We start from the raw sequence: 69769 nt of genomic DNA on the forward strand, positions 1-69769 counted from the left end.
GCACCCACTGTACTGTATATTTTATGGATTTTAATTGTTTTTTTTACGGTTTATAACTGTCTAATTAACATATTTATGTTGCTATAAAAACAGTTTATACCTGTCAAATTCCAGGGTTTACATTGTAATATTCTGCCTTTTATGTCTCCCTCAACTTGCTCTTTGTAAGTAAGTTGTCCATGAAGGGCAGCCACTCATGGCTGTGCCCAGGAAGCTGGGGGTTAAGGGCCTTGCTCAAGGACCCACAGACATGCTGAAACTGGAGTTGAACCAGTGACCTTGTGATTATTGGCACACAGGCTTAACCCACTGAGCCACACAGAACACATGGGCCCTGTTGCTTGAGTACAAGAACTTTTATAAATAAATTACAAATATCAACTCTAAACACAGAAAGCATACAATAGGTATTTTAGACATCCAGAAATTGTGCAAATGTTGCAAAAGTAGTCAAGTAGAAAACAATTTGAATAGTGGAATATAATCGTGTGCATTATATGTGTGTATGATCAGCAGGGTTTAAATATGAGTACAGTCAATCAATTTCAATACATCTATATTGTACAGCACAATACTATATACAGTACTATATGCTATATACAATATCTATACAGTATCTAAGTAGTATTGCATTTGTAAAATGCAACTAGAAAACCCCTTGTCTCATGCTGTCTTGCCATGCTTCCCCAAAGATAATACTTGTTACAGTTCGCATCAGTTAGCATAGCACTGCGCTAGCAGACCATAGCTGCTCTGGGTAAAATTGTTCTAAAATACTTTACACAGCAAATGTGCCAGTGTTAAATTAACACTGCATACTGTTTATATTGGCCCACAGCATTCAGTGTTACCTATAATACTTTACAGTGTGCAGTGAGTGTTGTTTTTACAGTGTTAATATTTCTTAAAACTCTTATAGTGTTCAGTTGACAACATAGACTGTTAAGTCAGTAAGTCGCCACCTCTTCCTGGATTGCAAGCCAATATGGGTGGCACACAAGTACAAAATGGGTGGCCCATGTCTGCCCCATTTTAATATGCACTCATTTGAACTCATTTGGGCATTCAGCTGCTGTGTTTTACTAACCCACCATAATAAGAAAGACTTAGACCAACATTGCCTTTTCTCATTTAAGCATGACTAATAGGTTTTTTGTATTTGTATAAGAAAGAACCAGTTAAGTTCGTCTATGAACTGCTTGTGGTATTAATGTGTGTGAAATGTATAACACCAGCCACCAAACACAGATTACGGAACTTGCCTGTGTTCAACAGCATAACAATTATTTAACAGGGCTGCGAAAAGGTGAGAGCTCTGGTAATGGTTGGAGTGTGTTTCAGCTAAAGCAGCCAGAATGGGTGGTGGCCTTATTGCTTTTAGACCACAACTTGTGATGGAAGAACAAATAAAATCATTTTGCTCATTTAATATTCAGATTTTAATTAAGCTTAATTTTTGAAACCCACCACGACTGAGGATGGTATGGTACTGATATTAGTCTTCACCACATTTTGCTACTTGTGTATGCTAGTTGGTCTGAGTGGTGTATTTGTGCTGCAGTCTTAAGTGTAGTGGTGCTTGTGATCTGGATACTTTACCTAGAGAGCCCAGGCTTAGAAAAGGAGAAAAAAAATATATATTGATTTTCCATAGCCTTTTCTTTCCCACCTAGTGCTGCCTTAAGTCAAACCATATAGGCTAATTAATCTCATTTAGTCATTGGCAAGCACACAAGTGGCATTTCTGTGGTTTTTATTCTCTTGCCCTATTCATCACAATCGCGGTGGATTGAAAAAAAAAATCTATTAAGTCAAAAGTCATGCTATGCAAATATACATCCAGTACCATTGGTCTACAGTGGAGTGGGCGTTACCAGGAGCTGCAAAGAAAAGGGTATCACAACTGTCCTAACGCCTTTCCGCATATATTAAGCATCCAAGGGCCAGACTAGCAATCAAATGCACCCCCACCCCATTAAAATACATATCACTCTAGAGACATGTCCTGTACGTCTCCACAAAACTTTCTTTGACCAGACACCAACATATATAAAACCACAAATCAGTGGAAAACCACCAGAACCACAGCTCTTTAATCTTCAAGATCAATCAGAACTGAGCCAACAACACTTTAACATAAGACAAGAAAAAGCTGGTCTTTTTTGGTCAGAGTCTTTCTCATTATGGTGGGTGAATCTGGGGTGGCTCTTCTGATCCTTATGACTTCTTGTGTGCATATTGAAATGGGGCTAATATGTGGAGCTGATGACTTAACAGTCTAGGTTGTCAATTGAACACTATATGAATTAATAAATATTAACACTGTAAAAACAAAACTTACTGCACACTGTAAAGTATTATAGGTAACACTGAATGCTGTGGGCCAATATAAACAGTATGCAGTGTTAATTTAACACTTGCACATTTGCTGTGTAACGTATTTTAGAACAATTTTACCCAGAGCAGCTATGGTCTGCTAGCGCAGTGCTATGCTAACTGATGCGAACTGTAACAAGTATTATCTTCGGGGAAGCATGGCAAGACAGCATGAGACAAGCGGTTTTCTAGTTGCATTTTACAAATGCAATACTACTTAGATACTGTATAGATATTGTATATAGCGTATAGTACTGTATATAGTATTGTGCTGTACAATATAGATGTATTGAAATTGATTGACTGTACTCATATTTAAACCCTGCTGATCATACACACATATAATGCACACGATTATATTCCACTATTCAAATTGTTTTCTACTTGACTACTTTTGCAACATTTGCATAATTTCTGGATGTCTAAAATACCTATTGTATGCTTTCTGTGTTTAGAGTTGATATTTGTAATTTATTTATAAAAGTTCTTGTATTCAAGCAACAGGGTCCATGTGTTCTGTATGGCTCAGTGGGCTAAGCCTGTGTGCCAATAATCACAAGGTCACCGGTTCAAATCCAATTTCAGCATGTCTGTGGGTCTTTGAGCAAGGCCCTTAACCCCCAGCTTCCTGGGCACAGCCATGAGTGGCTGCCCTTCATGGACAACTTACTTACAAAGAGCAAGTTGAGGGAGACATAAAAGGCAATTTCCCCATGGGGACTTGCAGTCAAATATAAGAACATTGTTAAACAGCTTTAAGTTACATTTTCATGTTGAGTTAACTTAAATATATAAGTACACTTAAAAAAAGTGAACAAGTGAATGTTGGGAGATATTAAAAAAAATGTTAATTGATCTCAAAATGTATAAACAGGGTAACTTGGGTATTTTAAGTAAGAACAAATTATTTTGCATGAGTACAACAAACTCAAAACTAGATTTTTCTGTTTACTTAAAACTGGAAATTTCATAACTTAAAAAATTTGATGTAACTGATTACCTCAAATTTTTTGAGTTTTGCCAACTTATTCGGGATTACAGTGCAGTATATTGTTAATTTTACTGCAATAAACCATATTTTCATATGTTTTTAACTGTGAAATGTAAGGTCTTACTCTGTAAAACTAATTACGGTTTTTCACTGTAAATTCTAAGGCTATCGCATGTTTTGTGGAATATGGTTTTATCCGGTAGCATTTATACGGTATTTTACTGTTAAATCTACGGACATTTTTTACAGTGTACAGGGACGAGGTGGAAACACTGTCAGAATGGTGTAGTAATAACAACTAGCTCCTCAACACAGCAAAGACGAAGGAACTCATCGTGGACTTCAGGAAAAAGGCAGACAACATCCAGCCACTCATCATAAATGGGGACTGTGTGGAGAGGGTCTCAAACTTCCGCTTCCTGGGAGTCACCATCAGTGAGGACCTGACCTGGGGGACACATACTGCAGAGGTAGTGAAGAAGGCCCAAAAAAGACTCTACTTCCTGAGGGTTCTTTGGAAGAACAACATCCCAGAGAAACTGATAGTGTCCTTCTACCGCTGCACAGTAGAGAGCATCATGGTCTACTGTCTCTGTGCATGGTTCACCAGCTGCACAGCGGGACACAGAAAAGAGCTTCACAGGGTTATTAAGGTTGCTCAGAGGATAGTTGACTGTCCTCTCTCCTCACTTGAAGAACTTCACAGCTCCTGTTGTCTCAGGAACGCAAAGAAAATTCTTCAGGACCCATCACACCCAGGACATGTACTGTTTGAACGCCTACCCTCAGGCAGACGTTTCAGATCCATAAAAACCAAAACAAACAGACTGAGAAACAGTTTTTACCCCTCAGTCATCACCATGCTGAACACTGCTAAGTGGTCAATTTGAGCCAGGGCACCGTTCATGTTTACATTACTACAGTGTTATTTTGTTTACATTACAGCCTTATGTTTCATGCCAAAACTGGCTAAGGAAACAAGTGCAATATGTAGTTTGTTTGTTACTGTTTGTTTGTAGGTACGAAAGAAAGTAGCGTTCAGGCTCTTTCAGAGTGACTGTGTTTTTATTTTGCACTGGAGAATTGCACTTTAATTTCGTTGTACAATGTCTCATTGCTACAATGACAATAAAGATTCTATTCTATTCTTCTCAGCCCCCGGCTCCAGATGGCGAGCAGAGAACGGGGGTGTGAAAAGACCCCATGCTTCCCTCCGCCCACTCAGATGTGGTGTTGGTGTGTGTTGTTCTAAAGTGCTTTAAAACAGGGGAAGGGCATGGTGCTTGTGATGTGTGACTGAGACACAGGTGGTCACGGGAGGACAGAGGAGGAATACCTCCCCTGCCCCGCAGCGATGCACATGCACCTCAAAGCCCTACATGTGTGTTGGGGTGACGGAGTAGATTTAGTAATTTATAAACACATTCATAACTAATAATAATGAATCCATAAAGTATTAGAAACATGGCTATAATTATTTATCAAAAGGCATAACACATTATACCCATGTGTATTATGCATTATGAATGATTTATGAAGCTCTCATCTGGAATGCACTATAGATGCCCTCATAATGCATTATGATGGTCGGAATAATACAGCTTTCTACTGCATTACAAAGGTATCTATAGTGCATTATAGACGAGAGCTTCATAAAGCAGTCATGGTGCATAATAAACATGGCAATGTGTTATGCCCTTTTAGAAATATAGCCATGTTTATAATGCTTTATGAATGCATTATAATGCATTGTCAATGTGTTTAAAAATGACTAAAACAAAAAAAAATGTTACCAAAAATCATTTATGGTTCTGCCTGTGATGCTATCAACACTCAAGCTTTTCTGGTCAGTGCAATTTATAATTGTTCAGACAGATAATAGTCTACCATGTGAGCGATGCTCAGGTCACTGATCAACACAAGTTTGTCAGAAACGGACTGACAAGATTTTTTAACGTTATGACAAAAAAACTATACCTATAACTATTGACCTTGTTTTCTCTAATAACCAGGACAGGATTGGTAAATTAGACATTTTAGAACCACTTGACAGTAGCGATCATAACATGGTTAAATTTGAGGTTAAGTTTAGTACCCGAAGAGCAAAGTCCAAATCAAAAATATATAATGTTAGGAAGGCTAACTTCAATTGTATGAGATTAAAACTAGAAACTGTGAACTGCATGGAGTTAAATAACAAAACTGTTGAAGAGGCATGGGAATTTTTTAAAAGCACATTATTGCAAGTGCAAGAGGACTTCATACCTGTTTCCAGCAAGAATAAATCTAGGAAATTGCAACCTAGGTGGTTTACTAGGGAAATAAAGTATAAAGTAAAGAGGAAAAGGGCTTTGTTCCAGAAATGTAAAATAACTGATGATGACAGAATAAAGCAAGAGTATCTAAATCTACAGGCTGAATTAAAAAATGCCATTAGTCGAGCTAAAAGGAATGTCGAAAGGAAGATCGCATTAGAGGCTAAGGATAACGTTAAAAGTTTCTTCCAGTATTTTAACTCTAAAAGAGCTCTAAAAGCTGAAATTACTAATCTGCAGGATAGTAAGGGTCTTATAATTGAAAACGACATTGATATAGTAATGAGTTCAATGATAGTTTTGCACGGGTATTCACTGTTGAGGACACTAGTAACTTACCAGTTCTTATTACTAATCCAACATCGTCTATAACTAATATATATATAACTGAAGCTGATGTTTTGCAAAGCCTAGCTAAGCTCAAAATAAATAAATCACAGGGCCCTGATGGCATCTTACCTATAGTGTTAAAAGAGATGAGGGATATTATTTGCCGACCCTTAACTTTACTGTTTCAAAAATCCTTATCTGAAGGTGTGGTACCTTCTGATTGGAAGCATGCCAACATAACGCCCATTTACAAAAAAGGGGATAGAAGTAATTTGTCAAACTATAGGCCAATCAGTCTAACTTGTATAACTGGTAAAGTTATGGAGGCTATAATCAAAGAGAAAATGGTAGAATACCTGGAATCAAATAACATTTTGAGGGATAGCCAGCATGGATTTAGGAGAGGTAGATCCTGTTTAACAAATCTGTTGGAGTTTTTTGAGGAAGCTACTCAGGAAGTTGATGATAAGAAGGCCTATGATGTCATCTACTTAGAGTTCCAAAAGGCTTTTGATGTTGTCCCCCACAAGAGGCTCTCACTTAAACTCAAAGCGACAGGTATTTTAGGAAATGTAGCGACCTGGATTGATAACTGGTTAACGGATAGGAAGCAGAGAGTAGTTATAAGAGGCTCAATGTCACAGTGGGCCTGCGTTCATAGTGGGGTACCGCAGGGTTCAATTTTAGGACCACTATTGTTCCTAATTTACATAAATGATATAGACACCAATATATACAGTAAACTGGTGAAATTTGCAGATGACACCAAGGTGGGTGGTGTAGCAGATACTGAACTAGCGGCTCAGCAGCTACAGCGGGATCTTGATTTAATTAGTGACTGGGCCGATACCTGGCAGATGAAATTTAACATAGACAAATGTAAGGTACTCCATGTAGGGAGCAGAAATATAAAGTACAGGTATTTTATGGGACCTACTGAAATAAAGGTAGCTGAATATGAGAAAGACCTTGGTGTGTATGTTGATGCTTCCATGTCTCATTCTCGCCAGTGCGGGGAAGCAATATAAAAGGCCAATAGGATGTTGGGGTATATCTCCAGGTGTGTGGAGTTTAAGTCAAGGGAGGTAATGCTAAGATTATACAATTCCTTGGTGAGACCTCACCTAGAATATTGTGTGCAGGTTTGGTCACCATATCTTAAAAAGGACATTGCGGCCTTAGAAAAGGTGCAGCGTATGGCCACAAGAATGATTCCTGGTCTTTGAGGAATGTCATACGAGGAAAGGTTATTTGAGCTAAATCTGTTCATCCTCAAGCAAAGGAGACTGAGGGGGGACATGATCCTGGTCTATAAGATTCTAGCAGGTTTGGATGCTGTTCAACCAAATAGTTACTTCAGCATTAGTTCAAATACAAGAACTCGTGGCCATAGGTGGAAATTAGCGGGAGAACATTTCAAACTGGATTTAAGGAAGCACTTCTTTACACAGCGTGTAGTCAGAGTATGGAATAGTCTTCCTGATAACGTACTGCAAGCTGAATCCTTGGGTTCCTTTAAATCAGAGCTAGAGAAGATTTTAACAACTCTGAGCTATTAGTTAAGTTCTCCCCAAGCGAGCTCGATGGGCCGAATGGCCTCCTCTCGTTTGTATAGCTCTTATGTTCTTATGTTCTTATACACAAAAATATGAAAAAACGATCATGTCCATTCATTATCCCGTGTGCCATTTTACTACAAGCCATGGACCCATAGGCTATGCGGCAAACCTAGCTTCAGCCTCTTACCAAGTGAGCGATGCTAGCTAATTGGTGACACAAAATTACTGTCAGAACCGTGCCGACAAGATTTTATCATACAACAACATAAAAACCACACACATTATCAAATAACGGTTATGACAATTCATTATTTAGCACAGAATTACAGGGAACGTACGAGAGACAAAAGTCTGTCAGTTCTCTCTCGTCAAACAAGTGAAATGGTTGCTAGTGATAATGTTACTATAAGCGAGCTGTTATGAAAACACCTGGCGGTATAACTGTAAATTTATCCTGTAGTTCTACATTTATCTCAAACATGTCATTCTGACACTGATATGTCTTCAAGCCATCATTAGTGGCTCCCTCATCTGGCCTCAGTAGTGGTTGCATCCCAGAGCCACCAGCAGCCTGCTGGTCTTGGTGGCACCCCAGTGTTTGCTTGTAGAGGAGATGCTCAGTGGCAGTGATGGTGGGAGTCCCACATGAGACAAGATGAGCACAGAGCTGTCCAGCCCATTGTTGCCAATGGTCACATTCTACTAGAATGCCCTGACACTAACATCCAAACATCCCACGGACCCCAGCTATCCACTGTAGGGAAACTGAATAAGAAGCCTTTACCTTGGGCAGAAAATGCTTTGTTTGTGTAGTACGTCTTAGTGACAGAGTACCAATTTCAGAGGCCATTAAGTTGAAAAGTATTTATTTATTTATTTTATTTTATTTTATTTTTTATTGCCCACCACCACCCCCCCCCTCTTCGGAGGACAACTTTATTTTACATTACATTCAAGAGCAAAGAGTGTGGCCACTCCGAACTCACCCGTCCCGTGGAAAAAGGAAGAGAAAAAAGAAAAAAAGAAAAACAGGGGGGGATACAGAAACAACAAGCGTAACAATAACAACAGACATCAATCACTATGGGGAGAGGGGGAGAAAAAAAAAAAAAGGTATACAGAAATAATAACACTAATAATGTAGGTGGGATGGAAAAAAATGAAGTGTAGGGGAATACAGAATACAAACAAGCATAAGAAACATAACACTCATCAAACAACAAAAATTATAACAACATCAGTGGTAATAATAATAATTAATAATGTGACAAATCGGCATTATATACAGTATATGTAGCATACACACACGTGATCGTACCCTTATATATGTATATTTCAATTCCTAAATCTATAACATACCCTAAAAAGTCATAATAATAATGATATTGATCGCTCAACCATTCTTGTATGTATGTGCAAGTGCAGGTGTGACCTGATTTGTCATTGGATGCATTAATGCCGTCAGGGGAGGCGGCAGCACCCCCCCCCCCCCCCCCAGGCCCAAGGCGAAGGCAGGAGAACCAGGCAACCGAGGCCACCCTACGGCCCCCCCGACACAAGGGCCCACAGCCACGCATCCCAGAGACAACCACCCGCCCAACCCGAGAGGGAGCCCGCGAGGGACTAAGGGGGCGCCAAGCACCGTACAGGGAGGCCCGCAGAGGGAGGACGGGCGGCGAGCCCCCCAGCCCCACCCGCAACCCCCCCACCGAGGCAGGCGGGTCCAGGGCCGAAGGGCCCCACCAACCAGGACCACCCAACCCCCCCCCCCCCGGCAGACGGCCCCCCACACACCAGAGGGGCCCCAGCCCCCCCAGCCCGTCCCCCGGCAGGACGGGCCGCCGCCCACCCAACACTGCAGGACGATCCAAGGGGGGCCCATACAAAGAGTACCCCCCCCCCCACCCGGGAGCGGACCCGCGGCGACCGGGGTGCGGCAGACCCCCCACCCAGCCCAAACCGAACCCCCCAATCCGCCTAGCAGGGCCCAGAGCGTCCCAAGATTCCCCGGACCACCCGCCAGGGCCCCACCACGGCGCAGCAGAGCCAAGCACCACCCGGCCCGCAGCCCAAGAGAGGAGGCCGCCCACACCCGCCAGGGCCGCCCGAACCCCCCCATGATGGGTCTTCCACCTGGCGGGCCACCCCCCCCGCACAGGGCCAGAGACAGAGAGTTAGGGGGGGCTCCTCAGCCCCCATCCCCTCCCCGACCCATGTTGGTGTGAAGTGTGCATGTACATGTGTGAGAGAGTTGTGTGTTTATGTCTACAATGCATTAAAATTAGTGGGTGCAGTTCGGGTATGAGGGCCCCACCGCTGGCAGACGGCAGAGCCCCACCTGCCTCAACCCACCTCCTCAGCCCTAGTGTCATGTGGTGTCTAACAAGTAAAAAGTAAAAATTGAGGGGCAGTGTCTCGGCGCACCTCCCCACCGCCCCTCAAGGCCCTAGTGTTGTGTGAAATGTGATGTTGGGCCCAGGGGAGCAATAAGGGTGTGCCAGGAGTGGGCCCCCCCCGGCACCGGGGCCAGATCCCCGACTGGCCCCAATTAGTCCCCGGCCAACCGAGGTGTTCAGGGGCGCCACAAGCAGCCCGGCAGCAGGGAACCGCCCCCCCCCCAGGCGCAGACCGGGAGAGACCCACCCCACCACGCCCGATGAGACCCCAGCTAGCAGCCAAGGACGGGACAACCCCAGACCCCCCGGCAAACGGGGAGCCGGTCCAGCCAGGCGGGGTGACCCCCGCCCCCCGGCCACCCCAGGCGAGGCAGAGGCTCCCCCCACCGCCCCCCCCAAACCACCCCACAGTGTCCGAGGGCCCCGCACCGGAATCGCCAACGGCAGACAACGACCCACCCCCACCAGGCAACGGGCCCGGGCAGACCAGGCCCCCCAGCATGCGGGCGACCACCCACCAGGGAGCCGGAGCAGCGGCCCCAGCAGATAGAGCCCATGCCCCCAAACCCACGCACCCCAGTGCAACGGCCCAGGCGGAACCCAGAGGCCCCACCCCCCGATCCCCCCCCAGCGCGCCACCCACCCCGGGGGGGCAGAACCTCCCATCCCCCGCTCCGCCCCCAACAGGCCAGGCCAGCGGCCACCCAGAGACACTGACCACGCGCCCTCAGCCAAGAGAAACACCAGAGGACCCCAACAACCCAGCCCCCAACCCGGGACGGTGACGGCAAGGCCCCACCACCCGTGACGACATTACATTAAAAAATTAATTATTGGAGTCCAACTGTCTTCAACTGTCTTCATCGATCAAATGATTTTTCTTACAGGCAGACATCCTCTCCATGGAAACATAATCCAAGAGTAGATTTTTGAACAGATTTATGTTTAAATTCTCTTTTGACTTCCAGTTCAGAAGGATTGTTTTCTTAGCAACGGTTAGTACTGTGAGAAGCATGCAAGATTTATTCGTGTCCATATTAGTGTTAGTGAGGTCCCCAAGCAGGCAGAGTGAGGGGGAGGGTGGGATGGGATGCCCTAGGTGTGTAGATGAGTCTTCACAAATCCTTTGCCAGAATTCGTTGACCGGTGTGCAATACCAGAAAGCATGCAGGTAATTATCTGGTGCATCCTTCTTACAAGTTAGGCATATGTCAGTATCTCTGATACCCATCTGGAACATCCTCTGCCCTGTGTAGTGTGTTCTGTGTAAAATTTTGTACTGTAATAGCTGCAGGTTGGAGTTCTGATTCATTCGAAAGGTATTCAAGCAAATTTGCCTACAGAAGTTAGTGTCTTGATTGATGAGTAAATCCCTTTCCCATTTGTGGGTAGGGAGTGAGAGCATTGTATCAGATTCTGCTAGATGCACGTAAATCCTAGACAGTAGTTTTTTAGTTGGAGTTATTAAAAAGTTTGCTATTTTTGGTGAAAGCTCCAGATCTAATTGCTTACGGCACCATCTATTATGTATTATTGATTTAAGTTGAAGATATTCAAAGTATTTGTTTTTCTCAATGTTATAAGTTTCTGTAATTTTGTCAAATGATATCATGCAATTGTCTTGGATTATATGTTCGAGGCGCTTGATTCCTTTATTATGCCAAGCCAGGAAGTTTATCACTTTTTTTATTTAACAGGATGTCAGGGTTGTTCCAGATGGGTGTCAGTTTGCATGGGACCAGTGAAATTTGGTTCATTCTATTTGGTTCACTGAGAACTATTTATAAGCTATCATCAGTTCAAGGAGTGACGCCGATGTTTCCGTTCTGCCTTATTTGCTGTAACTGTAGTTCCGCTTTTTGCCAGCAGGCTGCGCACAGACAGCGTTTCTGTGGGCAGCACATTGTATGTTGTTAGATTAGTATTTCATAACTGGACTGCAGGACATTGCGTAAAATCATTTTCTGCAGTAAGTATTGGAGTGTTTATAAAGGATCTTTTTTAAAAAAAAATAAATAAGTTTCTCACAAACACCTCCATTCATGACTGACTGAAATATCAAGGATGAAAGTGATTAGGATCAGCTCAGAGAGCGCATGCCGAGCTGTTGCTAAAGTAGCAGCAGTCAACTTTAAACCAATGTTAAACAAATACTAGTTAATACTGAAAACAATCAGTCATTAAAATTAAACAGCTTGCTAAGCTGTGTTTCCTTTAACAATATAAATGTTATAGAAAAATGGAAACCCCACGCTCTCCGCGAATATTAATCACCAAGATTTATAAAAACCGCAACTGTACTGAAAAATAACGTTGCTTATGAATGTTGGCAAGTAAAAAAGTATTTGTACTTTGTGATCAAGTGCCATTCTTGGCACATCACACAACGACGAAATGTGTCCTCTGCATTTTAACCCATATATGACATATTAGTGGGCGGCTATATTATTTAGCTTCATTCTTAAAATAATAATACAAATACCAAAAATAATAATAACAAAACCATATGAAGCCAGGTCTATAAAGCTAAAGTGCCATAATGATTTGAAGCGATTATAGAGCGTAATTTGTAAAGAGGGAGACATGAACCTTACAATAAGTGTGTGTATACCAAAGTGGGCAGCTGTCTCTTTAAGACGTTCCTGAGTGCCGAAAGGTAGGGTGGGAGTTTTTTTTCCGGCGGGCTTTTCTAGACGGAGGAAGGCGGGTAAAGAGAGCGGAAAGAAGAGTGAACGGCAACTTAGAGAAATAAACGTATATATCTACATATATATATATTTGTGTAGATATCAACGTTTAGAGCACTGTTTATTTTTCTTGGCCGAAGCATACAATTGCAGCAATTAGTGGATAGAAAGATTTTGGTGCAATTGCTCTCTTTTGGATATCCTGGTAGGTCAATTTACCTGTTTGGTTAAATGTTAAGGAAAATATAGATATAGGGATCATTAGTGTGAAGGAAAAACAGTCAGGATATGAATGTGAACCTTTGTTGATTGTGTGGTTGATTATTTTCTTTGCTAATGTATCATTTTTTGTAGTTGTATGTAAAATGCTAAAGCTACCTATAAGGCTACTTGCTAATTGATCGGAAGGGTGAGGGTAAAATGCGGACTGTTTACAAACAGCGGATTCCGTGTTTATAAACAGACGTGTCGCAAAAGACGCACGCCGCGTAGACAGATCACGTGGCATAGAAAGAAACCCATAGGACGTTACCTAATCACGGGGTGCGTTCGAGGTGTGTCTGCAGCTGACGTTACGTGGAGCGTGATCTGCCGTCGGCGGCAGGGGTGGAGTATACGCTGGATGTAAACACTGGGGTATTCGAGGAGCTCAGGAAGGCGCAGCAGCTGCGCGTTCAGCCAGTGCAATTTTGTCATCCATATTACAGAGTACAATACGATTGTCCGAAATCCTTATTGTTGTTAATGTTTAACAACTATTTCATTGTTGGTTTTTTTGAAAAAAAAAAATTGAAAATATATAATTTGTTGAGCGTTCTCTAGTCGTGTATAATTTGCATTTGGACGTCCAGCTAGCATGAACGTCACAGTTTGTGGGTGCCTGTTCTGGATGAGTAAAATAAATCGTAATAAATCAATAAATAAAAATGTTTCTTTCACCAATAAAGTGTATTCTGAAGTATTTTTGTAGATCTCATATCGAAACACTATCGAACTATATCTTCGTGTTGTCTGGTTTCATTTTCTCATATAAGTAAGGCTACTGTACACCTTGCAAACACTCATGTGAAATATCTACACAATTATAGAAACGTCACATTGGTTGGCACTGTACAAGTCATTGTATCAGAATTAATGCAAGAAAGAAAAAGAAAATTGCAAAGCAGATCTGTTACATTTAAACATGGAAGTAGCATGTAGAAATCAGTCCCCCAGGCTTGGCATATAGTAGTGGAAAAGGCTAAATTTGTATTTTACGAAAACATTTAAAAGAGTTTAGGGCAGCATTTGTAATTATCCATTTTGTCCTATACACTGTAACAATAGGGAAGCTGCCCTGCATAATCTATAAGTCCACAGAAGTGGCATGTAGAAATGAGGCCCCAGAACATGTGATATATTGCCAGGAAGGTCAGAATTTGTACTTTACAAAAATTTAAGATTGAAGATTCAAAAGGTTTATTCGTCATGTACACAGTTGTACACACACAACATGTAGTGGAATGTAACCCTGGTCACTCTGAGCAGCTGTGCATGATAAGAGAGTAACAAAATATAGAAAAAAATAAGAAAAATAATATGATAAAAAATATATGAAATGTTCAGCTGTACATAATCTATACATAAGTTATAGGTAAGAGGTATTTTGCTGTGCAATGTGCAAGAGGCCTGAGGTATGTGCCAATGATTTGGACAGTGTGAAGCAGCACCTAGTGGCATTGAGTATTGTCCTGATTTAGGAGCATTATGACCTGGAGGAAAAAGCTCCTCTTTAACCTTTCCGTTCTGGGATGCATTTCCCAAGACCATAGTGGAGCAACACTGTTGTAAAGTTGCGTAGTTCGAACTACAGTTCTTGAGCTGTAGTTAGAAGCTTAGTCCCGGGTAAATACATCAGCGATGGTGGAAAATGCAGTCTAATAAGGGTATAGTCACCGTGTAAGTAAGAAATTTAATAATCTTTCATAACTAATAAGGAATAATTTAGCTCTACGATCATATATAATGTGAAGTTGTCTGAAAATTTAGTTTGAAACGTAATTGTTGTGTGGGTCTCTGGTCATAAGTACGGTAACTGTCGGTAGTGAGCAATAGGGACACCTTGCTGGGTGATGCAGGAAGAGTCCTCTGTGTGACCCATCTGTACGTTGACGTCAAACTTCAACTCACCAGTGGCACTTGCACTCTCATCTAGCACATATTGTATGTTCTAGTCACTCTTTGACTTCTTCTCATGTTTAGAAACATGTCTGAACAGTTTTGAGTCATTGTGTTTAAATGATGACTACTGTATGGTGGCTGTGCTGAACTTCTGCAGCCTGTGTTTTCAATTTTGCATCAAAGTTCACCACAGTGCAAAATGTGTTTTGATTAATGGGAATGTGTTTAGAGTTTTGCTCAAATCTGCAAATTGTGTTTAAAGTTTCACCAAAAGAGTGATTGATTCAATAAATGAGTTTTGGCAATTGGAAATTTTGTTCCAAGAATCAGGTTTAGTCTTTTAGCAATTCAGAAAAACTGTAACAGAAACATAAGGCAAGGTAAACTTTAACTTACAAAAGCTCTTTGGGGCGGTCAAACCAGATGTGTCCAGTTTGTACAGATACTGCACAGTTAGGGGTAAAATGCTGTTATGGGCAGGGTTAATCAATTGTACAGTTGTGCTTAAAATGGGAGTATAAAATCCTTCAAATACTACAAAAGTTATGTAAGAGAACTTTTGTTTTTTGTTTTGTAAACAAGTACACCTACTCTTACAGTTTTAGACTTAACAGGTTTTAAAGAATTTTGTATTATATTATATTATATTATATTACATTAACATGACTATAGCGAATGTCTGTCAGCCCCTTTTGACAGAATGGCCTTATAGCTATGTTTTCATAGAATCTGAGCCGGAAAAGTCAGATTGCTATGCCAAGAGTACAACTAATTTCAGATAATGCAAAAAACAGTGTTTGTGAAGTCATTTGAAGACTGAATTGTGTTACAGTGGAAAAAAAACACAACAGCACAATAAAGGGCAAGTGACTCAGGCAAAGTCAGTCAGAAGGGTGTGTGAACATGATTGGCAAACTGGGTGATAAGTATAATGATGAATGCCTGCTCACCAGTAAGTTTATGCTTATTTCCTTACAGTATCTCTTGAGGAGGCCTGCCAATGGTGTGGACAGTTTCAAAATAAAGATGGTGACTGGGTGAGGAAAATTACTGTAGTCATTTGATAGATGTGAAAATATGGCTACTTGTCCTATACTGTATGTTTTTAATCCCACTGTAGATACTCTGTGATGGATGCCAGAGGTGGCAACACCGTGTCTGTACTGGCATGACCAAGAGCCAATTCAAACACATAACAAATGTTAAATGGTATTGCACAGTTTGTGAAGAGGAGTCTTCTTTATAAAAATGCAGCCACACTACAGTAGTACGCAAAAGTCTGCAACCGCTTGTTAATTTAGAATTTTTTCCAACTTTTGACCTTTTACTTTTGACTCCTTCGTTGAGCCAATATATTTATTTGAAAACAGTGTTACAGGGGACACAGTAATGAAAATCAAGTTTTTATTCTAGCTTGGATTTACTTTTCTGAGTTTGTTTGTTAAAGCTCCCATGTCAACTGTCTTATTGAGTAATATGCGTAATGTACTTCTCTGGCCAAAGGTGCAAAATAAATGAGTATACTTCATATATAGTAGAACAGACATGTGTCAAGCTTTCTTCATGTTCGTGTAGGTGGCCTTGAAAAAGGACTTTTTGCGTCTCAGTGATGGCTCAGTATCTGGTGGGCCACACTTTGTTCTTCATCACCTGCCTGCACCGTGTTGGCATTGAGTGAACCAGTTTGATGAGGTGATCATGGCTGATAACATGATTCCAGGCTGCAATGAGTGACTCAATCAACTCATGTTTTGATTTTGGATGTCTCTTGGATATCTCCAAAGCCACCTTGTGCCACAAGTTCTCAATCGGATTCAGATCGGGAGATTGGGCAAGCCACTCAATTGATCGATGTTGTTCTGACGCTTCCAGTTGATTACCTGTTTGGAGCAATGGCACGGTGCATTGTCATCTTGGAACAGGAACCGGCCTTTAAACAGTTTCTGCACTGACGGCACCATACACTTTTGCAGTACTGTGATGTACTTGGTCCCACTTACCATTCCATCAAAGATGTGCAGATGTCCGACACCACTGGCAGCTATGCAGCCCCAGACCATGACCTTCAAAGGATGCTTCACAGTGAGGTTGAGGCACTCAGGCTTGAACTCCTCTCCAGGAAACCTCCTCACATAGGTGTCGGCCTGGCTACCAAACAGGCAGAAAGTGCTTTCATTGCCGGAAAGCACCTTTTCACATGGACCTTTCACATGTCCAGCGTGAGTTCTTCCGTGTCCAGTCAACCCGGTTGCACCTTTGGACATCAGTCATCAGTGGCTTGTTGCGTGCCTTGCAACCCTGCAGACCAAACTGCGGGAACCGGCAACAAACTGTTGATGAGGTGACACTGACATAACACGGTGAGGTTAACTTGTGACTTCTCAATGGAATGCGTCAAAGTGCATGATCCTAGCATGATTTTGATGCATGTGGATGACCAGACTGAGGTGTCTCTGCCAACAAACTCGCTTTCTTCTCATGTACAATCTTTACAAGTGCTCTGTGACTGCAGCCGACTTTGTTAGTAATCTGACAGCATGAAAATCCATGAAAATTTGTTGTTCCAAGGAATATTTCTTAAATAATAGTTTATTTTCATTTTTAATTCTTCATTCTGCAAATGCGGATTTGTTTGTTTAATAAATGGTGTTGTTCAGAAATCTACAAAAAGTAATTTGAGAACATGGCAATTCACTACTTTTCATGGTTCAAGGGCCCATAAACATGCACTTATCTAGTTGAAGCTGGATTTGAACCAGCAACCTCTGGATTACAAGCCCACATACTTAGACTACTGAGCTATACACTTACACTGAACTAGCTTAAGTTGTAACTTTTCAAGTGGAATGAATTGCAATGTACCTGACTATAATCAGGGTTCGTACGGGTGCTGGAAATCCTGGAAAATGCTTGATTTTTAATATAGTGTTTTCAAGGTTAGAAAAGTGCTTGGATTTTGGACAATGTGCTTGAACCTGCTTGAATTTGAAATTGCATTGCTTTCATAATAATTCGTTATCTTACGGAGTAGTTTTCCTTTTAGCTAAAAATGCATTTTGCACGTAACGAAAATAACTCCGCTCGAGTCCGCGCTTGTGGCTGTAGTGGTGTAATCGTGCATTCCATTTGCCTCGGGATCCGATTTTCGGATTCCGATATTACGTCACATCCGCTAAAAACTCGGGAAAACCGAGTCGGATATAGTAGCAATACCATGGATCCATATGGAAAAAGCAAGATTTTTTGCTTAGCCGGACAACTTGTCGGATTTAAGGTACCTCAGTTTAAATGGCCTTTATCTTCGTTCACTTACAATTAGCCCGAACTACCTTAAATCCGACAAATAATCCGACTAATCATGAAATCCAATTCTAGAACGGTTAATTGGTAGCCATTGTTACCAATATCACTTGATAACACATTACGCGCGGTGCTTCACGTATAAAACTCCGTAGCAACACGTCCACACATAAATTGGACGATATAGTGTGTGCGACCGATTTAATGAGCCACAAATGAGAAGTAGTGCTTAAACAGGATAAAGCTACAACTTTCCCTTCTGCTGATAAAGGGCGCAGCCATCTTCGATTCTGAACTCGGGATCCTCTGCGTTATCCGAGATATTTCTCGGATCTCCGAGAAATGGGAGCGCGCATGTCATCACTTCCGGCTTCGAAACTCGGAATCCGAGTTCCTAGGGCAAATGGAATGCACTATAACAGTCTAAAGGGCACTTCCTTGCCAATTTGTTATTGATCGTGTAATTCACGCGAAAGTATTCAACAATTTAAGTTGAAATGTCATATTGTGTTTTTTTTTTAATAGCACAATGGATTTAAATGTGAAAAAGTACATACAGCATATATAAACGTAATTTACCGCGGTTGTTAGGTGCTGGAAAAGCATAAAAATGCACCTTGAAAGTGCTTGAAAAGTGCTGGAATTTGAAGTTGGAAAAGGTGTAAGAACCCTGTATAATACTCATTAAGGTCAGTTTATTTACAGTTCCTACTTTCAAGAGCCAGCCAGCCAATCTAATTAATTTTTAAGTATTTCTCCTATAATATGTAATACACATTTAAGTTAATTTCCAGGTAAGCATTTCAGGCAAGGCAGTGCTCATTGACACAGATTATAAAGTTTGTTTCACTCTGCAGCTCCTGGACCTGCCCACTCTCCTGAAGACCAATAGCTCTGATGTATATTTGCATAGAATGACAGGGTACTGCCTTTGTTTTAACCTTTCACCATGATGGTGTTGAATAGGGCAACAGTATAAATACCCCAGAGACTTTAAGTAGTGACTGCATTTCAAACAATGGATCCTAGTAGGATCTATTAGTTTATGTTCCAATGGGGGTACTTGGGTGGTATCTTGAAAGATATATGTCCATGAAATAATGAAAAAAAAAAAGTGTTTTCTCAATGCTTGTTTTCCTACTGCAGTCTCATAACAAGCCATCTCAGGCACAATAACTATGCACAGTTTATTTCTAGCAGCTGGAGTGATAATTTAGCCACTAACCACCCAATTTCCCTGTACATTAAACCTCCTTACCAGGCTAGATGAAAATTAACATCACACCCAAAATAGAGCATCTGCTTAAGTACCTAATAGAGTAGGACTTGTCATGGCATTCACATAATTTAAACCAGCAATAACTCCAATTGCTGACACAGATCCCTGACCAAAAAGCTATCACTCTGGGCCAACAAATAGGTACTACTACATGGAAGAGACTTACTGTATATCTGTGGCATTCCATTTTCAGTTGCGGTGGGTTTCTAAATTTGGGCTTCCAAAAATCAAGCCTAATAAAAAAATTTAAATATTAAATGAGCAAATTGATTTGATTTGTCCTTCTATCCCACCTTGTGATCTAAAAAGCAATGAGGTTGCCACACATAATATCAGCTCTATGGACAAGAAAGCAATAAAGACCTATGGACTTTTTCAGAAATTCACAATTTTTTGATTAAGAAGAAATTATTTTTCTGGCATATGTTATGTAATTGGTTGTATAATGTTGTTTATAATGGTTTGTACAAATAAAAAAAAAAAAAAAAAAAAAAATATCAGCTCTATGGAAATACACTCCCATAGCCACTAGGGGAGCTCTCACCTTCTTTCACAATTGTGTTGTGCAGTCTAACAAATGGCCCTTAAGCCATGAACAGTAGTGAATGTAGTGAATTACTATGTTCTCACATTACTTTTTGTAGTTTTGTGAACAACACCATTTATTAAACAAATAAATATGCATTGGTAGAATGAAGAATTACAAATGAAAATAAACTATTATTTAAGAAATATTCCTTGGAACAACAAATTTTCATGGATTTTCATGCTGCCAGATTACTAACAAAGTCGGCTGCAGTCACAGAGCAGTTGTAAAGATTCTACAAAAGAAGAAAGTGAGTTTGGTGGCAGACACGCCTCGGTCTGGTCATCCACATGCATCAAAATCATGCTAGGATCATGCACTTTGACGCATTCCATTGAGCAATCGCAAGTTGACCTCACCTCAGCTACTGCGTGAGTGGTCAGACAGCTGCCATGTCAGTGTCACCTCATCAACAGTTTTGTCTGCGGGGTTGCAAGGCACGCAACAAGCCACTGATGACTGATGTCCAAAGGTGCAACCGGATTGACTGGACACGGAAGAAGTCACGCTGGACATGTGAAACGTGGGAAAAGGTGCTTTTCGGCAATGAAAGCACTTTCTGCCTGTTTGGTAGCCAGGCAGACACCTATGTGAGGAGGGTTCCTGGAGAGGAGTTCAAGCCTGAGTGCCTCAACCTCACTGTGAAGCATCCTTTGAAGGTCATGGTCTGGGGCTGCATGGCTGCCAGTGGCGTCGGACGTCTGCACATCGTTGACGGCATGGTCAGTGGGACCAAGTACATCACAGTACTGCAAAAGTGTATGGTGCCGTCAGTGCAGAAGCTGTTTACAAGCTGGTTCCTGTTCCAAGATGACAATGCACCGTGCCATTGCTCCAAACAGGTGATCAACTGGAAGCGTCAGAACAACATCGATCAATTGAGTGGCTTGCCAAATCCCCCGATCTGAATCTCATTGAAAACTTGTGGCACAAGGTGGCTTTGGAGATATCCAAGAGACATCCAAAATCAAAACATGAGTTGATTGAGTCACTCATTGCAGCCTGGAACCATGTTATCAGCCATGATCACCTCATCAAACTGGTTCACTCAAAGCCAACATGGTGCAGGCAGGTGATGGAGAACAAAGTGTGACCCACCAGATACTAAGCCATCACTGAGACACAAAATGTCCTTTTTCAAGGCCACCTACAGGAACATGAAGAAAACTTGACGCATGTCTGTTCTACTATATAGTATTACTCATTTATTTTGCACCTTTGGCGAGAGAAGTACATTACGCAAATTACTCAAAAAGGCGATTGACATGGGAACTTTAACAAACTCAGAAAAGTAAAGCCAAGCTAGAATAAAAACTTGATTTTAATAGCCAACTGTGTCCCCTGTAACACTGTTTTCAAATAAATGCATTGGCTCAACGAAGGGGTTAAAAATAAAAGGTCAAAAAAAAAATGCTAAATTAACAAGCGGTTGCAGACTTTTGCATACCACTGTAGTGTGGCTGCGTTATATAGCGAACACTTCTCTTCACAAGCTGTGCAATACCATTTAACATTTGTTATGTGTTTGAATTGGCTCTTGGTCATGCCAGTACAGACATGGTGTTGCCACCTCTGGCATCCATCACAGAGTATCTACAGTGGGATTAACAACATACAGTATAGGACAAGTAGCCATATTTTCCCATCTATCAAATGACTACATTAATTTCCTCACCCAGTCACCATCTTTATTTTGAAACTGTCCACACCATTGGCAGGCCTCCTCAAGAGATACTGTAAGGAAATAAGCATGAACTTACTGGTGAGCAGGCATTCATCATTATACTTATCATCCAGGTTGCCAAGCATGTTCACACACCCTTCTGACTGACTTTGCCTGAGTCACTTGCCCTTTATTGTGCTGTTGTGGGTTTTTTTCACTGTAACACAATTCAGTCTTCAAATGACTTTTACACATACCGTGTGATGTTATCTGTCATTGCAACCACACATCCATTCCTCTCACATTGTTTTTTGCATTATCTCAAATTAGTTCTACCCCTGATTTTTCAGGCTCAGAGTCTGTGAAAACATAGCTAAAAGGCCCTTCTGTCAAAAGGGGCTGACAGACATTCGCTATAGTCATGTTAATGTAATATAATATAATATAATATAATATAATATAATATAATATAATATAATACAAAATTCTTTAAAACCTGTTAAGTCTAAAACTGTAAGAGTAGGTGTACTTGTTTACAAGACAAAAACAAAAGTTGTCTTACATAACTTTTGTAGTATTTGAAGGATTTTATACCCCATTTTAAGCACAACTGTACAATTGATTAACCCTGCCCATAACAGCCTTTTTTCCCCTAACTGTGCAGTATCTGTATAAACTGGACACATCTGGTTTGACTGCCCCAAAGAGCTTTGGTAAGTTAAAGTTTACCTTGCCTTATGTTTCTGTTACAGTTTTTCTGAATTGCTAAAAGACTAAACCTGATTCTTGGAACAAAACTTCCAATTGCCAAAACTCATTTATTGAATCAATCACTCTTTTGGTGAAACTTTAAACACAATTTGCAGATTTGAGCAAAACTCTAAACACATTCCCATTCATCAAAACAGATTTTGCACTGTGGTGAACTTTGATGCAAAATAGAAAACACAGGCTGCAGAAGTTCAGCACAGCCACCATACAGTAGTCATCATTTAAACACAATGACTCAAAACTGTTCACACATGTTTCTAAACATGAGAAGAAGCCAAAGAGTGACTAGAACATACAATATGTGCTAGATGAGAGTGCAAGTGCCACTGGTGAGTTGAAGTTTGACGTCAACGTACAGATGGGTCACACAGAGGATTCTTCCCGCATCACCCAGCAAGGTGTCCCTATTGCTCACTATCGACAGTTACCGTACTTATGACCAGAGACCCACACAACAATTACGTTTCAAACATTTTCAGACAACTTCACATTATATGTGATCGTAGAGCTAAATTATTCCCTATTAGTTATGAAAGATTATACAATTTTTTACTTACACGGTGACTGTATACCCTTCTTAGAATGCATTTTCCACTATCGCTGACGTATTTACCCGGGACTAAGCTTCTAACTACAGCTCGTGAGTTGTTTGAAATACGCAACTTAAGGACAGTGTTTGCGAACGTTCCTTCGAACTATGGTTTTGGGAAACGCACCACAGAACGGAAAGGTTAAGGAAGAGCTTTTTCCCCCAGGTCATAATGCTCCTAAATCAGGACAATACTCAATTCCTCTAGGTAGGCTACTGCTTCACCCTGTCCAAATCATTGGCACATACCTCAGGCCTCTTCCATATTGCACTTATATACCTCTTACCTATCACTTATAGATTATGTACAGCTGAACATTTCATATATTTTTTATTTTATTATTTTTCTTATTTTTTCTATATTTTGTTACTCTCTTATCATGCACAGCTGCTCAGAGTGACCAGGGTTACATTCCACTACATGTTGTATGTGTACAACTGTGTACGTGACGAATAAACCTTTTGAATCTTGAATCTTCAATCTTGAATTTTCGTAAAGTACAAATTCCGACCTTCCTGGCAGTATATCACATGTCCCAGGGCAGGATTTCTACGTGCCACTTCCGTGGACTTTTAGTTTAAGATTATAGATAGCAGCTTCCACATGGTTACAGTGTACAGGGCGAAATGCACATTTAGAAATCCTGCGCTGGGAACTTCCATGCACTTTCGTATAGTACAAATTGCGAGCTTTCCCGCAATATATCACATGTCCCAGCGCAGGATTTCTACGTGCCACTTCCGTGGACTTTTAGTTTAAGATTATGGATAGCAGCTTCCACATGGTTACAGTGTACAGGGCGAAATGCACATTTAGAAATCCTGCGCTGGGAACTTCCATGCACTTTCGTATAGTACAAATTGCGAGCTTTCCCGCAATATATCACATGTCCCAGCGCAGGATTTCTATGTGCCACTTCCGTGGACTTTTAGTTTAAGATTATAGATAGCAGCTTCCACATGGTTACAGTGTACAGGGCGAAATGCACATTTAGAAATCCTGCGCTGGGAACTTCCATGCACTTTCGTATATTACAAATTGCGAGCTTTCCGGCAATATATCACATGTCCCAGCGCAGGATTTCTATGTGCCACTTCCGTGGACTTTTAGTTTAAGATTATAGATAGCAGCTTCCACATGGTTACAGTGTACAGGGCGAAATGCACATTTAGAAATCCTGCGCTGGGACATGTGATATGTTGCCGGAAAGCTCGCAATTTCTACTATACGGAAATGCATGAAAGTTCCCAGCGCAGGATTTCTATGTGCCACTTCCGTGGACTTTTAGTTTAAGATTATAGATGGCGGTGTCCACATGGTTACAGTGTACAGGGCGAAGCGCACATTTAGAAATCCTGTCCGGGAAGTTCCATGCATTTTCGTATAGTACAAATTGCGAGCTTTCCGGCAATATATCACATGTCCCATCGCAGGATTTCTATGTGCCACTTCCGTGGACTTTTAGTTTAAGATTATGGATGGTGGTGTCTACATGGTTACAGTGTACAGGGCGAAATGCACATTTAGAAATCCTGCGCTGGGAACTTTCATGCATTTCCGTATAGTACACATTGCGAGCTTTCCGGCAATATATCACATGTCCCAGCGCAGGATTTCTATGTGCCACTTCCATGTTTCAATATAAGAGATGATTTGCAATATCCCTTTTCTTTTATTTATTTCGTGTATTAATTCTCATAAAATGGCTTGTAGAGTGGCAACCACGTTTCTAGGTAGATATTTCACAGGAGTGCTTTCAAGCTGTACAGTATAGCTGTACTTATATGAGAAAATTTAATCAGATAACACCAAAACAGTTCAATAGTGCTTGGATGTGAGATCTACAGAAATACAGAATTACAATAAAATACTGACATGTTTGGTGAAAGACATATTTATTTAACGATTTATTATGATTTATTTTATTCGTCAGGAACAGGCATCCATGAACAGTGACGTTGGTAGCCATGGACATCCACATATCTGTCTGACGGGAAAAGAGAGGGAAAAAATGCAGATTATCCTCGACCAGAGAACGCTCAACAGATAACATATAGAACATTTTCACATGTTTAACAAATTAACAATGAAATTAATGTTAACATTAAGAACAATACGATTTTGGACATCCGTATTGTACTGACTGCGCAGTTGCACCGCAATGCTGAGCTCCTCCTTTTGTTTACGTTCGGCGGAATCCGGCGGAATCCGCATTTTACCCTCACCCTGATCGGAATACGTTGACTGTGATATGGTGTTATTCAGTTTAGCCACCCTGTTAGTACCATTGCAGGTTTAAATGTTTATAATGTGCATATATAAATATATACATGTATGTGTATATTAATGTTATTAAGGAAATCTGTATAGTATGGCCTAATGTGGATCTGAGATTGCGCTGTATGTTAATGGATGATGGAAAAAAATAGAATTTTGTGTGATGTTTAAGTAAGACATCTAACTCTCTGTACTTTGTGTGCAGGCTGTTTTTTTTGGATTTGATTCCGTTCCGAATTCAGTATTTTCTCGACCAAGGAAGATCGCTTGTTTCACAGAGTCGCCCCCTCTGCGTTGAACTGCGCAATGTAACAAGTTTTTTGCAACTGGAGATTATTTTCTTTCCCAGGGCTTTGTGAAGACATCCTCAAGTGTTGCAACGGGGGTTGCTATAAATGGCAACGCCCCTGCAAAGGTCGGGAGTGGCATCCACCTCCCCAGTGGACACGGGGATCAGTGGGCGGCAGTTTGGGAGAAGATTGCAGCCCTCGAAGACGAGGTGGACCGTTTACGGTCCGAGATCTCCCAGCTTGCTGGTGCCCTGACTGACCCAAATATGCCCCGGAGCAGTTCGGAGACCACTGGGACTCCTCTTATAGTCCCCACTTCAGCTCCAAGCTGTTTCCCGCCCCCTCCTCCTCCTCCTCCTCCTCCTCCACCGCCTCCGCCTGCTAATATCCAGGGCCCGAAGCAGAAGACGAGTCATCGTCAGGGAAGTGGCGCAGGACCCACCAATGGCCCCAACATGGTGGATGTTCTGGCGGAGCTGCCGCACATTAAACTGCGCCCAGTGCTGAGGTCGCCAGGTGGGACGCCAGTGACGAGGAGGGGACTGACGCAGGGGACGCCCATGCCCTCAGAGGACATTGCTGCCATCTTAGCAGAGGCTCTGAAGAAGAAGTTCAAGTATCAGATCCACTCTGATGAGTAGGAGCAGCAGGCCTCTGAGCCCTTAAACTTTTTTTACTTAAATTTTTTATACTTATAACATTTTTATTCTTATATACTTTATATACTTAAACTTTATATACTTATACTTTGTGTACTGATTCTATATACTTATTAATAAATAATATATTTACTGTATATCACTATTTTTAAAAGAGTTGCTGATTTTGTAATACTGCTGCAGCATTCTCCACATGCTAATCACTGCCCCACATCGAATTGGCACTTTGATCTGCCACATATCACTTCACTACCCCCTGTTGAATGTTGCATCGTATGTTGTTAGATATCTCGTAGTAAGTACTTCATTATTAGGCTGCACAATATTGGAAAAGATGTATTTCTGCAATGAGTATTACAGTATTTATTTACATTTAAAATGCTTAAAACAAACCAATTTCTCACAAAGACATCTATTCATGAGTGATTTAAACGGCAAAGATGAAAATGATTAGGATTAGCTCTTATGATTAGCTCTTGCCAAAATAGGGCTTGTAAACTTTTGTGGTAGTCAGAATTAACCCAAACAACTATGACTCTATAATCCTCTATAATCACTCTCACTCTGTCACACTTGAATCAAACTCCAGACCTCGCATGTAATGTGTGGGGGAGGATTAGGTGGACTAATGAAATCGTGGTTCCGGATGAGGTAGTGTTCTCAGAAGAGTGCCGGTCAGAGCACTGGGATCACAGCCAAGGTGGGTTTAAGGTTTTTACTCGCAATTCTGTGGTTACAGCCCAGCAACTAACAATAGGCACCATCTAATCCAATATGTGGGCGTGGTTCTGAAATAAACCAATAAAGGGAATAACGACTGAACATTCTGGAAAAGGTAAGCGAATTATGGTAGTTTCAAGTATGTCCACAAGATGGCACTGAAGGAATACCAGTAAAATAAGTTGGAGGTGCTCCTTTAACTTGATTAATAGCAATAACAAATTATAATTACCACATACAAATGCTGACCCACGACAAATTGCTACATCAACGATAACAGGGCATGTAAATCCAACAAGCTGCCATATACGCAATCTAGTAACACTACACCGATACTGCGCATACAGAAAGAAATCAACTACATTAAAAGTATAGAAAACATTACTTACTGAACATCATACACGCACACCCGTAATCACGGACAGAAAATGAACTACCAAACGAGAGGGGCACATAAGATAATAACTATGAAATGTCTCTGGAGCGCAGGTGAACTTCTGGAACTCTTGCTCTTTGGAGGCTGCGACCAGGCAAGCAGTGTGCCGTAAAACGATCCAGCGCTGCTGCAGACTGACGTAACTCCCAATTCTGCTTCCATCTTAACATAATGAGCAAAGTTTTCTTCTTTATTCAGCAATCCAGCATAGTGTTCCAGCCACACTCGGGTACAATGCGCAATGCACCCCGCACCCAGAAATCAGCAGGTTAATATACTATAAGACGAATTCCCCTATATGGACTTCTAAGTCCTGATTGGTTACCAAACATCTGCAAACCAGGTTTCGACCATACAACAAACATAATACGCCACTATTGGTCTACTTCAAGGATGTTGAGCTTCCAATCCTCGTTAGGCCTAGGCCTCCTATGAGTCCCACACATAAGCCTGTCTATCCAGCCTAGGAAGGAGGGCAAAAACCCTAAACATTAGGGAAATTCCACTCCCAACCCAGCAAAAAGGTGCAACCCCCCCTTCGGTGTCCATGGCTGGCATGGCTCACAACGCTATCAGTAAGGGAAACCCCAACCCTATATTACCTAAATAAAGACTTCAGCGTAAACATATACAACCCTTATGGATACATAACTTGCTTGTGTGTTCAAATGCTACCATACAACAAACTGCGTCTAGCATAGTATAGCAGCTACATTTCAAGGCTTCCTGCAGGTCCCCTTTCTCCCCCCGGCGATGTTCCCTTCAGCCCAGTTCTCCAAGGTCTGTGGCCTGCAAAGCTGGTTCCGTGCAGGTGGCTGCGAGGCAAGGACACACGGCACCATCCCCAAAACAACAAAACCTGAGACACAAGAACAATCCCACAATGCCTCCTAACCCTGGCCTACCATCACTTTAAATTTCCCTTCCACACTTTGAACTAATGTTAAACATATACTACATAATCCTGAAAATGAGCGGTCACTAAAATTAAACAGCTCGCAGATCTTCACACTGCAAGAAATGCAAAGATGGAGAAAGCGAAGAACGGTGAGAGTACGCCACTGTCTATGGTGTCCTCGTCGACCCTTATGAAATGCCAGCAAACACATGGACAAGGGATCCCGATGCGCTACCTTGGCTTTCTTATGGGGACACTGTCAACCACCTAGTGTCTGTCATTAGTGCGTACACTTTTAAAGAGTTTAAAAACTACAAATCTCTTGAAGCGCACGAACAGTTCACAGCCGGCTGGGCACATTGTCATCATCAATGATTTTAGGCATGTTTATTTATATAGCACATTTCAGGCACAAGGCAATTCAAAGTGCTTTACAAAGACAAGGATACAATCACATTAAAACTTCAAAATCACATTTCAAAGATAAGTGAAAAAGAAATAATAATGAAAATAAATAATTTTATTAATCAATTACAATGAACGCATAGATAATAATAAGAAAAAGCCAAAACAAATAAATAGGTGACTGAAAAGACGTCACATTTTAATGACAGAAAATGACTGGTGCTGCACTAGCAAACTCTGACCATGCAACAATTTATCTAATTCCAGCATACAGACAAAATCTGAAAACTGCTAAACCTGTCGTTACTAGAGTGAAACACTGGACATGTGGAGCTGTAGAGCAATTAAAATCATGCTTTGACTCGACAGACTGGAATGTTTTCAAAACTGCTACTAACAGCGTGGATGAATACACGGACACCGTAACATGGCACATAAGCTTCTGCGAGGACTCTCGCATTCCCAAAAAGTCTGTTGTCAGCTATAATAATGACGAACCATGGTTTACAACTGAACTCAGGCAGCTTCATAAAACAAAAGATGAAGCCTACAGGAGTGGTGACAAAAACCTGTTCAAATTCTACTGCGGGTTTGAAAAGCCACATTCGCGCATCATACAGCCCTCACCTTTTCAATGGCCTTCTTCACACCTGGGTACCTTCACACCTGATTTACCTGAACGGAGATGTACGGAGCAGACTCTCATATGCGCGGGGATGCTCTGGAATGCAAGGTCTTTACGCCCCACCGCTAGAAGCTACGCCATCCGACGCCATTTCGTCAACTATTCCACTTTTGCCTTTTGTTTTTTCCAATCCGGAAAGGAGAAGAAACGTATACCGGTCCTGAAGACCGAAGAGAGACCCGAGTCGATATGGGGCCGCCGCTTAGCGGGTCGCCGTTAGCCGGGCCTCCGTGACGCCCCCGCGCAGAGTAGAATGCCCAGGGGCGTCGCAGCCACCGGCATCCTCCCTGTCCTCCTGTCCTCTCAAGAAACAGCAATCATTTAAACAAACATGAGGGAAAATTCAAAAGGCAAAGATGAAGTCATGCCTTACCTCAGCACAGCTGCCCACCGCACAAACGACAGCGTGTCACCTTACTTTAAAAAAAAAGAAAAAAGGCGGGAAATGGGGGCCGCGCACGGACAGGGCCCCTCCCTCACACCACATGCGGTTAATTAGTTGGCCATCCAGAGGCACTCAGTCTATTAGTCACCCATTCAGTCAGTCAGTTCTGCCTTTCAACAACAGGGGGCAGTAGAGGTGCACCGTTCCCGGAAGCACTGCAATACCGGGTCGATGCCTGGAGCGGACGGGGCAAGCCCCACTTCCGGCTCCCTGTTCCAAAAATCTGTTTAATATGTGGTCCCCTCCATGGGGGACGTATCAAAATGACCTTTTCATACCAAAACAAAATGTAAATCAGCTCAAATACATGAATAATAAATATTATGCTTGTACTACTTACATTAACACATAATCACAATCTATAAAGCTGAAACATTCCCACACTATGCAAATCATGCCAACACAGTACAATAAGACTTTCAAAGATAATATTAAACAAATAGAACTACCTGCAGAACTATTACCCATAAAACAGGAAAAGGGCAATAAGACCAGCAAATACAATTATACACCATTTAAACCTAATTAAAACTATATGGTCAATAAAACAATTAAAATGTCACCTTCTATGCATGCTATTAAAAAGTTAAGACCTTTAACCCTCTGGAGTCGACGGCATCGTCGGCAATGCCGCGATCTTTCTTGTGTATTTCAGTTCATAACTCGCTGAAATCTTATTATAGAAACATGAAAAAAACGCTGACTAAATTCGTAATCTGCCTTCTTTTCAAAACGTCCATTGTCGGAAGTATTAAACTTTTAAAAATTAGGTTAAATCGGCAAAAGAGTAAACCATGTCACCTTACTTTGTTTTACCTGCATCGGGGGTGTGTAGTACCACTGTCACCCGAAGATCGCTATTCACATTCTAAATAGCCGCATTAGCGCGTATTCAGATCGCATTCGCATGGTAATTTGATGAACAACGCAACGGTGGAACGCGATCCAGATACATCCCCTTCAGCGCCATAAAAGGGGGGTAGGGACGTGGCCAAGTGACAATGGCTCATTCATACACATGAAAGTTGCTACATATTCAATGAAAGGAGCCAGAAATAGTTACATGAGTTAGATTTTTCTTATTCATTTATCCAAATGAATATTGCAACTACACCATTTAGTCATCTTCATGTAGCCAAGACTTTGGTGATCAGATATCTGGGATCAAGACAAACTGCCAGCATTGCTTCCCAGATAGCAAAATCTTTCTGGCCCGGATGTGGCCCACATCACGCATAATCATCTGGCCCACATACCGCATGGAATGACGGCGATTGAGCGGACCGCTCTCGGTTGCCGCATCAGGTTAACATCTGGGCCAGAGCAGGGCCTTATGTTAGCCACGAGTGGCCAGGCTCTGTCTGAGATCTGGCCATATTATGGCCCATTACCAGTTTCTGAACCTCACAGATGTTAACCTCGTAAGAGCTACTTTTCAACAGGAACTGTATACAGTCCCTGATCAGGCTTCAAATGTGTTTAGAAACAACAAAAGTCCAATGTCTTAAAGGATTTTGAATTTGAGGAAAAAAACAAAAAACAAAAAAAAAAACAAAACAACACCCGTGGATGTCTGGTGCTGGGTGGGTAGTGGGTACTGTCGTTTTGAGGTGGACACACCCTTTACATTTACAGCATTTAGCAGACACTTGTATCCAGAATAACTTCCATTTTCAATTTGGGGTTAAGGGTCTTGCAAATGAATCCAGCTTCAGTTGTATAAATGCATGTTTATGGGCCCTTGAGTCATGAAAAATAATGAATGTAGTGAATTACTATATTCTCAAATTACTTTTTGTAGTTTTGCGAACAACATCATTTATTAAACAAACAAATCTGAATTGGCAGAATGAAAAATTAAAAATGAAAATAAACTATTATTTAATTCCTTGGAACAACAACCTGTGGAAAACTGTGAATTTTCAATATTTTCCTTGAGACTTGAAGGAAGAGTCCGTAAACGGAAAATGTGCCAGTAATTTTCTGCCAGTACATTTTCCGTTTTTTGACTGATTTTTTTTTTTTTTACAGTGTATACCTTTTACCAGTGAGCCGCAAGCCATATAACAATTTTTTAATAAAGTATTTAACATGTGGTCCATCTCTGTTTTGTGACATTTGGGCCACATTTGTCTAATCACAAGTGGGCCACTTTTACGATACATCCGTTTGCCGGTGCCGGAACCGGGCCAGCAGTGCCACACATTTGCCCGAAGTGGCCCACATCCGCATGCTATCTGGGATACTATGTACTTTTATAATGTTTCTGCAAGTGTTCCAAACTGCATTTTGCAATGTCTATACTTTGAATGTCAAATTACAAACTTCACATAAATCTGACATATTTACAAAGTACACTAAGATTAAGATGAGTTTGTTGCCAAACCAAATAGGCTACAGTATATAAGAAATAATTTATTTGCCAGGAATTAAGTTTATGATATTGAATGTGAGCATGGCCCAGTTAGTGAAAGTGTGTCCCCTACCCCTAGACTCCAGAGGGTTAAAAAGGAACACATCCGCAGACTTCCAAGCTCTGCACAAGGGTCGGGCTAAAACGGCATCATACACCTTCCCAAAACACATACAATCAGTAAGCTTGGGAATGAAATAGGTTAATCGCACAATAAACAGCACAACAGATCAAATAAAATGCTAATAAATGTTAATAATGTTAATATTGATGAATAAGTGCTACAGTGATCAACCAAAACAGTGCTCAGTAAAATCTTTACGTGCCATTAAATAAAATCCATACCAAATAAAACACACACACAGAAAATCAAAGCACACTTACCTAAAACCCGAAGTGTCCTCTGTGTGCTTCAGGAAAGTGCATCACGTCAACCCTGTAGGATGGAGTGTCACCACCTAGACGTACCGGGGCAGCTTTCGCCTAGGATCAAGGCAGTTGGATGGATGTCAACTTACCTCTGGGGGTAGGTCGTTTAGGTAGATGGCTGCTTCCTTCAGGGGGCTGGGGGTTTGGGTGAATGTCAGCTTACTTCTGTGATCAGGGTGTTTGGGTGGGAGCGAGCTTACCTCTGGGGTCAGGGGATTGAGTTGAAAGCAGCTTGCCTCTGGGGTTGGAACATTTGGTTGGATGTGAGCTTACATGAGGGGCCTGCTTTTTTGGGTGGACAGCAGCTTGCCTCTGAGATCGTCTGCCGCCGCCCCCCAACTTTCACAGCCAGGACCTCCTCCCTTCCTTAAGGTACAGTAGAATATTTCAGACATCCCAACCTGCAAAAACTCAATTCAGGGAGGTGCCCCCAACCGCCCGACAAGGAGTGAGATGTAACTTCAACAAACTTGATTTCAGTTTAATTTCTTCATTAATTTCCTCTAGTCAGCGCACTAAATTACAAAGGTCAATATTATGTATTATTTTGACAATAATATAAGTAGATTATTTTACCATTTATGCAAATTCCTTAATTATATTCCATTGCTATTTTACAAAAGTCTTCAAGGAGTCTGACAGCATTGGCAACTAACCAAGTGTCTAACTAGTGTAGACCTGAATAATACAGCACATGAAATGACACTTGTTAAACTCACCTCAACATGCATTTTACAGTCGTTTAAACCGTCATGAGCAATGCTGAAATCACTGTTGCTAACAGTACAGCACGCAACACTGTCATTATTTTCATCCTTATTAAACAAGGATACACTTTTGTGTAGTCTGAAGTGAAATACGTTTTATATTTCCGTTTTTTGGGGCACTCTCGCTCTGTCATGATGCTCCACTTAACCGATAACTTCGGTCCTCGAGAGGTTAAATAAAAGCCCGCCCGCATTGAAATCTGATTGGCTTATTTTGCTAAGTAAACCAATCAGGATGCTGTCTATCTAGCACGGGCTACAGGCACAAACGCAGGGACCCACACATATGCACGTTCTCTCTCTTTCTCTCTCTCTCTCATTCCGTCGTACGCGCGCGTCTCTCAAGTGCGCGATGCTCACACTACTGTCTCGCATGCATGCTCTTGTTTACTTGCTCTTCTTTCCGGGATATTTTATTCAATTTGCGGGTATCAGGGAGTCGCTGTCAATATGTGGGAAACTCCCGGAACTTCCGGGAGAGTCGGGATGTCTGGATAACTGCTTATTTGTACTATAATGATAGCTGTTAATTTTCAGGGAGCTGTGATGATATTAGAAATTGTGCAGGGTTATATAAGTACTGTGAAGCTGTCGTTATCCAGTTAAATGTTTACAAATATTTATTATTTTATCATATTTTATGTATACTTTCAGCTTATTCACAGGTCTCTCCTACATTCATCTTACCGTCCGTCCATGCCTACTTTAATGTAAAATCAGACAGATTGCTTAACTTGCAGCTGTCCAATTACGCGTACATATTTTATTGTTGCAGATAATTAAGGTAGGTAATACAACGCTGAAGGTTAGATGTATAGTACGATTACATATGTACAACATGTGGTCATTTCAGTCAGACAAACGTTTAAAATGGAAAACGAGCTTTCCGTTTTTACCGGCAATTTCCATAGCACGTCTTAGTCGAAGTACTACACTGCCATCTATTGGACAAGTCAGGTTACTGAATCGTGAAATGTGTCTGTACTAAAATGGATAATATCTTCAGTCATGTTTTCTTTTAGGACCACTACAAGAGGATTATCAGTATGAAAGTTTATCAATACAAATCATTTATTAAACTAAATATTACAGGGCTCTCCCTGAAAATAAGATGCTCTTAGCTTCCAAAGCCAAGGACACATTCTAGTGATTTTCCAGGAGACTGGACCTAACTAACATGGGGCCTTATGAAAAACAATCAATCAGTTCATGTTGAAGCTCACAAGGTGTGGAGAACAAGAAACACAAGTATGGGAGAAAGGCAAGGTGCAAAGCATACACAAGCAGTGTAACGACATATCAGTTACAATGTATGATTAAACATACATCATTTCTCACAGTATGAATAGTGGCCCGTTGCTCCTACTATAGCCTCACGCCTCCAGGGTCATGGGTTCAATCTGCACCCCTGCTGTAATAAACAGTGAAGTTATTACAGTAACATGATGTTTATCAGTAAAATAGTACAATACTGTAGAAAAAATGATTTCTGGGCAATATTTATGAGAACCTTGCCGATAAAATACTGTAATGTACTGTAATTCTGTACATGAACTTCAAAAAAATAAACTGTAGAATTTACTCAGATTGAATGATGTAACAATTTGCACTCACTTTTTTGGGTTGACTTTAAACCAGGGGTGGCCAATCTTATCCGCAAAGGGCCGGTGTGTATGCAGGTTTTTTGGATAACCTGTAGGTCAGCTGTTCAAACCCAGGTGTGAGGACTCTTCAGCCAATCAGTCCTCTAATTAATGACCTAATTAGGGAGTTGCAGCAAAAACTTGCATACACACCGGCCCTTTGCGGATAAGATTGGCCACCTCTGCTTTAAACCCATTTTAAGTAAAGTATACCCAATTCTAGGAAATATTTTAAATAAATGAAGCTAAAGTCTACCTACTATCTGTCAGGGTCAGCCCCTGCTGTGGTCCTACCGTGTCCCTTCCCCGTTTGACCAGCAGGCGTTGCTGGTCATCTTGTCCTTCATGTTTGTCTTTGAGTTTCCCCTGTGCTGTTGGTCTCGTGGCTCAACACCTTGAGCGTCCGGTTGTCTTTGTACCTTCTGTCCTGTGTTTGAATCCCACCTCCTGTTTTTGTATTTTGCTCCCTAGTGTTTCAGTTGAGTTTGTCTAGTTATTGTATTTGGTGATTTTGTATATGGGTTTTGGTTTTGTTCCTTCTGCCCCTGCTTGTGTCTTTACCTGTTTAAATTCCCTAGTGTTGGTTTCTGTTTCCCTGTGTCCCTGTTTAGTTCCTTTGAGTTTATTAGTTTCACCTGTGCCCTGTTTCCCTGGTCTTTGTTAATTAGTCTCACCTGTCCTGTGTTAGTCTCGTTACCCCTTTAGTATTTTAGTTCCTGCTTCTGTTTAGTTCCTCAGTGGTTCATTGTTTTTGTGTGATTTGTTGTTTGCGATGTTCAATGGTTTTGCTATTTTCAGTGTTTGATGTGTATTTGGTTTTTGTGATTTAGTCTTAGTTTATTCCCTTTAGTTTTTGACCCCTCGTGGTCCTTTTTGGTTTGTTTGGTTTTGTAGTTTTTTCTGTTTTATTTAATAAACCCTGTTTGTTTTTCTTTGAGCCGCAAGTGGGTCGTCCACCCTTTTTTGTGCCTGCACCATGCCTCGCTCCCGTGCCCGAGCCGCCCGCAACCTTGACACTATCACAGTACCATCCTATAATATTTACTCAAATCAATTAATATTTCAATATTAATATTAATTAATTTCAATTTTAACAATTAATATTTCAAATCAAAATTTGTACTCACTCGTTTGGGTAAATTGGGGTATTATTTTTTATGAGTAAAATAAACCCAAGTTTATCAAATAACATACCTAATGTATTTAATGGGCCCTTTTCAGCATTAAACGCAAAGTGGTACCAGGTTTGAAACAAGGGTCTTTGCCAGCATGGCCTGATACAGTTTTCTGTCCCTTTGGGAGTAAAGGTCTTTGCTCAAGAGCTCATTAATGTGGCTATTCTGCCAAGACTGGGCTGTTCTGCAGCTGTGGTATATTTCATCCACCGTCATGAAGGAAACTCTCCCAAATACTGACCTTGCAAGATGTTCTCTGTTGAGATAAAAAAAAATGGAATAGTTGTGATTGCTCATGTAATGCTTTTTACGGGTGATGTATTTGTTAATGTAAGGCCATTTTGATTACCCACACTTGGCCTTGTAGCCTTATATTTGCAGAAAAGAGCCTGAGCAGTGATATTCTTTGCTGTGTGGGTCTTGGAACTGCCCACTCCCCTGTAGACCAATAGTGTTGGATGTATATTTGCATAGCATAACATGGTACTGCCTTTGATTTAGTAGATTTTTAATTCACTGTTATGATGTTGAATAGGACAAGTGCATAAATCCCCAAATATATTGGCTACCACAGCTAAAATGGATCTTGGTGGGATGTGTTGGTTTGTGCTCCATGGAGTGATCTTGGGTGGGAGACTAAGATTGGATGTAGATAGAATAAAAAACCTCAATGTCTTCTAACATCCCCACCGTAAGAACACATTAAGTCCTGCTCATACTAATTCTGGTATCTAAACCATCAGCTTTTCAGGACTCTTTGGCAATTATACATCTCAAAACACACAAAGCCAACTGATACAGAGCAATCAGTTTAAACAACCAAAGGAATCCTGAAATAAAACAAGCGATATGTGGTGGAGACTAATATCTGTGGCATTCCATTCTCAATTGTGGTGGGATTCTAAATATTATGTAAACATGGATATCCAAAAATTAAGCCTAATTAAAATCAAAATATTAAATGAGCAAAATTATTAAATTTGTTGTTCTATCCCAAGTCTTGATTAAAAAGCACTTCTAACCTGCCGCTGACAGGTTACTGTGAATTATTATTTCTGTTTTTACAATATAGATGTTAAAGCACTTGATTTTATTGGTAACACAGCGGTAACGTAAAGTTACTTGAAATTGTAACAGTAATCTAATTATCAATTATCAAACGCGTTAAATTACTCCGTTATTAAAAAAGAATCAAATTCCAGTAACACGTTACTATAAGTGACAATGTAAGAGACAATAAAAAGCAAATGTAACCATTATGAAAATATTTCAGATATTTTACTGAAAGGTATATCACAGGGTACAAAAAACAAACAGCACTGTTAACATGACAAAATACAAAACAGCATATGAAAGCTCACAGAGAAATGTCCAGTCAGGTGGCAGTCCAGGCTTTTGAGTTGAGTACAGACTTTCACTGTCCAGTTGCCCATGCCTTGACAAGCGACATTCTGTTGGTTTACCAAGAATTAACCCACACGGAACAACTCATCAATACTTCCACACACAGATAAGGGAATAACTTTCTCAAAAAGTTTGTTCTCCTTAACTCTCCGGATACACGTTTCGACATGAACCCGCAAATGGGCGATGGACTGTGTTTGTTCAACATCTTGTTTACTCATCTGAGTTTTCTTTGATAGGACAGCAGGCCGGTAAACCTTGCAGGGTACAAGAGTGTGCACAAGAAACCCCATGTCCACCATAATGCCCATGTCAGCTGTGCAGAACAAGAGATGATGGTGTTTGACAAAAGATTTCTGTACAGTCCAGCATCACTTGTGTGTTTGCATATGGGGAAAACTCTGGTGGTAATTGAGCTTGTATGGCTTCTTTTGGTAGCTACAGACAGATAGAACCAAGCAGGTGGTACCAAAAGTGTGTCCAGGTCGTTATAATTCTGCTGACAGTGGTGCGGTGGATACCAAAATGGTTGGCATGATCGCAGAGAGGCAGAGCCACGGAGAGATGCATTAGGAACAGAAGCAACTCGTCTATGGGCGCAAGTTTCTGTTAGAGATAAGAAAGAAAGTGAACTAAAATTAGCAAAAGTACTGCAAACGTACAATTAGTTTTACTGCTTATATAAAAGTATATTTACCACCTAAATGAAATAGTTAAAGATGAAACTTAAATGGCTTGGGGCTATATAACATGATTAATTGCAGCCTTTGTGATCACCTTTGCATTAGTTCATATTTCCATTAAGCACCAATAGGCTAAGCTTTCAGGCTAAAGTCTTATTTAGTGTAGTATGCATTAATCCACGAGACCCTGATAACACAGCTTAGCTGCACTGGCCCTGGTGACCCGCACCATCTTGGTCTTCAAGGCTGGCTGCACAAGTTGCCAAAAGGCCTGGAAGTGATGATGATGACGAAACCCTTTATTGCTGTTGCAATACACCATGTTACTAGTCACAAGTACAAGTGAAAATAACTGCCCATCAACCCGACCATACATATACACAAACATCACATTATAGGGGGTAGACAGGTCAGGAAGACAGGGGATATAGGAAGAACAGAGAAAACAGAATTACATGAGAAGAGAGGAGGAGAATTAAAACAGCCCCCAGACTGTACTCCAGTAGGGAGGACATTGTAGGAACAGAAAAAACACATAGAGCATAAGAACATAAGAACTATACAAACGAGAGGAGGCCATTCGGCCCATCGAGCTCGCTTGGGGAGAACTTAACTAATAGCTCAGAGTTGTTAAATTCTTATCTAGCTCTGATTTAAAGGAACCCAAGGATTCAGCTTGCACTACGTTATAAGGAAGACTATTCCATACTCTGACTACACGCTGTGTAAAGAAGTGCTTCCTTAAATCCAGTTTGAAATGTTCTCCCGCTAATTTCCACCTATGTCCACGAGTTCTTGTATTTGAACTAATGCTGAGTTCTTGTATTTGAACAATAGTGGTCCTAAAATTGAACCCTGCGGTACCTCAGCAACATCAGCACATGGTCACTACACCTTACAACATAAAAAGTTGTGACTTGCAACAGGGGAGGGGAATGGGGAGGTGGAGGTAGTCCAGCATAGACAAACAGCCATCCGGTCCTGCAGCCATAGAGGCTGGTCACAGACCCGCCTGTTCAGGCTGAGGGTATGAAGCGGCGAATGCATGGGATGGGGGGAGAGTGCGGTGAGTGCATATCTGTACGTATGTATACTGTATGTGTGTGTGTATCCAGGTGTCCTTGGGATTGGGGGAGAGGAATGCAAGAGAGTCTCACTGCCTTGTTCTTCCGGGGGAGTTGTTAATTCAGCAGTGGCCAAGGCCAATGCTGATTAGGGGGGAGCCAAAAGTAGATAGGATAGGGTTGTTTGGGTTTCCGGGCGAGAAGCTGTAATTTCACAGCTCTTCTAATGTCCACGCTGGTCTCCGCTATCCAAAATCCTTTGCAAAGTCGTGAGCTTCTCAGTGATGTTATCTACCTATTCGGAACCATGATTACAGGTCTGATGCTGATTGGATTAGGCATTGCCCTGGTTTATCGAAGATTCCTCTCCCCCAATCCCAAGGACACCTGGATACACACACACATACAGTATACATACGTACAGATATGCACTCACTGCACCCTCCCCCCATCCCATGCATTCGCCGCTTCATACCCTCAACCTGAACAGGCGGGTCTGTGACCAGCCTCTATGGCTGCAGGACCAGATGGCTGTTTGTCTATGCTGGACTACCTCCACCTCCCCATTCCCCTCCCCTGTTGCAAGTCACAACTTTTTATGTTGTAAGGTGTAGTGACCATGTGCTGATGTTGCTGAGGTACCGCAGGGTTCAATTTTAGGACCACTATTGTTCCTAATTTACATAAATGATATAGACACCAATGTATACAGTAAACTGGTGAAATTTGCAGATGACACCAAGGTGGATGGTGTAGCAGATACTGAACTAGCGGCTCAGCAGCTACAGCGGGATCTTGATTTAATTAGTGACTGGGCCGACACCTGGCAGATGAAATTTAACATAGACAAATGTAAGATACTCCATGTAGGGAGCAGAAATATAAAGTACAGGTATTTTATGGGACCTACTGAAATAAAGGTAGCTGAATATGAGAAAGACGTTGGTGTGTATGTTGATGCTTCCATGTCTCATTCTCGCCAGTGCGGGGAAGCAATAAAAAAGGCCAATAGGATGTTGGGGTATATCTCCAGGTGTGTGGAGTTTAAGTCAAGGGAGGTAATGCTAAGATTATACAATTCCTTGGTGAGACCTCACCTAGAATATTGTGTGCAGGTTTGGTCACCATATCTTAAAAAGGACATTGCGGCCTTAGAAAAGGTGCAGCGTAGGGTCACAAGAATGATTCCTGGTCTTAGAGGAATGTCATAGGAGGAAAGGTTATTTGAGCTAAATCTGTTCAGCCTCAAGCAAAGGAGACTGAGGGGGGACATGATCCAGGTCTATAAGATTCTAACAGGTTTGGATGCTGTTCAACCGAATAGTTACTTCAGCATTAGTTCAAATACAAGAACTCGTGGCCATAGGTGGAAATTAGCGGGAGAACATTTCAAACTGGATTTAAGGAAGCACTTCTTTACACAGCGTGTAGTCAGAGTATGGAATAGTCTTCCTGATAACGTAGTGCAAGCTGAATCCTTGGGTTCCTTTAAATCAGAGCTAGATAAGATTTTAACAACTCTGAGCTATTAGTTAAGTTCTCCCCAAGCGAGCTCGATGGGCCGAATGGCCTCCTCTCGTTTGTATAATTCTTATGTTCTTATGTTCTATGTGTTTTTTCTGTTCCTACAATGTCCTCCCTACTGGAGTACAGTCTGGGGGCTGTTTTAATTCTCCTCCTCTCTTCTCATGTAATTCTGTTTTCTCTGTTCTTCCTATATCCCCTGTCTTCCTGACCTGTCTACCCCCTATAATGTGATGTTTGTGTATATGTATGGTCGGGTTGATGGGCAGTTATTTTCACTTGTACTTGTGACTAGTAACATGGTGTATTGCAACAGCAATAAAGGGTTTCGTCATCATCATCATCGTCACCATCATCATCATCACTTCCAGGCCTTTTGGCAACTTGTGCAGCCAGCCTTGAAGACCAAGATGGTGCGGGTCACCAGGGCCTGTGATATACCTTTCAGTAAAATATCTGAAATATTTTCATAATGGTTACATTTGCTTTTTATTGTCTCTTACATTGTCACTTATAGTAACGTGTTACTGGAATTTGATTCTTTTTTAATAACGGAGTAATTTAACGCGTTTGATAATTGATAATTAGATTACTGTTACAATTTCAAGTAACTTTACGTTACCGCTGCGTTACCAATAAAATCAAGTGCTTTAACATCTATATTGTAAAAACAGAAATAATAATTCACAGTAACCTGTCAGCGGCAGGTTAGAAGTGCTTTTTAATCAAGACTTGGGATAGAACAACAAATTTAATAATTTTGCTCATTTAATATTTTGATTTTAATTAGGCTTAATTTTTGGATATCCATGTTTACATAATATTTAGAATCCCACCACAATTGAGAATGGAATGCCACAGATATTAGTCTCTACCGCATATCATTGCTTGTTTTATTTCAGCATTCCTTTGGTTATTTAAACTGATTGCTCTCTATCAGTTGGCTTTGTGTGTTTTGAGATGTATAATTGCCAAAGAGTCCTGAAAAGCTGATGGTTTAGATACCAGAATTAGTATGAGCAGGACTTAATGTGTTCTTACGGTGGGGATGTTAGAAGACATTGAGGTTTTTTATTCTATCTACATCCAATCTTAGCCTCCCACCCAAGATCACTCCATGGAGCACAAACCAACACATCCCACCAAGATCCATTTTAGCTGTGGTAGCCAATATATTTGGGGATTTATGCACTTGTCCTATTCAACATCATAACAGTGAATTAAAAATCTACTAAATCAAAGGCAGTACCATGTTATGCTATGCAAATATACATCCAACACTATTGGTCTACAGGGGAGTGGGCAGTTCCAAGACCCACACAGCAAAGAATATCACTGCTCAGGCTCTTTTCTGCAAATATAAGGCTACAAGGCCAAGTGTGGGTAATCAAAATGGCCTTACATTAACAAATACATCACCCGTAAAAAGCATTACATGAGCAATCACAACTATTCCATTTTTTTTTATCTCAACAGAGAACATCTTGCAAGGTCAGTATTTGGGAGAGTTTCCTTCATGACGGTGGATGAAATATACCACAGCTGCAGAACAGCCCAGTCTTGGCAGAATAGCCACATTAATGAGCTCTTGAGCAAAGACCTTTACTCCCAAAGGGACAGAAAACTGTATCAGGCCATGCTGGCAAAGACCCTTGTTTCAAACCTGGTACCACTTTGCGTTTAATGCTGAAAAGGGCCCATTAAATACATTAGGTATGTTATTTGATAAACTTGGGTTTATTTTACTCATAAAAAATAATACCCCAATTTACCCAAACGAGTGAGTACAAATTTTGATTTGAAATATTAATTGTTAAAATTGAAATTAATTAATATTAATATTGAAATATTAATTGATTTGAGTAAATATTATAGGATGGTACTGTGATAGTGTCAAGGTTGCGGGCGGCTCGGGCACGGGAGCGAGGCATGGTGCAGGCACAAAAAAGGGTGGACGACCCACTTGCGGCTCAAAGAAAAACAAACAGGGTTTATTAAATAAAACAGAAAAAACTACAAAACCAAACAAACCAAAAAGGACCACGAGGGGTCAAAAACTAAAGGGAATAAACTAAGACTAAATCACAAAAACCAAATACACATCAAACACTGAAAATAGCAAAACCATTGAACATCGCAAACAACAAATCACACAAAAACAATGAACCACTGAGGAACTAAACAGAAGCAGGAACTAAAATACTAAAGGGGTAACGAGACTAACACAGGACAGGTGAGACTAATTAACAAAGACCAGGGAAACAGGGCACAGGTGAAACTAATAAACTCAAAGGAACTAAACAGGGACACAGGGAAACAGAAACCAACACTAGGGAATTTAAACAGGTAAAGACACAAGCAGGGGCAGAAGGAACAAAACCAAAACCCATATACAAAATCACCAAATACAATAACTAGACAAACTCAACTGAAACACTAGGGAGCAAAATACAAAAACAGGAGGTGGGATTCAAACACAGGACAGAAGGTACAAAGACAACCGGACGCTCAAGGTGTTGAGCCACGAGACCAACAGCACAGGGGAAACTCAAAGACAAACATGAAGGACAAGATGACCAGCAACGCCTGCTGGTCAAACGGGGAAGGGACACGGTAGGACCACAGCAGGGGCTGACCCTGAGAGATAGTAGGTAGACTTTAGCTTCATTTATTTAAAATATTTCCTAGAATTGGGTATACTTTACTAAAATGGGTTTAAAGCAGAGGTGGCCAATCTTATCCGCAAAGGGCCGGTGTGTATGCAAGTTTTTGCTGCAACTCCCTAATTAGGTCATTAATTAGAGGACTGATTGGCTGAAGAGTCCTCACACCTGGGTTTGAACAGCTGACCTACAGGTTATCCAAAAAACCTGCATACACACCGGCCCTTTGCGGATAAGATTGGCCACCCCTGGTTTAAAGTCAACCCAAAAAAGTGAGTGCAAATTGTTACATCATTCAATCTGAGTAAATTCTACAGTTTATTTTTTTGAAGTTCATGTACAGAATTACAGTACATTACAGTATTTTATCGGCAAGGTTCTCATAAATATTGCCCAGAAATCATTTTTTCTACAGTATTGTACTATTTTACTGATAAACATCATGTTACTGTAATAACTTCACTGTTTATTACAGCAGGGGTGCAGATTGAACCCATGACCCTGGAGGCGTGAGGCTATAGTAGGAGCAACGGGCCACTATTCATACTGTGAGAAATGATGTATGTTTAATCATACATTGTAACTGATATGTCGTTACACTGCTTGTGTATGCTTTGCACCTTGCCTTTCTCCCATACTTGTGTTTCTTGTTCTCCACACCTTGTGAGCTTCAACATGAACTGATTGATTGTTTTTCATAAGGCCCCATGTTAGTTAGGTCCAGTCTCCTGGAAAATCACTAGAATGTGTCCTTGGCTTTGGAAGCTAAGAGCATCTTATTTTCAGGGAGAGCCCTGTAATATTTAGTTTAATAAATGATTTGTATTGATAAACTTTCATACTGATAATCCTCTTGTAGTGGTCCTAAAAGAAAACATGACTGAAGATATTATCCATTTTAGTACAGACACATTTCACGATTCAGTAACCTGACTTGTCCAATAGATGGCAGTGTAGTACTTCGACTAAGACGTGCTATGGAAATTGCCGGTAAAAACGGAAAGCTCGTTTTCCATTTTAAACGTTTGTCTGACTGAAATGACCACATGTTGTACATATGTAATCGTACTATACATCTAACCTTCAGCGTTGTATTACCTACCTTAATTATCTGCAACAATAAAATATGTACGCGTAATTGGACAGCTGCAAGTTAAGCAATCTGTCTGATTTTACATTAAAGTAGGCATGGACGGACGGTAAGATGAATGTAGGAGAGACCTGTGAATAAGCTGAAAGTATACATAAAATATGATAAAATAATAAATATTTGTAAACATTTAACTGGATAACGACAGCTTCACAGTACTTATATAACCCTGCACAATTTCTAATATCATCACAGCTCCCTGAAAATTAACAGCTATCATTATAGTACAAATAAGCAGTTATCCAGACATCCCGACTCTCCCGGAAGTTCCGGGAGTTTCCCACATATTGACAGCGACTCCCTGATACCCGCAAATTGAATAAAATATCCCGGAAAGAAGAGCAAGTAAACAAGAGCATGCATGCGAGACAGTAGTGTGAGCATCGCGCACTTGAGAGACGCGCGCGTACGACGGAATGAGAGAGAGAGAGAAAGAGAGAGAACGTGCATATGTGTGGGTCCCTGCGTTTGTGCCTGTAGCCCGTGCTAGATAGACAGCATCCTGATTGGTTTACTTAGCAAAATAAGCCAATCAGATTTCAATGCGGGCGGGCTTTTATTTAACCTCTCGAGGACCGAAGTTATCGGTTAAGTGGAGCATCATGACAGAGCGAGAGTGCCCCAAAAAACGGAAATATAAAACGTATTTCACTTCAGACTACACAAAAGTGTATCCTTGTTTAATAAGGATGAAAATAATGACAGTGTTGCGTGCTGTACTGTTAGCAACAGTGATTTCAGCATTGCTCATGACGGTTTAAACGACTGTAAAATGCATGTTGAGGTCAGTTTAACAAGTGTCATTTCATGTGCTGTATTATTCAGGTCTACACTAGTTAGACACTTGGTTAGTTGCCAATGCTGTCAGACTCCTTGAAGACTTTTGTAAAATAGCAATGGAATATAATTAAGGAATTTGCATAAATGGTAAAATAATCTACTTATATTATTGTCAAAATAATACATAATATTGACCTTTGTAATTTAGTGCGCTGACTAGAGGAAATTAATGAAGAAATTAAACTGAAATCAAGTTTGTTGAAGTTACATCTCACTCCTTGTCGGGCGGTTGGGGGCACCTCCCTGAATTGAGTTTTTGCAGGTTGGGATGTCTGAAATATTCTACTGTACCTTAAGGAAGGGAGGAGGTCCTGGCTGTGAAAGTTGGGGGGCGGCGGCAGACGATCTCAGAGGCAAGCTGCTGTCCACCCAAAAAAGCAGGCCCCTCATGTAAGCTCACATCCAACCAAATGTTCCAACCCCAGAGGCAAGCTGCTTTCAACTCAATCCCCTGACCCCAGAGGTAAGCTCGCTCCCACCCAAACACCCTGATCACAGAAGTAAGCTGACATTCACCCAAACCCCCAGCCCCCAGAAGGAAGCAGCCATCTACTTAAACGACCTACCCCCAGAGGTAAGTTGACATCCATCCAACTGCCTTGATCCTAGGCGAAAGCTGCCCCGGTACGTCTAGGTGGTGACACTCCATCCTACAGGGTTGACGTGATGCACTTTCCTGAAGCACACAGAGGACACTTCGGGTTTTAGGTAAGTGTGCTTTGATTTTCTGTGTGTGTGTTTTATTTGGTATGGATTTTATTTAATGGCACGTAAAGATTTTACTGAGCACTGTTTTGGTTGATCACTGTAGCACTTATTCATCAATATTAACATTATTAACATTTATTAGCATTTTATTTGATCTGTTGTGCTGTTTATTGTGCGATTAACCTATTTCATTCCCAAGCTTACTGATTGTATGTGTTTTGGGAAGGTGTATGATGCCGTTTTAGCCCGACCCTTGTGCAGAGCTTGGAAGTCTGCGGATGTGTTCCTTTTTAACCCTCTGGAGTCTAGGGGTAGGGGACACACTTTCACTAACTGGGCCATGCTCACATTCAATATCATAAACTTAATTCCTGGCAAATAAATTATTTCTTATATACTGTAGCCTATTTGGTTTGGCAACAAACTCATCTTAATCTTAGTGTACTTTGTAAATATGTCAGATTTATGTGAAGTTTGTAATTTGACATTCAAAGTATAGACATTGCAAAATGCAGTTTGGAACACTTGCAGAAACATTATAAAAGTACATAGTATCCCAGATAGCATGCGGATGTGGGCCACTTCGGGCAAATGTGTGGCACTGCTGGCCCGGTTCCGGCACCGGCAAACGGATGTATCGTAAAAGTGGCCCACTTGTGATTAGACAAATGTGGCCCAAATGTCACAAAACAGAGATGGACCACATGTTAAATACTTTATTAAAAAATTGTTATATGGCTTGCGGCTCACTGGTAAAAGGTATACACTGTAAAAAAAAAAAATCAGTCAAAAAACGGAAAATGTACTGGCAGAAAATTACTGGCACATTTTCCGTTTACGGACTCTTCCTTCAAGTCTCAAGGAAAATATTGAAAATTCACAGTTTTCCACAGGTTGTTGTTCCAAGGAATTAAATAATAGTTTATTTTCATTTTTAATTTTTCATTCTGCCAATTCAGATTTGTTTGTTTAATAAATGATGTTGTTCGCAAAACTACAAAAAGTAATTTGAGAATATAGTAATTCACTACATTCATTATTTTTCATGACTCAAGGGCCCATAAACATGCATTTATACAACTGAAGCTGGATTCATTTGCAAGACCCTTAACCCCAAATTGAAAATGGAAGTTATTCTGGATACAAGTGTCTGCTAAATGCTGTAAATGTAAAGGGTGTGTCCACCTCAAAACGACAGTACCCACTACCCACCCAGCACCAGACATCCACGGATGTTGTTTTGTTTTTTTTTTGTTTTTTGTTTTTTTCCTCAAATTCAAAATCCTTTAAGACATTGGACTTTTGTTGTTTCTAAACACATTTGAAGCCTGATCAGGGACTGTATTCAGTTCCTGTTGAAAAGTAGCTCTTACGAGGTTAACATCTGTGAGGTTCAGAAACTGGTAATGGGCCATAATATGGCCAGATCTCAGACAGAGCCTGGCCACTCGTGGCTAACATCAGGCCCTGCTCTGGCCCAGATGTTAACCTGATGCGGCAACCGAGAGCGGTCCGCTCAATCGCCGTCATTCCATGCGGTATGTGGGCCAGATGATTATGCGTGATGTGGGCCACATCCGGGCCAGAAAGATTTTGCTATCTGGGAAGCAATGCTGGCAGTTTGTCTTGATCCCAGATATCTGATCACCAAAGTCTTGGCTACATGAAGATGACTAAATGGTGTAGTTGCAATATTCATTTGGATAAATGAATAAGAAAAATCTAACTCATGTAACTATTTCTGGCTCCTTTCATTGAATATGTAGCAACTTTCATGTGTATGAATGAGCCATTGTCACTTGGCCACGTCCCTACCCCCCTTTTATGGCGCTGAAGGGGATGTATCTGGATCGCGTTCCACCGTTGCGTTGTTCATCAAATTACCATGCGAATGCGATCTGAATACGCGCTAATGCGGCTATTTAGAATGTGAATAGCGATCTTCGGGTGACAGTGGTACTACACACCCCCGATGCAGGTAAAACAAAGTAAGGTGACATGGTTTACTCTTTTGCCGATTTAACCTAATTTTTAAAAGTTTAATACTTCCGACAATGGACGTTTTGAAAAGAAGGCAGATTACGGATTTAGTCAGCGTTTTTTTCATGTTTCTATAATAAGATTTCAGTGAGTTATGAACTGAAATACACGAGAAAGATACACGGCATTGCCGACGATGCCGTCGACTCCAGAGGGTTGGAGGTCTTAACTTTTTAATAGCATGCATATAAGGTGACATTTTAATTGTTTTATTGACCATATAATTGTAATTAGGTTTAAATGGTGTATAATTGTATTTGCTGGTCTTATTGCCCTTTTCCTGTTTTATGGGTAATAGTTCTGCAGGTAGTTCTATTTGTTTAATATTATCTTTGAAAGTCTTATTGTACTGTGTTGGCATGATTTGCATAGTGTGGGAATGTTTCAGCCTTATAGATTGTGATTATGTGTTAATGTAAGTAGTACAAGCATAATATTTATTATTCATGTATTTGAGCTGATTTACATTTTGTTTTGGTATGAAAAGGTCATTTTGATACGTCCCTCATGGAGGGGACCACATATTAAACAGATTTTTGGAACAGGGAGCTTGCCCCGTCTGCTCCAGGCACCGACCCGGTATTGCAGTGCCCCCTGTTGTTGAAAGGCAGAACTGACTGACTGAATGGGTGACTAATAGACTGAGTGCCTCTGGATGGCCAGCTAATTAGCCGCATGTGCTGTGTGGGAGGGGCCCTGTCCGTGCGCGGCCCCCATTTCCCGCCGTTTTTCTTTTTTTTTTAAAGTAAGGTGACACGCTGTCGTTTGTGCGGTGGGCAGCTGTGCTGAGGTAAGGCATGACGTCATCTTTGCCTTTTGAATTTTCCCTCATGTTTGTTTAAATGATTGCTGTTTTTTGAGAGGACAGGAGGACAGGGAGGACGCCGGTGGCTGCGACGCCCCTGGGCATTCTACTCCGAGCGGGGGCGTCACGGAGGCCCGGCTAACGGCGACCCGCTAAGCGGCGGCCCCATATCCACTCGGGTCTCTCTTCGGTCTTCAGGACCGGTATACATTTCTTCTCCTTTCCGGATTGGAAAAAAAAAAAAGGCAAAAGTGGAATAGTTGACGAAATGGCGTCGGATGGCGTAGCTTCTAGCGGTGGGGCGTAAAGACCTTGCATTCCAGAGCATCCCCGCGCATATGAGAGTCTGCTCCGTACATCTCCGTTCAGGTAAGTCAGCTTCCGGTGTGATCACTAGACTCCATTCTTGTGTTTGTCCCTAAAGAGAACAGCCAGGATAGGAAATGCTGGAAACCCATCCCGACCGGAGTCCATCCCTTCCTGGTGGCACAGTAACCCGAAAGTGTTTGTGAGTGTGGTTTATGTCAGATTAGGAGAGCTGAAATGAACCTTTTGTTGGATGATAGTCGGCGACCAAAACAAGAGCTAGATCACAGAAAAGTGTGACAGCGTCAAAGTGAAATGCAACGCTGGATGGAAGTTTTCTAGTACTGATGAAGGATGTAGAATCAGAATCCAGATATGTTTCCATACAAGGAATTTGCCTTGGTGGTGCTTTTACATGACATTACAAAGAACATAAGAACATAAGAAATTTACAAACGAGAGGAGGCCATTCGGCCCATCAAGCTCGTTTGGGGAGAACTTAACTAATAGCTCAGAGTTGTTAAAATCTTATCTAGCTCTGATTTAAAGGAACCCAGGGTTTTAGCTTCCGCTACACTAGCAGGAAGACTATTCCATACTCTAACTACACGCTGTGTAAAGAAGTGCTTCCTCAAATTTGTTTTAAAATGTTCTCCCGCTAATTTCCACTTATGGCCACGAGTTCTAGTATTTAGAATAATATTGAAATAGTCATTTGGCTGAAGAGCATCCAGACCCGTTAGAATCTTATAGACCTGAATCATATCCCCCCTTAGTCTCCTTTGCTCAAGGCTAAACAGATTCAGTTCCGCTAACCTCTCCTCATAAGACATTCCTCTAAGACCAGGAATCATTCTCGTAGCTCTTCGTTGCACCTTTTCTAAGGCAGCAATGTCCTTCTTGAGGTATGGTGACCAAACCTGCACACAGTATTCTAGGTGGGGTCTTACCAAGGAATTATATAAGTGTATCATCACCTCCCTTGACTTAAACTCCACACACCTAGAGATATAACCCAACATTCTGTTGGCCTTTTTTATTGCTTCCCCACACTGGCGAGAATTACCCACATTTAGCAAAGACATATGCAGAAAGGTAATAAACAATAGACTGGCAATTGGGTAATATGATAATTATATGATAATTAAGTTTATTAATGGCAGTAATGATGGTATTATGATATTTATATATGTGTGTGTACATAGTAATCATTGTAGTATGAATATAAACTATATAAATGGTATAATAATTTAAAGGGCTCTTAAATGGTGCAGTTATTAAGTAGCAGCCAAGTCAACTATATGTGCAAGAGTGCAATATGTATACAGAGTTTGCAGTATGTGTGCATAATGTGCAAGAGTGCAGAATATAATCATAGAGGAAGTTTATCAGTTGTTCACTGGTTATGCTGGTGGATATTTCACTGCAGCTGACGATTAATTGAACGTCCATTCAGAGACTGGTTTGGTTAATGAGAGAGACTACCTGAGGGGAGAAGCTCTTGGCATGTATTGTGGTCTTGGTTCTGATTGCCATGAGTCTTCTCCTGGAGGGTAAGGCTTGAAAGATGTGGTGAGCAGGGTGAGATGGGTCCTCAAAGATTTTGTATGCCCGTTTCCTGATTCTGGTGATCTACAGTGTCTGGAGGGTAGGCAGGTTACTGCCGATTATTCGCTCTGCTGAGTGAATGATCTGTTGCAGTCTGGCCTTGTCTCGTTCAGTGGCTGATCCAAACCAGGCTGTGATGGAGGAGGTGAGGATGGACTCAATGATTGTAGCGTAAAACTGGGCCATCGTGGTTATAACATGTTATTTTGGATCAGGCACGGACAGTTGTGAGAGTTCATTCCGCATTAGCTCCGATAGAATAGTATTAAATGCAAAGCTAAAGTCCACAAACAGAATCCTAACATATGTCTCAGGGCACTCCAAGTGTCGGAGCAAGAAATGGAGTCCAGTGTTAACTGCATCGTCCACAGGTCTGTTGGTTCTGTAGGCAGACTGTAGCCTGGGGTCAAGCGATAGGTCTGTGATGGTTTTAAGGTATGACAGCACAAGTCTCTCAAAAGCCTTCATTACCACCGATGTGAGAGCCACCAGTCTGTAGTCACTGACTGGTTCAGTGACTGGTTGAAAATATCTGTGAAGACAGGTGACTATTGATCTGCACAGTGCTTCAGAGTGGCTGGGGAGACAGAGTCTGAACCAGGAGCTTTCCTTGTATTCTGGCTACTGAAGATCTTGTTTACATCTCTGTCGTTGATTCTCCTGGGGAGGTGGCTGGACGTGGGGGGGGGGGGTGAGCTGGGTATAGTGTGGGCGAGGTGTGAAGGTACCCAGGTGTGAAGAAGGCCATTGAAAAGGTGAGGGCTGTATGATGCGCGAATGTGGCTTTTCAAACCCGCAGTAGAATTTGAACAGGTTTTTGTCACCACTCCTGTAGGCTTCATCTTTTGTTTTATGAAGCTGCCTGAGTTCAGTTGTAAACCATGGGTCGTCATTATTATAGCTGACAACAGACTTTTTGGGAATGCGAGAGTCCTCGCAGAAGCTTATGTGCCATGTTACAGTGTCCGTGTATTCATCCACGCTGTTAGTAGCAGTTTTGAAAACATTCCAGTCTGTCGAGTCAAAGCATGATTTTAATTGCTCTACAGCTCCGCATGTCCAGTGTTTCACTCTAGTAACGACAGGTTTAGCAGTTTTCAGATTTTGTCTGTATGCTGGAATTAGATAAATTGTTGCATGGTCAGAGTTTCCTAGTGCAGCACCAGTCATTTTCTGTCATTAAAATGTGACATCTTTTCAGTTACCTATTTATTTGTTTTGGCTTTTTCTTATTATTATCTATGTGTTCATTGTAATTGATTAATAAAATTATTTATTTTCATTATTATTTCTTTTTCACTTATCTTTGAAATGTGATTTTGAAGTTTTAATGTGATTGTATCCTTGTCTTTGTAAAGCACTTTGAATTGCCTTGTGCCTGAATTGTGCTATATAAATAAACATGCCTAAAATCCTTGACGATGACAATGTGCCCAGCCAGCTGTGAACTGTTCATGCGCTTCAAGAGATTTGTAGTTTTTAAACTCTTTAAAAGTGTACGCACTAATGACAGACACTAGGTGGTTGACAGTGTCCCCATAAGAAAGCCAAGGTAGCGCATCGGGATCCCTTGTCCATGTGTTTGCTGGCATTTCATAAGGGTCGACAAGGACACCATAGGCAGTGGCGTACTCTCACTGTTCTTCGCTTTCTCCATCTTTGCATTTCTTGCAGTGTGAAGATCTGCGAGCTGTTTAATTTTAGTGACCGCTCCTTTTCAGGATTATGTAGTATATGTTTAACATTAGTTCAAAGTGTGGAAGGGAAATTTAAAGTGATGGTAGGCCAGGGTTGGGAGGCATTGTAGGATTGTTCTTGTGTCTCAGGTTTTGTTGTTTTGGGGATGGTGCCGTGTGTCCTTGACTCACAGCCACCTGCACGGAACCAGCTTTGCAGGCCACAGACCTTGGAGAACTGGGCTGAAGGGAACATCGCCGGGGGAGAAAGGGGACCTGCAGGAAGCCTTGAAATGTAGCTGCTATACTATGCTAGATGCAGTTTGTTGTATGGTAGCATTTGAACACACAAGCAAGTTATGTATCCATAAGGGTTGTATATGTTTACGCGGAAGTCTTTATTTAGGTAATATAGGGTTGGGGTTTCCCTTACTGATAGCATTGTGAGCCATGCCAGCCATGGACACCGAAGGGGGGGTTGCACCTTTTTGCTGGGTTGGGAGTGGAATTTCCCTAATGTTTAGGGTTTTTGCCCTCCTTCCTAGGCTGGATAGACAGGCTTATGTGTGGGACTCATAGGAGGCCTAGGCCTAACGAGGATTGGAAGCTCAACATCCTTGAAGTAGACCAATAGTGGCGTATTATGTTTGTTGTATGGTCGAAACCTGGTTTGCAGATGTTTGGTAACCAATCAGGACTTAGAAGTCCATATAGGGGAATTCGTCTTATAGTATATTAACCTGCTGATTTCTGGGTGCGGGGTGCATTGCGCATTGTACCCGAGTGTGGCTGGAACACTATGCTGGATTGCTGAATAAAGAAGAAAACTTTGCTCATTATGTTAAGATGGAAGCAGAATTGGGAGTTACGTCAGTCTGCAGCAGCGCTGGATCGTTTTACGGCACACTGCTTGCCTGGTCGCAGCCTCCAAAGAGCAAGAGTTCCAGAAGTTCACCTGCGCTCCAGAGACATTTCATAGTTATTATCTTATGTGCCCCTCTCGTTTGGTAGTTCATTTTCTGTCCGTGATTACGGGTGTGCGTGTATGATGTTCAGTAAGTAATGTTTTCTATACTTTTAATGTAGTTGATTTCTTTCTGTATGCGCAGTATCGGTGTAGTGTTACTAGATTGCGTATATGGCAGCTTGTTGGATTTACATGCCCTGTTATCGTTGATGTAGCAATTTGTCGTGGGTCAGCATTTGTATGTGGTAATTATAATTTCTTATTGCTATTAATCAAGTTAAAGGAGCACCTCCAACTTATTATATAGTTTACTGGTAATCCTTCAGTGCCATCTTGTGGACATATTTGAAACTACCATAATTCGCTTACCTTTTCCAGAATGTTCAGTCGTTATTCCCTTTATTGGTTTATTTCAGAACCACGCCCACATATTGGATTGGATGGTGCCTATTGTTAGTTGCTGGGCTGTAACTACAGAATTGCGAGTAAAAACCTTAAACCCACCTTGGCTGTGATCCCAGTGCTCTGACCGGCACTCTTCTGAGAACACTACCTCATCCGGAACCACGATTTCATTAGTCCACCTAATCCTCCCCCACACATTACATGCGAGGTCTGGAGTTTGATTCAAGTGTGACAGAGTGAGAGTGATTATAGAGGATTATAGAGTCATAGTTCTTTGGGTTAATTCTGACTACCACAAAAGTTTACAAGCCCTATTTTGGCAAGAGCTAATCCTAATCATTTTCATCCTTGCCGTTTAAATCACTCATGAATAGATGTGTTTGTGAGAATTTGGTTTGTTTTAAGCATTTTAAATTTAAATAAATACTGCAATACTCATTGCAGAAATACATCTTTTCCAATATTGTGCAGCCTAATAATGAAGTACTTACTACTACGAGATATCTAACAACATACGATACAACATTCAACAGGGGGTAGTGAAGTGATATGTGGCAGATCAAAGTGCCAATTCGATGTGGGGCAGTGATTAGCATGTGGAGAATGCTGCAGCAGTATTACAAAATCAGCAACTCTTTTAAAAATAATAGTGATATAAATATATTATTTATTAATAAGTATATAGAATCAGTACACAAAGTATAAGTATATAAAGTTTAAGTATATAAAGTATATAAGTATAAAAATCTTAAGTATAAAAAAAGATATAAGTATAAAAATGTTATGTTTAAAAATGTTACAAGTATAAAAATGTTATAAGTAAAAAAAGTTTAAGGGCTCAGAGGCCTGCTGCTCCTACTCATCAGAGTGGATCTGTTGCTTGAACTTCTTCTTCAGAGCCTCTGCTAAGATGGCAGCAAAGTCCTCTGAGGGCATGGGCGTCCCCTGCGTCAGTCCCCTCCTCGTCACTGGCGTCCCACCTGGCGACCTCATCACTGGGCGCAGTTTAATGTGCGGCAGCTCCGCCAGAACATCCACCATGTTGGGGCCATTGGTGGGTCCTGCGCCACTTCCCTGACGATGACTCGTCTTCTGCTTCGGGCCCTGGATATTAGCAGGCGGAGGAGGAGGAGGGGGTGGGAAACAGCTTGGAGCTGAAGTGGGGACTATAAGAGTCCCAGTGGTCTCCGAACTGCTCCGGGGCATATTTGGGTCAGTCAGGGCACCAGCAAGCTGGGAGATCTCAGACCGTAAACGGTCCACCTCGTCTTCGAGGGCTGCAATCTTCTCCCAAACTGCCACCCACTGATCCCCGTGATCCCCGTGTCCACTGGGGAGGTGGATGCCACTCCCGACCTTTGCAGAGGCGTTGCCATTTATAGCAACCCCCGTTGCAACACTTCAGGATGTCTTCACAAAGCGCTGGGAAAGAAAAAAATCTCCAGTTGCAAAAAACTTGTTGCATTGCGCAGTTCAACGCAGAGGGGGCGACTCTGTGAAACAAGCGATCTTCCTTGGTCGAAAAAATACTGAATTCGGAACGGAATCAAATCCAAAAAAAAACAGTCTGCACACAAAGTACAGAGAGTTAGATGTCTTATTTAAACATCACACAAAATTATATTTTTTTCCATCATCCATTAACATACAGCGCAATCTCAGATCCACATTAGGCCATACTATACAGATTTCCTGAATAACATTAATATACACATATACATGTATATATTTATATATGCACATTATAAACATTTAAACCTGCAATGGTACTAACAGGGTGGCTAAACTGAATAACACCATATCACAGTCAACGTATTCCGATCAATTAGCAAGTAGCCTTATAGGTAGCTTTAGCATTTTACATACAACTACAAAAAATGATACATTAGCAAAGAAAATAATCAACCACACAATCAACAAAGGTTCACATTCATATCCTGACTGTTTTTCCTTCACACTAATGATCCCTATATCTATATTTTCCTTAACATTTAACCAAACAGGTAAATTGACCTACCAGGATATCCAAAAGAGAGCAATTGCACCAAAATCTTTCTATCCACTAATTGCTGCAATTGTATGCTTCGGCCAAAAAAAATAAACAGTGCTCTAAACGTTGATATCTACACAAATATATATATATATATATATATGTAGATATGTAGATATATGTAGATATATACGTTTATTTCTCTAAGTTGCCGTTCACTCTTCTTTCCGCTCTCTTTACCCGCCTTCCTCCGTCTAGAAAAGCCCGCCGGAAAAAAAACTCCCACCCTACCTTTCGGCACTCAGGAACGTCTTAAAGAGACAGCTGCCCACTTTGGTATACACACACTTATTGTAAGGTTCATGTCTCCCTCTTTACAAATTACGCTCTATAATAGCTTCAAATCATTATGGTACTTTAGCTTTATAGACCTGGCTTCATATGGTTTTGTTATTATTATTTTTGGTATTAGTATTATTATTTTAAGAATGAAGCTAAATAATATAGCCGCCCACTAATATGTCACATATGGGTTAAAATGCAGAGGACACATTTCGTCGTTGTGTGATGTGCCAAGAATGGCACTTGATCACAAAGTACAAATACTTTTTTACTTGCCAACATTCATAAGCAACGTTATTTTTCAGTACAGTTGCGGTTTTTATAAATCTTGGTGATTAATATTCGCGGAGAGCGTGGGGTTTCCATTTATCTATAACATTTATATTGTTAAAGGAAACACAGCTTAGCAAGCTGTTTAATTTTAATGACTGATTGTTTTCAGTATTAACTAGTATTTGTTTAACATTGGTTTAAAGTTGACTGCTGCTACTTAAGCAGCAGCTCGGCATGCGCTCTCTGAGCTGATCCTAATCACTTTCATCCTTGATATTTCAGTCAGTCATGAATGGAGGTGTTTGTGAGAAACTTATTTATTTATTTTTTTAAAAAGATCCTTTATAAACACTCCAATACTTACTGCAGAAAATGATTTTACGCAATGTCCTGCAGTCCAGTTATGAAATACTAATCTAAAAACATACAATGTGCTGCCCACAGAAACGCTGTCTGTGCGCAGCCTGCTGGCAAAAAGCGGAACTACAGTTACAGCTAATAAGGCAGAACGGAAACATCGGCGTCACTCCTTGGACTGATGATAGCTTATAAATAGTTCTCAGTGAACCAAATAGAATGAACCAAATTTCACTGGTCCCATGCAAACTGACACCCATCTGGAACAACCCTGACATCCTGTTAAATAAAAAAAGTGATAAACTTCCTGGCTTGGCATAATAAAGGAATCAAGCGCCTCGAACATATAATCCAAGACAATTGCATGATATCATTTGACAAAATTACAGAAACTTATAACATTGAGAAAAACAAATACTTAGAATATCTTCAACTTAAATCAATAATACATAATAGATGGTGCCGTAAGCAATTAGATCTGGAGCTTTCACCAAAAATAGCAAACTTTTTAATAACTCCAACTAAAAAACTACTGTCTAGGATTTACGTGCATCTAGCAGAATCTGATACAACGCTCTCACTCCCTACCCACCAATGGGAAAGGGATTTGCTCATCAATCCAGACACTAACTTCTGGAGGCAAATTTGCTTGAATACCTTTCGAATGAATCAGAACTCCAACCTGCAGCTATTACAGTACAAAATTTTACACAGAACACACTACACAGGGCAGAGGATGTTCCAGATGGGTATCAGAGATACTGACATATGCCTAACTTGTAAGAAGGATGCACCAGATAATTACCTGCATGCTTTCTGGTATTGCACACCGGTCAACGAATTCTGGCAAAGGATTTGTGAAGACTCATCTACACACCTAGGGCATCCCATCCCACCCTCCCCCTCACTCTGCCTGCTTGGGGACCTCACCCCGCCTGGCTGGACCGGCTCCCCGTTTGCCGGGGGGTCTGGGGTTGTCCCGTCCTTGGCTGCTAGCTGGGGTCTCATCGGGCGTGGTGGGGTGGGTCTCTCCCGGTCTGCGCCTGGGGGGGGGGGGGGGGGGGCGGTTCCCTACTGCCGGGCTGCTTGTGGCGCCCCTGAACACCTCGGTTGGCCGTCCCTGCCGGCTGTGCGGGGTCGGGGATGGGGACTAATTGGGGCCAGTCGGGGATTCCAGTCGGGGGGGGGCCCACTCCTGGCACACCCTTATTGCTCCCCTGGGCCCAACATCACATTTCACACAACACTAGGGCCTTGAGGGGCGGTGGGGAGGTGCGCCGAGAATTTTTACTTGCATGTTAGACACCACATGACACTAGGGCTGAGGAGGTGGGTTGAGGCAGGTGGGGCTCTGCCGTCTGCCAGCGGTGGAGCCCTCATACCCGAACTGCACCCACTAATTTTAATGCATTGTAGACTTAAACACACAACTCTCTCACACATGTACATGCACACTTCACACCAACATGGGTCGGGGAGGGGATGGGGGCTGACGAGCCCCCCCTAACTTTCTGTCTCTGGCCCTGTGCGGGGGGGGTGGCCCGCCGGGTGGAAGACCCATCATGGGGGGGTTCGGGCGGCCCTGGCGGGTGTGGGCGGCCTCCTCTCTTGGGCTGCGGGCCGGGTGGTGCTTGGCTCTGCTGCGCCGTGGTGGGGCCCTGGCGGGCGGTCCGGGGAATCTTGGGACGCTCTGGGCCCTGCTAGGCAGATTGCGGGGTTCGGTTTGGGCTGGGCGGGGGGTCTGCCGGTCGCCGCGGGTCCGCTCCCGGGTGGGGGGGGGGGGTTCTTTGTATGGGCCCCCCTTGGATCGTCCTGCAGTGTTGGGGGGGAGGCGTGCCGGGTCGCTGCGGTGGGCGGCGGCCCGTCCTGCCGGGGGACGGGCTGGGGGGGCTGGGGCCCCTCCGGTGTGTAGGGGGCCGTCCGCCGGGGGGGGGGGTTGGTCCTGGTTGGTGGGGCCCTTTGGCCCTGGACCCGCGTGCCTCGGTGGGGGGGTTGCGAGTGGGGCTGGGGGGCTCGCCGCCCGTCCTCCCTCTGCGGGCCTCCCTGTGCGGGGGTTGGCGCCCCCTTAGTCCCTCGCGGGCTCCCTCTCGGGTTGGGCGGGTGGTTGTCTCTGGGATGCGTGGCTGTGGGCCCTTGTGCCAGGGAGGCGGTAGGGTGGCCTCGGTTGCCTGGTTCTCCTGCCTTCGCCTTGGGCCTGGGGGGGGGGGGGGGGGGGGGTGCTGTCACCTCCCCTGACGGCATCATATGCCAGCACATCCAATGACAAATCAGGTCACACCTGCACTTGCACATACATACAAGAATGGTTGAGCGATCAATATCATTATTATTATGACTTTTTAGGGTATGTTATAGATTTAGGAATTGAAATATACATATATAAGGGTACGGTCACGTGTGTGTATGCTACATATACACTCACCTAAAGGATTATTAGGAACACCTGTTCAATTTCTCATTAATGCAATTATCTAATCAACCAATCACATGTCAGTTGCTTCAATGCATTTAGGGGTGTGGTCCTGGTCAAGACAATCTCCTGAACTCCAATCTGAATGTCAGAATGGGAAAGAAAGGTGATTTAAGCAATTTTGAGCGTGGCATGGTTGTTGGTGCCAGACGGGCCGGTCTGAGTATTTCACAATCTGCTCAGTTACTGGGATTTTCACGCAGAACCATTTCTAGGGTTTACTGGAAAAATTGTTGCCTGGTGTGATGAGTCTCGATTTCTGTTGAGACATTCAATTGGTAGAGTCAGAATTTGGCACAAACAGAATGAGAACATGGATCCATCATGCCTTGTTACCACTGTGCAGGCTGGTGGTGGTGGTGTAATGGTGTGGGGGATGTTTTCTTGGCACACTTTAGGCCCCTTAGTGCCAATTGGGCATCGTTTAAATGCCACGGCCTACCTGAGCATTGTTTCTGACCATGTCCATCCCTTTATGACCACCATGTACCCATCCTCTGATGGCTACTTCCAGCAGGACAATGCATTATGTCACAAAGCTCGAATCATTTCAAATTGGTTTCTTGAACATGACAATGAGTTCACTGTACTAATATGGCCCCCACAGTCACCAGATCTCAACCCAATAGAGCATCTTTGGGATGTGGTGGAATGGGAGCTTCATGCCCTGGATGTGCATCCCACAAATCTCCATCAACTGCAAGATGCTATCCTATCAATATGGGCCAACATTTCTAAAGAATGCTTTCAGCACCTTGTTGAATCAATGGCACATAGAATTAAGGCAGTTCTGAAGGTGAAAGGGGGTCAAACACCGTATTAGTATGGTGTTCCTAATAATCCTTTAGGTGAGTGTATGTTGTCTTTCTCTTTTTAGCAGACATGGAAGCAGATTATCTGTTTTGTTTTTTTTCTTTTCTCCCTTTCTTTCCCCTCTCTCTCCCTCCCTCTCTTCCCCCCTTCTTCTCCTTTGTTCCCCCCCCCTTCTTTCGAGGAAGTAAATAAAAATAAAAAATAAATAAATAATAAAATAAATAAATAAATACAAATAAAGTAGTCCTCCGCAGAGGGGGGGTGGAGGAGGGAATATTTATAAAAAATAAAATAAAAAATAAAATAGAAAAAAATTACCATGCGAATGCGATCTGAATACGCGCTAATGTGGCTATTTAGAATGTGAATAGCGATCTTCGGGTGACAGCGGTACTACACGCCCCCGAAGCAGGTAAAACAAAGTAAGGTGACATGGTTTACTTTTTTGCCGATTTAACCTAATTTTTAAAAGTTTAATACTTCCGACAATGGACGTTTTGAAAAGAATGCAGATTACAGATTTAGTCCGCATTTTTTTTTCATGTTTCTATAATAAGATTTCAGCGAGTTATGAACTGAAATACACAAGAAAGATCGCGGCATTGCCGACGATGCCGTCGACTCCAGAGGGTTAAAGGTCTTAACTTTTTAATAGCATGCATAGAAGGTGACATTTTAATTGTTTTATTGACCATATAATTGTAATTAGGTTTAAATGGTGTATAATTGTATTTGCTGGTCTTATTGCCCTTTTCCTATTTTATGGGTAATAGTTCCCCAGCAGGCATTTTCTGTTGTAAAGATGTTGTTACAACGTTGTCTCTCAACATTGAATAACCGTTATCAGAGTGTTGGTTTACATAATATTTCCATATTGATTCAATGTTGAGATTCAACTTTGTTTATACAACAAATGTAAAGAGAATTAGTTAATGTAAACAGTGCAACAGTTAAGGCAGTAAATGATGTGAATAGTGCAGTACCACTAACACTGCCAAAAAAATGTAAATGTTCATGTTGGTTGTAGAAGAAGAATTAAGATTTAACATATGCTGTATCAAAGACACTTGGGTTTTTTCCTAACTGGAATTCATTTTGTGTTTGCCATCACCTCCTGCTCTGCACAGCAAATGTGCCAGTGTTAAATTAACACTGCATGGTGTCTATATGGGTCCACACCATTCAGTGTTGTCTTTAACACTTTTCAGTGTGCAGTGACTGTTGTTTGTACAGTGTTAATATTTATGAACTCTTATAGTGTTCAATTTACAACCTAGAGTGTTAAGACAATGTGTCTCCACCTCTTTCCAGATTGCAAGCCCATAAGGGTGGCACACAGGTACAAAATGGGTGGCCCATATCTGCCCTATTTTAATGTCTCTCATTTGAACTCATTTGGGCATTCAGCTGCTGTGTTTTACTAACCCACCATAATAAGAAAGACTCAGACCAACATAGCCTTTTATCTTTTTATGCAAGTTTCATTTCAGTTCAGCTCTTAATAACCAACAAACTGTGCTGAGAACCATCTGTGGTATAAAAGTGTGTGAAATATATGGCACCAAACACCGACTATGAAGCTAATCTGTGTTAGACTGCATAACATAGTTGTTTAGCAGGGCTGAAAGAAGGTGAGAGCTATCTTAATGACTGAAGGAGTGTATTTCGCTAAAACAGATACAATGGGTGGTGGCCTCATTGCTTTTAGACTACAACTTGCGATAGAGGAACAAATCAAATCACTTTGCTCATTTAATATTAAGACTTTCATTAAGCTTAATTTTTAGAAACCCACCACGATTGAGGATGGTATGGCACTGATATTAATCTTTACTAAATTACCATATGTGTTTTTCTGTGTTGGTGTAAGCTGATTTGTCTGAGCAGTGTAGTTCTTATATATCTGCATCCCCAAAGAAATCTCAATTGACAAGGCACATAATGTCCAAATGATCTTCCTGGAGGGCCCAGGCTTAGAAAAGAAACAAAATGATTGGTTTTCTGTAGCATTTTTCACCCAGCCAATACCTTCTCTTGTTAAGCCATAGAGGCCAAACCATCCCTCCTGGTCCCTGGCTGGCACGCAGGAGCCATTTCTGGGGTTTTTGTTCTTGCCTTATTCATCACAATCGCGGTGGATTAAAAAAAAAAAAATCTATTAAATCGACAACAGTACTGTGTCATGCTATGCAAATATACATCCAGCACCACTGGTCTACTGCGGAGGAGGTGGTACCAGGAGCTGCACAAAAAAAAAGAGTATCACAACTTTCCTGACACCTTTCTACATATGTTAATCATCCAAGGGAAGGACTGGCAATCAAACATATCCCCACGCCATTAAAATATAGACTACTCCGGAGAGATACCCTATACTTCTCCAAGAGTTTTTTTCTCTGACTCAATAGCAAGATGCTATAAGACCACAGCTCTCTATTCTTCAAGATCAATCAGAACCAAGCCAGTAAAACCTTAATATGAAACAAGAAAAAGCTGTAAGATCCTGTTTGGTCAGAGTCTTTCTCTTGATGGTGGGTAAATCTGAGATGGCTCTTCTGATCCTCATGACGTCTTGTGCGCATATTAAAATGGGGCAGATATGGGGCTGTGTAAAAGAGCGTGAACGATTGGCCTCACAAATAACAAATCAATGAATGAACATTAATAACTTTTACTTTAGATGTTGGTCAACTTCATGATTGCCTATGCTTACCTTTTGGATTGCCTGTGCCTAGGATCCACCTCTTCGACAGCTTCCAAGTGTTTGCAAAACCAGAGCAGCGCTCAAGCGGGAGACCGTTGGAGAATGCAGGAAGTGCGCATGCGCGAAGGCGGTTCGGCGGTCAGTCCAAACCGAGAGATTACAGCATTTTAAAAAAATATACCTCCAAAATATTAATAAATGTTTGCAGAGTGCTACCAGAATGATTTTTTCAACTTTTTTAAAAAATATATTATATTGTTATATTTCGACGCAAGATCAGCATAGTGCCAATGCTGTTCCTGCTTGCTCACAGCAGGCATTGAAATCTCAACATCATATTTATGTTGAAACAATGTTGTCAACATAAAGACAGGATTTCAACTGTCATTCAACGTTGTGACAATGTCGGATGCCTGCTGGGTATGTATATTGGTTTGTATATTTAGTGTCTGTCCTGTGCTGCCTTATGCTGTCTTACACAGTCTTAATTACTTCTGTGTAAGAAGTGAAATTTGCTTTGTGTTATCCTTATGTTGACTATGTGCATCTTTTTATGTCTGCACATTGAGCCTGGGGATATGCAATTTTGTTCAGCTATGCTTCCGTTGTTGTACTGTTGTATGGAGTGAATGACAATAAAGTTCACTTACTTATATAAATGATTTGATTCAATAGTCAGTTCTTGATGCCAGCATTTGGATTGAGTGGGCTGCTAGCCTTGGTGCACATGAACCTTTCCAGCGTTGCCATTCTCTATAGTAAATGCTGTTCTGCATATCAGGCAATCTGTGCACTGACTGGTGTGTTTTTATAGGTGAAGTACCCCAACGGAAATGCAGGCGGCCCAATCCGAGACCAGCGCGTAAGTCTCCCAAGCATTCGTTTCCTGTCTCCAATGAGACAATGAGACGGCAGTATTTTTCTCAATGTGCAGTACTGACTGCCAAGTGTGCTGTCTGTCTGTCACTAACAGCCATCAATTGATTTGACTCTTGTATTTTTACACTTTATTTTGCATAATTGTAGCGTCATTCTTTTATCAGAATGACGGAGGAAATCTAAAGGACGGAAGGGGGCCATATACCAAGAACTTACAAAAGCTGCTATTCTCCAGTAACCCCTTCGATTCAACCCATGTGGGATCGCTACCATCCTGCATCGAGTCCCAACAACGTCGCACCCTGAGCCCTACTCACCAGCCTTATCATCAACTTCCTTCTTAGTTCCCTCACCAGTCCCATCCTCTTTTGTTTTACCTCCTTCTCCATCTCTTTTTATGGACTCCCCTCCTTCATCCCCATGCGTAGCCTCACCAGTTAGCCCAGCTCCAGAACCATCTTCAGCTCCAGCCGTAGTTCATCCCACCCCTCTGCCTCACGTTCTGGTGCAGGCCCCCTCATCTCAGCTGGTCATGGGTCCAACACCACCGTTTTTGTCCCCTTCTCTTGTTATTGAAAAAATGGAAAAATTCAGTCATTACTATATAAGCAACTACAATAAGATGACCTATGATGCCAAGTGCTCTGCTCATTACTGGTGCCAGGAGTTCTGGAATGACTTCATGAGCTCAGCTCACATCTGCAAGCAACAGAGGAATGGAAACTCTGAGGCTCACTATTCGTACGGGGATAATGAGGGTGCCCCTGCGACCGAGACTTGATGAAGATGAGGTCAAATTTCCTAGTGATGTGCTGGACCAGCTGAGTGACATCCCTGGGGTTCTGGAGATGGCTGTGGAGATGGGCTATCTGTCAGATGTAAATAGCGACACTTCACATAACATAAGATAACATAGGATAAGATAAGATAGGTAAAGGTATGTTTAAGAAACAATTGCATGGGGACTTCCGGTTGACGTTCGACATGTGAGGCTGTGAGGTCCTGGAGCTCAGTGAGCAATTTCATTTTCATTATATTTACATACTTGCAGAAGCCATATTGATAGATAAATATTTATCCGAAAAGTTTAACATCACTAATTGAAGGACTAAGGCAGCAAGAAAACGCGTTTAAAAGTTTTGTTTTCCTCCTCGTTTAAAAATGGCTAGTCACTCACAGAAACCTGCTACAGCTACAGTAGCAAGAAGGCTACCACTGAGGGTGATGCACAGCAACTTTCTTCGGATTCGGTTGAGAAAATTATGACAGCGATTGAACTATTGGGCACGAAAATAGATACACAAACTGCTGTCCTCTGACAAGAAATAACTTCTATCCGCCAAGAGTTGCATTCTATGGCTAGCTCCTTACAGACTGCTAATGCACAGCATTCCGAGCATTTGGACGACCTCGAGCAGTCTACCACGGTGTGGAGCTCTACAGTCTTTACTTTGGAAACTGCCGTGAAAAAACTGCAGTCAGATGTGTGTAACCTGACAACTAAATGCATTGTTGGAATAGAGGAGGGCCAAGAGGGGACCAACCCGCGGCAATTCTGCGCAACTGCTTTGAAGGAGATACTGAACCTGGAGGAAACTCCACGTCTGGACCGGGGCCACCATTCATTAGGACCGAGGCCATTCATAATCCGCGTACATCATGGTGACGTGAAAGATCGCATCCTTCGTCTCTCCAGCCAGAAGAAGCAGCTGTTTTACAAGGAGAAGCGTGTGCACATCTTTCCGGACTTCACTCTGGCGATAGCAAAGAAGCGAGCTGCCTTTAAAGAGCAAAGCAGCTCCTTAGAACTGTTAAGGATGTGAAATTTGGTCTCCGTTATCCAGCTACATTCCGTTTCACATTTGATGGCGAGGAAAAAACCTTTACCGATCCCCATCGGGCCATCTCGTATATAAAGACTACCATTCTCCTCCATCATGATCAGGTACAGACATAACTTTCAAAAACGGTCAGTGTTTTTTAAGTGACCAAACTGTACAGGTTTATTTCACCGTCAGTGTCAAAGTTGAATTAACCAGGTCTATAGCCTACTAAATGCAGATAGTGCTATGTTGCTCAATTTATGAGAAAGACATTTATTTTCCCTTTTTTCTCTCGGTTCTTATTAGTCTATGGAAAGGTTTGGTGTAGGCACTTTTTTCAACATGCCGGGAATTCTTGTTCTCTTCCTCATATAAATGGGCTATAACATATGAATAGTTGATTTTCTTGAGCTGCTTTTGTTTACTATAATTTTAAACCATTAAACCATAGTATTTCACATTAGGCTACTGAATTGAAAACCAATGGGCTGCTCTTTGATAGTACACTATGTTTAGTGGCCTAATATTAGTTTAGGCCTACTTCATTTGAGACATTACAAAATACATGGTATTTTGCACTATACTGTGGTACCTCGGTTCTCGAACTTAATCCGTTCCGGACTCCAGATCGAATCCTAAAAAGTTTGAGTTCTGATCTAATTTTTCCCATAAGAAATAATGGAAAACCAATTAATTGGTTCCCGGCCCCCCAAAATTACACCTAAATATGTGTGTGTGTGTGTGTTTTTAAGCATTTCAACACAAAATGAACAGGATAAAACAAGAAGAGCATTTTTTTTCTTAATGACTTCCAAAACGATAAAGATATTATCCCAACATTACCCCTGCCCTGCCCCGATCGTCCGCTCCTTCCGTGTGCCACGCCCCCTCGTTAAGCTCGTGTGGGATCCCCATGTGATCAGCTGTTTCTGGTTGTTGTCATTAGTCCTCTGTATTAAGTCCGCTTGTAAATTTTGTTTCCCCAGTCCGGTCATTGGGTGCGTTCGACTTGCTTACAGCGCTGGCTTAAAGCAACGCATTCTGATCCTGACGCAATGCATTACGATTAGATGCATTGCGACCTCTCACCCGGCTGCACAAACTGGAACCGCCTCCGTGACGACACACCTTTGCCCTTATTGGCTGAAGAGTTTAGTTACATGCATGACGTTTGTATCCTAGGCAGTTTTTTTTTTTTTTTTTTTTTTTTTATTGCCCACCACCACCCCCCCTCTTCGGAGGACAACTTTATTTTACATTACATTCAAGAGCAAAGAGTGTGGCTGCTCCGAACTCACCGGTACCATGGAAAAAGGAAGAGAAAAAAGAAAAAAAGAAAAACAGGGGGGGATACAGAAACAACAAGCGTAACAATAACAACAGACATCAATCACTATGGGGACAGGGGGAGAAAAAAAAAAAAAGGTATACAGAAATAATAACACTAAAAATGTAGGTAGGGGTGGAACAAAATTAAGTGTAGGGGAATACAGAATACAAACAAGCATAAGAAACATAACACTCATCAAACAACAAAAATTATAACAACATCAGTGGTAATAATAATAATTAATAATGTAACAAATCGGCATTATATACACTCACCTAAAGGATTATTAGGAACACCATACTAATACGGTGTTTGACCCCCTTTCGCCTTCAGAACTGCCTTAATTCTACGTGGCATTGATTCAACAAGGTGCTGAAAGCATTCTTTAGAAATGTTGGCCCATATTGATAGGATAGCATCTTGCAGTTGATGGAGATTTGTGGGATGTACATCCAGGGCACGAAGCTCCCGTTCCACCACATCCCAAAGATGCTCTATTGGGTTGAGATCTGGTGACTGTGGGGGCCATTTTAGTACAGTGAACTCATTGTCATGTTCAAGAAACCAATTTGAAATGATTCGAGCTTTGTGACATGGTGCATTATCCTGCTGGAAGTAGCCATCAGAGGATGGGTACATGGTGGTCATAAAGGGATGGACATGGTCAGAAACAATGCTCAGGTAGGCCGTGGCATTTAAACGATGCCCAATTGGCACTAAGGGGCCTAAAGTGTGCCAAGAAAACATCCCCCACACCATTACACCACCACCACCAGCCTGCACAGTGGTAACAAGGCATGATGGATCCATGTTCTCATTCTGTTTACGCCAAATTCTGACTCTACCATTTGAATGTCTCAACAGAAATCGAGATTCATCAAACCAGGCAACATTTTTCCAGTCTTCAACTGTCCAATTTTGGTGAGCTCGTGCAAATTGTAGCCTCTTTTTCCTATTTGTAGTGGAGATGAGTGGTACCCGGTGGGGTCTTCTGCTGTTGTAGCCCATCCGCCTCAAGGTTGTGCGTGTTGTGGCTTCACAAATGCTTTGCTGCATACCTCGGTTGTAACGAGTGGTTATTTCAGTCAAAGTTGCTCTTCTATCAGCTTGAATCAGTCGGCCCATTCTCCTCTGACCTCTAGCATCAACGAGGCATTTTCGCCCACAGGGCTGCCGCATACTGGATGTTTTTCCCTTTGCACACCATTCTTTGTAAACCCTAGAAATGGTTGTGCGTGAAAATCCCAGTAACTGAGCAGATTGTGAAATACTCAGACCGGCCCGTCTGGCACCAACAACCATGCCACGCTCAAAATTGCTTAAATCACCTTTCTTTCCCATTCTGACATTTAGATTGGCGTTCAGGAGATTGTCTTGACCAGGACCACACCCCTAAATGCATTGAAGCAACTGACATGTGATTGGTTGATTATATAATTGCATTAATGAGAAATTGAACAGGTGTTCCTAATAATCCTTTAGGTGAGTGTACAGTCATTGACAAAAGTCTTAAGGACATAGTAACTTAAAAAGGCATATAACTTTATTTCTAATCAATCAATTGTTACAATGAATGGATCAATTTAATGCCAAGGGCTTTCACATTAATAACTGGGTACAAAATGAAACAGTCAAAAAGTGTCCTGATGTTCACAGCTTGTTAAAGTCCATAACACCTGTTTTTGCAAGGACAAAAGTCTTGTCATGTCTTTTAATTATTCAACCAATCACAAATTAGAGGTTCACCTGTGACAAATATTGTAATTAACATAATCCCAGGTGTGTATAAAAAGAACCCCAGCACACCAGACCTTCACTTGAAGTGCAACCTAACTTCTGACAACATGCCAAAGATTCAACCACAGACCAAGTCTGCTGCTGAGGTGGCAGACATCGTTAATGTATTCAAACGTCAAGTGGAGAGGATTAAAAAAAGATATGAAGAAACTGGTGATGTTCATGACAAGCCCAGGTCAGGCAGACCCCGTAAGACAACTCTTTGAGAGGACCGTTTGTTGCTTCGAAAGTCCAGGGCCAACCCTTTTTCAACTGCAGCAGAGCTACATCAGAACTGGTCACCAGAAATCGCTGTGTCTACAAGAACAGTTTCTCGAATTCTCGCACGCAGTGGTCTCCATGGCCAAATTAGTGCTCAGAAACCAGCATTAACAAGAACACAACAAAAAAAGCATGTTGAATTTGCCAAGGCCCACAGCTTGCAGCAAGGATGGACAGAGGCAAAGTGGCAGAAGGTTGATTTTTCTGACGAATCATCCATTGAACTACATACCAAATGCCGCAAATACTGCAGAAGACCTGTTGGAACCCGCATGAACTCAAAATTCACCCAGAAAACAGTCAAGTTTGGTGGAGGAAAAATCATGGTTTGGGGTTACATCCATGGGGGTGTTCGAGAGATCTGCAGAGTGGATGGCAACATCAACAGCCTGAAGTATCAAGATATTCTTGCTGCCCATTACATTCCAAACCACAAGAGAGGGCAAATTCTGCAGAAGGATGGCGCTCCTTCTCATACTTCAGCCTCCACATTGAAGTTCCTGAAACTGAAGAGGATCAAGGTGCTCCAGGATTGGCCTGCCCAGTCACCAGACATGAACATTATTGAGCATGTCTGGGGTAAGATGAAGGAGGAGGCTTGGAAGACGAAACCAAAGAATCTAGACGAACCCTGGGAGTCCT

The 69769-nt window shown here is 41.8% G+C and overlaps 2 long non-coding RNA genes and 1 pseudogene across 2 annotated transcripts; 1 reads left to right on the forward strand and 2 right to left on the reverse strand.

The window, feature by feature from the left end:
• Positions 1-29948: 29948 nt before the first annotated feature.
• LOC140582524 (U2 spliceosomal RNA) lies at positions 29949-30181 on the reverse strand (annotated as a pseudogene).
• Positions 30182-31844: 1663 nt separating this feature from the next.
• Positions 31845-33577, reverse strand: LOC140582332 (uncharacterized). The gene is made up of 3 exons (XR_011985265.1): positions 33380-33577; positions 32861-33026; positions 31845-32714 (listed from the first exon to the last, which is right to left on the reverse strand). It is a non-coding gene; the product is annotated as an uncharacterized lncRNA (long non-coding RNA).
• An 11743-nt stretch (positions 33578-45320) lies between these two features.
• LOC140582311 (uncharacterized) lies at positions 45321-48428 on the forward strand. The gene is made up of 3 exons (XR_011985242.1): positions 45321-45517; positions 45871-46036; positions 46183-48428. It is a non-coding gene; the product is annotated as an uncharacterized lncRNA (long non-coding RNA).
• Positions 48429-69769: the final 21341 nt, after the last annotated feature.

This window comes from Paramormyrops kingsleyae, chromosome 24 (assembly GCF_048594095.1).
Source record: "Paramormyrops kingsleyae isolate MSU_618 chromosome 24, PKINGS_0.4, whole genome shotgun sequence".
Taxonomy (NCBI): Eukaryota; Metazoa; Chordata; class Actinopteri; order Osteoglossiformes; family Mormyridae; genus Paramormyrops; species Paramormyrops kingsleyae.